The 72,089-nt window shown below is 35.1% G+C and overlaps 3 protein-coding genes across 4 annotated transcripts; 2 read left to right on the top strand and 1 right to left on the bottom strand.

Moving 5' to 3' along the window:
• Window positions 1-1,863: 1,863 nt before the first annotated feature.
• LOC110111718 (putative UDP-rhamnose:rhamnosyltransferase 1) lies at window positions 1,864-3,604 on the bottom strand. The gene has a single exon (XM_020843711.2). The coding sequence runs from the start codon at window positions 3,395-3,397 to the stop codon at window positions 2,060-2,062; it is 1,338 nt and encodes a 445-aa protein (XP_020699370.1). The 5' UTR covers window positions 3,398-3,604; the 3' UTR covers window positions 1,864-2,059.
• A 3,807-nt stretch (window positions 3,605-7,411) lies between these two features.
• LOC110111711 (protein TIC 22-like, chloroplastic) lies at window positions 7,412-14,045 on the top strand. The gene is made up of 7 exons (XM_020843703.2): window positions 7,412-8,011; window positions 8,156-8,230; window positions 12,548-12,604; window positions 12,722-12,781; window positions 12,878-12,958; window positions 13,384-13,419; window positions 13,780-14,045. Exons 1-7 carry the CDS (start codon window positions 7,502-7,504, stop codon window positions 13,876-13,878), a joined length of 918 nt encoding a protein of 305 aa, XP_020699362.1. The 5' UTR covers window positions 7,412-7,501; the 3' UTR covers window positions 13,879-14,045.
• Window positions 14,046-32,970: 18,925 nt separating this feature from the next.
• On the top strand, window positions 32,971-71,693 carry LOC110111720 (zinc finger CCCH domain-containing protein ZFN-like). Of its 2 annotated transcripts, XM_020843713.2 has the most exons (8): window positions 32,972-33,282; window positions 34,023-34,180; window positions 41,232-41,288; window positions 61,508-61,627; window positions 61,734-62,027; window positions 67,827-68,153; window positions 70,055-70,364; window positions 71,221-71,693. In XM_020843713.2, exons 1-7 carry the CDS (start codon window positions 33,147-33,149, stop codon window positions 70,346-70,348), a joined length of 1,386 nt encoding a protein of 461 aa, XP_020699372.1. In that variant the 5' UTR covers window positions 32,972-33,146; the 3' UTR covers window positions 70,349-70,364; window positions 71,221-71,693. The 2 variants fall into 2 exon arrangements, with proteins under 2 accessions (XP_020699373.1, XP_020699372.1); XM_020843714.2 differs by lacking the exon at window positions 41,232-41,288 and having other exon boundaries at window positions 32,971-33,282.
• The last annotated feature ends 396 nt before the right edge of the window (window positions 71,694-72,089 follow it).

Here is a 72,089-nt window from a genome sequence, read left to right as displayed (position 1 = left end):
AAAAGAACCTACCACTGTTTTTTGCGATAATACTTAGGCAATTGCGTTAGCTAATAACCCTGTGTTTCATGCTCGTACGAAACATATAGAGGTTGATTGCCATTTCATAAGAGATTGTATTCGTACCAAGCAGATTTCGGTACACCACATATGCACTGAGGACCAGCTTGCTAATATCTTTACCAAACCTTTGTCCAATTTCAGATTTAAACAAATGTCAACCAAATTGCTGGATGATCATACATCATCAATTTGAGGGGGGATGTAAGTAGAAAGCTATGTAAATGTATTTTGCCACATGTCTGTCTGGGATTGGTTTAGATATAACCCGACTTCTGTAAGTTGTCTATAAATACCGGTTGTATTGAGATGAATAGAATACGGGAAACTATTTCTATTTCTTGAATTTGTCTGAGCTCTCTCTCTCTACAAACATCATATATATCTATTAATTTTATTAATATCAGCATTTGCATTCATGTTCATATGATCGAAGTTCTATTGTGAGAGATGTTAAAGGGCACTAAAAGTTCTATTATGTAAGCCTAAATTTCTATTATATTTTGCTTTTGATTATGAACCCATCTGCTTTATATAGATGAGGGAGGTTATTTCTGACCTCAAATGCATTATGTAAGTATGAGAGATTCAAATGTGCTATAAGTAGAAGTCGAGTTATAAGGAGAATTGGGTTGGTCTCCTTCACCTAGTGAAGGCTGATCTTGGGAGGCATAACTGAATGTGGAGTTTTAAGCAAGCATCAAGACATACATATTATGATTCATATATTGCATATTCTGTTAAATAAAATAAGTTTAAATACAAAAAATATTCTATTCATAAGTACACTCTAATATTTCTATACAGATACCCTCTGATACTTCTATAAAAGTGCAAGTGACATTCTGTTAACAAGTATACTCTGATGTCCATCTGTAAATACATGTCACTGTATATAATATTTAAGTTTAAGTAACAAGTTCTAGAAAGCTAATTATGATGCATGATCAAGTTTAAATCATACTGTTATATTCTTTTGGCGATATTGATATAAATAATATTTTAATTTATTCATGCTTTTTGAAAATAAAGTTATTGTCTATTAATTTTATAGACAGGCCTAAAATATTTAGTTTGAAAATATTAAAAATGATATTTTTATTAGATTTAAATGAGAATTGACTATGAACAAGACACATTGGAGAAAAAGGATTCATGTAGCCGACCCCACGTAGTAGAAAAAGCCTCGATGTTATTATATCAGATTCGTCTCGGGTATGTTCAAGCATCCAATTGTTATTAACCGTATTTTGAATACGCTTGATATGGATAAATAAGTCTTCTTTTTTAAGTTATTATTATTATTATTTTTAAATGAGAGATTGCACTTAATTAAGTGAACTTCTACAACATAACTTATATTGGAAATGGGAAATATTGACTTTAACATAGAAATACAAAATTGTCATGTCTTGAAAACTACCCATTAAAGTTGGCTTAACCTATCTATGTTATCACTTTTCTATAATAAGACATGCCTTATATAGCTTCGCCTTATGGAGAAATTATTACATTCGGTCAAAAACCGAACGGTCCGAATGTTTACCGAGCAATACCGAGTCCAAAATACCGAGTTTTAGGTGACGTGGCGTGTGATTATTGGTCTCTGAATGCATTCGGACACCGGAAGTAATAATTGCTCCTCCTTATAGGCTTCTTAACTTGGTGCTATATATCATTTAGTTCTCTTTTCTAATGTTCATTGCATTTCAATCTTTCTCATGTAGTCTTCACCTTTGAATTTTACTTCAATAAGATATTCAAATGTTTCCCTAAAAAACATATTCAAAAAATCAAAGGTACTAATAATATAAATTTTTGCAATGATAACATTAAGTAGTAGTCAAATAAAATTATAATATTACATCCTTCACTTCTTATTTCGTGCAAAAAAATAAAGCATAAAACTAAAAAATATAAATACGGGGGATTTACATACATACCAATTTATTCCATGTTATTTATATATTAAACCCCCATGCTTACCACCCTAAACAAATCAAGCTGGCTCTGCCACCACCGTCCGTTTCTCCCGTAGCTTCTTCACGAGCTCATCAAGATATTCCTGCTGCAGCTTCTCACTCCCAAAAACCTCTTTCCCCTTTTTCGCCTTCTTCCTCAGCTCCTCTCCTTCCTCCTCCACCATCACCATCCTCAACTTCCTCGCAATCTCCTCACCAGTGAAGGAGCCATCTTCATAATTCCTCGCCACTTCAACCGCGTAAGCATTCTCCACCAAATTCCTCGCATTCAGCCCCTGCTCAAACATCATCGGCAAAACCACCATCGCCGCCCCAACCACCAACCCTTCCACCACAGAATTCCACCCACCGTGGGTCAGAAAGCCTCCAACCGCCCAGTGGGCCAGAATTCGGACCTGCGGAGCCCAACCCATCCACACCAGCCCTCTTCCGGCCGTCCTCTCCTCAAACCCCTGCGGCGGCGAACCCACCCGCAGAACCCAGAAGAACGGTAGTCCACTCGTCTCCAACCCTAATGCAATCTCATCAATTTGCTTTCTCGTAAGAATTGCCTCAGATCCAAAAGCAACATAGACCACAGAACTTTCCTTTTGCTCATCAAGCCATTCGCGTATTCTCGTCCATGCCTCACTCTCTTCCTCCTCGTCAAAAGATGGGGGAAGTAAACCCACGGGGGTATGTGTGTCGCCAAGCAGATCTAACCATTTGCTCTCGAACTCCTTGCAGGTTCTGATAAGGGTAAATTGGCTGCTCTCTGTTTTGGCTTCTGTTTGCTTTGGTTTTTTGCCAAACATTGAGTAGAATATACGAGCTTCGAATGGCCGGAAGGCAACGGTAGTCGGAAACGGGATACTATCCGGCACCGTTGTGAGTTTTTCCGGTGAGTCGAAGTCTTTGGTATGGTTGCAAAAGGTGAGTGCGGCGGCGTTGAAGAGGCAAAAGCTGGCTGAGTTGACGTTATATCGGGAAGCTAGGGCTGGAGCCCATCTTCCGCCGGGGAAGTCGTAGATGATACAGTCTGGTTTGGGACGAGAAGTATCGGAGAGCAAGGCGGTGAGTTGGTTCTCGAAGTTGTCGTAGACTTTAAGAAGAAGAAGTCGGTCGGCTTCGGAGCCGAGATCGACGCTGTTCTCGATGTTGGAAGAATTGTTGTTGATGGAACAGGAGATGAAGTTAATAAAGGGAGTTAGGGCTTGTGGAATTGAAGGGAGGCGGTGGATGTTGGATGGCGCGGTGAAGAACGAGATCTCCACCCCTTTAAGAGCAAGCCGCTTGGAGAGCTCGAAGAATGGGAGGAGATGGCTCATGGCGACAAATGGCAGCATGACGATGTGAAGCTTACTTTCTTCTTCCATGGCCGGCGCTTTGTGCGACTGACTGATGATTCTGTGCTTTTTGACCACATAAATGGTTTAGGGCTGGGAGAAGGATAAGGAGATAAGTACGACGAGCAGCGTCTGAAAACGCCGTCTGTGGCTTGGTGGAATCTATAGCGGCGCCCGCCGTGACCGCAAAAACCTGCAATATTTTACTTTTAATATAATAATTCAATTGTATAACAGCATCTTCTATATGAATCTTTTTTGTTATTGTGACATGTTAAAATTTAAATTTTTATTTAAATCTAATAAAATAAAATAATTTCAAATATTTTTTAAAAATGTCTTTTTAGGTTTACATATATCTTTCTTAACATAAGTCAAACTTAATACCTCAACTTTCCTAACTGGGTCATAAGAAGACCTCTATTTAATGTGACCAAATCATCTAAGCGACTCTCTCTAATGTTATCTTCCACTAGAGCTATTCCAACTTTTTCACGTATATGATCATTTTGTATCTTATCTCTAAAGGTAAAGCCACTCATCCACCTAAGCATCCTCATCTCTGCAACGCTTAACTTAGTATTATGCTTCTCTTTTAATGGCCAACATTCGGCACCATAAAACATTGCAGGTCTCACCACCATCTTAAATTTGAGGGGGATTTTTTTATCGCACAACAAGCCCAATGCATTCCTCCACTTCAACCAATCAATTTGAATTCTGCTGATAATATCCCTAACTATTTCACCGTCACTCTGAACAATAGATCAAAGATATCTAAAACGTGTACTCTTATTAATAACTTTATAGCCCAAAGTCACAATCCCCTCACTTGGTCCATTGTTACTAAAATTACACTCAATATATTCAATTTTAGATCTACTTAAGTGAAAACCTTTAGACTCTAAGGTTGACCTCAATAATTCAAGTTTACCTTCAACTCTATCTCTCTAGTATTAATAAGAAGAAGAATATCATTGATTTTGCCTCGAGATTGTAAATTTACGTCCTAGCGTTCTACGAGTATTCAGCACACAAACAATCATCAACAAAAAACATACACCAAGGTACATTATCTTGCAAATGTCTAGTGAGAACATCCATGATTAAAGCAAAAATATATGAACATAAGGCTGATCCTTGATGTAATCCAACCGAAGTAGGAAAATAATTTGTCAAACCACATTGTGTTTGAACACAAGTAATAGCTCCTGCATAAATATATTTAATGATTTGAATAAAAGATAATTTGATTGAGAAGTTATAAATTAGCCATTTTTTATTAAATTAGAAATCAAATTATATCTTTAATGATTTGAATAAAGTTTTGTTTGAAGATCATTACTCACTCGAAATTTCATATTTATGAAATGCTAATTGTAGATTTTGCTTGTATGAGCAGTATGATTAAGGCTTCGTTTAGGATGACATTATTAATGCAAAAAACTGCTTTAAGAAGAAGTAATAAGAAAGACATCTCAAACAAAGCCTAAGTCTTTGATGGGAGTTTATTCAGCAGCCTGAGTGTCATGATCTGGCCGGGTGACTCAATGTAGCAAGACGAAAACAAACAATAAGACGAAGGGTCGAAGCTTTTCATACCAATCTCATACCGTAACAATTTAAAATTCACTTCTTCTGTGCATTCATACAAAACTTCAAATATGACAAAAGTGCCACTAAACCAAAATTTTTATGCATTATAAAAATGTTCTCATAATCTTAAAACAATATGATTGGCAAGAAACACAATTGAAATTGAAAGAAAAATATCCAAACTATTCTATATATAAATAAAACTATAAAAGTGCTTAAATTAGCTTTTTCTCATCTATCATAAATAAAACTCCTTTCATCCATTTATTTATAACCTAAATGATGAGTTATAAACATATAACATAGTGGACATATCACAATTTTATGCAATTATGATATTGTAGCATTTTAAACAATAATGAAAGATCATTTGAAAGAGAAACAAATCATTATGGACTAGTTAAGATACAATTTTGTAGCAATAATAATTTTCTTATATTTTATGGAGAGCTTGATCATAAATTTGTCATTTAAATACAAAAAATTTAGAAGAAAAGTACTTTGCTATAAGTTGAAAAGGTTTTTTTAAGTCTTTTGTCTCTTAAGGCAAGCATAGAATATTCTCATATAAATGTTAATAAGTGAATGATTTTGTAGTAAACTCTTATGAGCTAACTTGCATCAATCAAAGTAGAGGATAACATATAATTGAACACCAACAAAGATTTTGTTTGGGGAGGCTTTCTTGCTGCTTTTCGAAGCTTTGCAGTGCAAAAGTTTTTTGAACTCGAAACTTTTGGTACTAGAAAGCAACTTTAGAAAGACGTTAGGAAGGAAGCCTAAATAAATTTTATTGTAAGCATAAATTAAAGAAAGTAAAGATTTTGGATTCCATATAAATTTAAAAATGGATTTCCTTGAATCCATTCAATAATTAAATTCTTAGACTTTTCTTTTGCTCAAATAATTAAACTCTTGTGTCACTCATTCCGTCAATGCCGGCATCACGAATCACGAGAAATGCGGCTCGATAATTGGGGAATGAGAAGTTTCAGAAGATCTGAATCAGATATGAGGCGAAGTAAGAGTTGCAGGAGTGTGTTGGGTTTAGGATCCAAAAGGAGGATGGTGAGAAATGGGCGACGATAAGGGAGTTGTTGTGATAGAGGATTAATGTGATCCAGGAGGCGGTTTATGATAGCTTTTGGTCACTGTTTTTTTATTGCTTTCAAAAAAAATTTGTGCTAAAATATTGCTTTAAAAAGCAATAAAAAAATTATCCCAAATGAAATATAAGGCTTCAATTGGGACAACTTTCTTACAGTTTTCTAAAGTAGCTTTCTAGTATAAAATTATTTGAATTAAAACTTGTTTGTTCTAGGAAGCTATTTTAGAAAGCAATAAAAAAGCTATCTCAAAAGAAACCTAAATCTCAATAAATCTTATTTAAATTTTGCATGGGATGCTTTTGCAAAAACCATATTTCAATTTTGACGTGTTTCATTTTCCTTGAAAATTTATTGTATTTTTTCTATCGAAAAAAATCAAACTTTTTTATACTTCGATTCAAGTTGTGATTTCCAAATCAAAATCATATATTGTTCCATATTCTTATTCTTATGATAGCATGCAAAATTGTAGTTTATTACTATCATTTGCTAATTTTTCCTTAGCAAAATCAATCTCCTTTTTTTTTCCTAAAAGTTGGAATTATTGTACTGTACTATTCAAGTGAAAACCTACAAAGCTTTATAGACGATCTGACTCTTTGTCACTTCCAAGGCTTTCCATTTGTTCTAAAAAGAGAGGAAAAATGCACCGCATTTGCCCATTAGAGAGAATGTTTAATGATAAAATCCTCTAAATAGAGCCATCTTAGATTTCAACCTCAAAGACTTTCTCATCGCATTCCATAAACACTTACTTATCCATCCTAAATTAGCATAAATTCATTTGGAATAATAATAGTAAAAAGTTCTATGAATTACAAGAGGCCTTTCAATGAGAATATAAATCCTTTTAGAAAAGTCTTTTAAATGCTTTTTCATAATCTATTATAGCTTAGTCACCCTCTAGTACTCTCTGCGCCGCTGAATTTGCTTATCGCAGTAGTAGTTCTTAGGGGAGTCAATTTTTGACAAGATCCGAAACCCGATCCGAACTCGACCCGAAAAAATCCGGATTCGGGTTCAACAAATCAACCCGTTTTAAAAATCGGCTTGGGTTCGAGTTGATCCAGCAACCCGAAAATGACCTGAAAATGACGCGAAAACTTGTATTTGACCCGAGATTGACCTGTTTTTGACCCGAACATCGAAGATTGACCCGACTTTTTTACTCGAAAACTAGCAATTTTGGATCAACACCGGGTCATTTGTGTCGGGTCGAGTTGATCTGGATCCGAATCAGATCGGATTCGAGTTGACCCGAGTAGTGCAGGATTAATCCCGGATTTAACACCCCCTGGTAGTTCTTCCAGAGTGTTAATAAATACAAAGCCGTGAAACCAAACCTAACGAAGGTTCAACTGGCCCAATTCCGCAATTTCACTCTCTCAGTCTCTTCCATCCTTCCAGAGAGTTTTGCTTTGCCGCACGGATGCCGTTACCTTGGCAAGTCTCCCAAATGCAGAACTCCATCACCCTAACTGCTCCAAAACCCAACAAAAACCTCTCCTTTCCCCAATGCCCAAACCCCGTGGTCGCCTTCCTATCCAACCCCGCCACCTCCTCTTTCAAAGCCCAACTCGAATCCGCCATCGAAAGCCTCAGCAATCAAACCAGGAGAGCTCTGCATCTTGGTTTGTCCAACTTACCCTTCCCTCCTAGCGAAATCCCATTTTTTGCGCGGATATCGCCAGCCGGCATGGCCCCTCGCGGCAGGGCCATGCCGGTCGAGGCAATCGAGGAGCGGCTATCCGGGGTGCCGGTATACGCCCTTGCCAATGCGGCGGAGGAATTCGTTCTCGTCTCAGGAATAAGAACAGAGAGGTCGCTCGGCCTTTTTTGCTTCCAAAAGGATGACGCCGAGGCGCTTCTTGATCAGATGAAATCGATGAACAAGGACATGCGCGAAGGTTCCAAGGTCGTTGCTATTGCTCTCAACAAGGTATTGGGCGTGGTTAGGGTTTTAATGGATTTGTTTGCAGTGGAAAATTAATCGTCTTTCATGGTTTACCTTGCTAATGTGAGATGGAGCAGAAAGCTTCATGTTTTGTGCTTCTTTTGTCTTTTTAATATGAAGATAGTGCAGGTTTTTCAGCTGAAGGTTGACGGAGTTGCATTTAGGCTCATCCCTGATCAACAACAAGTTCTGAATGCCGTTAAGGTCAGAGGTTTAGACATCTTCACAGTGAAGTACTTCAGGGCTATTAAAGCTTTGTGTTACTTTCTTTTATTTTCTTTCCTTTATTTATGATTTTTCCACTGAACACTGCGCTGCCTTACTTTGGAGTAAATTTTCTCACTGGCGGATCTGTAATTTAGCATGAATTATTGCTTCTCTCCTTCCACGTTCAATTTGCTCACCTGTTAACATACTTCAAATGAGAATTTATACTGTTTAATTGATTTAGTACTTTTGAATGACAAAAGTTTGGGAAATTATTTTGTGCAGAGTCCGAATGTAGAGAATCTTCTGGATTGCTGCATATGCGTACGTACTGTGTATTTGTAGGCACGCAGCAAATATTAAGCCAATCATTAGTTGTGAGTATTTAGTGCATATTTTCTACCTTTTTGTTGAGTATTTAGTGAGTATTGTTGATTTGCTGCTTATTTACTGCGTATATACAAATACTCAGTAAATACACAGTACATACGCAACAATCCGGAAGATCCTCTACGTTTATACTCTTCACAAAATAATTTCCCCAGAAGTTTACTATTGAATCTATACATGGAATCACCCTCTATTTGTTTCTGACTGCTGCACCATCACCATTAAAATTAGTTTCAAACTTCTTTTTCGCTGGCTTTTTTACATTCTACCTGAAATTAGGAAGTACTTTGCTTTGCATTGCTCTTGTCTGAAATGTTTTTGGAATATTCTCCCAAATCTCTAGACGCCGCTAGAGCCCCAAAGAAACCTAAATCTACGAGATCTCAAATTTCAGCCAAATTCAAGATGTCCAAACCCTCGGAAAACTATTTAATGCATACAAATCAAAAGGAAATCCCTAAACAGCCCCTACATTCAAATTTCCCTCTCAAAACGCTAAAAAAACGCTTCCTAAAATGCTCTAATGGGCTGGTCGGGCCGCTCGATCTCCGCAGGAGGCGGAGATCTCCGCCTGTTTGCGCGACTTTGGCCCGTGAACCGGTCCCGCCTGGACCGGCTGGACCGGTCCAGTGGACCGGTCTAACACATCTTTAGTCAAACTTGTTAAAAGTTTCATTTTGAACCTGTTAATGATTTCATTAAATGTCTTAGATGGTCATGATATCATGGTCATTAACTTTCACGTTCGAATTTAAATTGTACTTATATTTTCAGCTGATTTAAAGGAGGTTTCATGCTACCAGAAAAAAAATACATGAAAATTGAAAACGTTTCATTCTACTTGTAATTTTAGTAGTATTTGTTCATTTCCTGTACGAAATGTGAATTTATTCATATAAATGTTTCATTCACATTTAGCTTCTCGAAGGTTGACTAAGGAAGTTTTTAGATAATAATTGGGCTATCTAAAAACTTTGCAAACTAGGATCAATAGAAAGTGAATGTAATCACACATAAACACATCCACTAAAACTCAATTTAATAGCAATGAGAATACTTTATTGGTTCTTTATTGAACAAAATACTTTCTGACCATAGAAGTAGCAATCATGGAGAATAATGCCAGAGGTTACTTGATATGATCTAGGCATATAAATATAGAGATTTAAGTTATAAACTTGTGAAGGTTCAAATCTATGCAAGATGGTTAGGACTGACAAAAAGGTCCTTATACTAAAATACTTTTCCGCTAGTTCAGAAAAGCTTGCTTTTACTGAAAATGGCATTTGCATAAGGATGAGCTTATAGAAATCTCTTCAAAGCTCATATGCACAATACATCTTGCAAGATGCTGATAGTTATATTAGTCATTTAATACCGTAAATGGACTTGGAATCTACGCTTCATAGATATGGGCTTTAATCTTATAATTTTAATCCTTCATATATGTGGTCTTCTTCGGTTTGCCCTTGAATTCTTCTCTTCTGTTTCTAACTAATGTGTGTTCATGCATGCTAGAATGTGTTCTGTATTTGTTACAATTTTCGTTTCTTAATACTAATGTTTTATGCTCAGAGAGAGATGCAAAATGATATTTTCATCTCAAAAGCAGAAAGCAAAACATATTTACTTAACTGACTCACATTCAATTTATAGTTCCATGTACTTGTTATGCATGACTAAACGTTTAATTACATGTATTCTATAAAATGGAATTTTTGTAATAATATCAAGCTATGTTAGTTAATCAAATAAGATAGAATAATGCTATTTTGGACATGCTAGCACTAAATAATATAAAAGTAGCACTTTAAAGTTTTAGGATTTGACTCAATAATTTTGACAATATAAGCACAAAATGCAAATATATGTTTTAATGGTAATTACATGTTATGCTTTTATATATATAAATTTAGGCTTGCAAATTTATTTTAAATTTTGTTATTTTAAGTAGCTCCAAGTTAAAATTAAACATGATTGATATTTAAAACTCACCACCTTAAACACTTATTATTAGAAGATCAAAAAGGAAGATTTGGATTTATAGGCACTTTGTTGTGTGTACCGAAAAGGGGCAAGTGGATATGTGCATGCTTTGGCTGCTTTGAAAATTAAGGAAAGAGATACTGTTGGCTGAAATAAAGAAAACGTGGGAAAAAAAATTAAGACGTGGAGGGAGAAAGAGGGAAAGAGAAAAGAAATTTAGTTGACTCATTTTTTTGTGATTGTGGAGAATTATTTTGATGACCCGGTTAGGAAAGTAGAGGTATTAGATTTGACTTATGTTAAGAAAGGTAGAGGTAGACCTAAAAAAACTTAGTTAGAAAATATTAGAAATGATCTTTCTTTAATAGATTTAAACAAGAGTTTGACTTTTATCGGGACACAATGGAGAAAAAGTATTCATGTAACCGACCCCACGTAGTAGTACAAAGGCTTGATGTTGTTGTTGTGGAGAATTATTTTGATGCGATGCAAGCACGATGATGCATAAAAGAATATGTTGATTTCAAAGATGTGTAACAATGCCCTTTTGAGTAGTTTTCAAGTGGAGAATTTCTGACATTATTTAATATCTTGTGTTTATCATCTCCCATCATTCTTATTTGCTTCTCTCATCTTGTCTTGAAAGATTTGGGCCGTCTCGTGTGTGATGAAATTAGGTGTATTTAGTTTAGGGAAGAGTGTATTTCTTTTGCCCCTAGTTATGGTACATTTGTGTGGTTTCTCTTTAGTGGATTAAACATTGTCTTCTCTCATATTGACATATGTTTGTTTGGCTAAATCATGTAAATCTTCATATGTCATTGCGGTATTTAGGCTTCATTTGGGACGGCTTTTTTATTGCTTCTTAAAGCAGCTTTCTTGTACAAATATTTTAATTTTTGTACTAAAAAGTTGCTTTAATAAGCAATAAAAAAGCCGTCCCCAATGAAGCCTTAGTCTCTTTATTATTATTGTTTCATCTGTTCATCATATTTTCTCCTATTAAACACTTGTGTATAGAAATTTAAGTTTTTTCTTTTAACAACTATTATCATACTCTAATTTTGAAATATAATGGCCATGAATTATGTATAAAAAGTTGTTTCACATGAAAATTTTTGTTCATTGGAGAATCAATAGAGGGAATTGTGGAGACACTAGTGGGGCATTTAAATATGTCTGCTATAAGTATGTTCTGAAACAATAATCAACACGTGTTGAGGGGAAGGCTATTTGAGGTGATAGAGTGTATTGTTCTCATGTTGTACTATTTTAATAACAGATTCTGAGATTGTGAAACCTCTTAAGTAAAAGAAAGCTAACTCCTAAACATCGAGGCGTCTTTTGGTATAATGACTGTAATTTTCGCAAGAAGCTCCACAGTTAAACGTGCTCATCCCAGAGCAATTCTAGGATGGTGACTTGCTGGAAAGTTACACCAATAGGACAAAACCATAAGACTCTTTGGCCAAAGCTAACAATATTTTTATAGTTAAGAGTTTGGTCTGTTACAAAAGAAAACCAAACAAGTCATAGAAGGTTAATATTGAAGCTTCTTCTTGGAACACTTGGCGCTTTTTATGCAAAACTCATGCTTCACCGCTTCAAAGTGCTTTTTTGTTCTGCTTCTGCCCAGCTCTTTTGGTGCAAGTGAAATAGCTTTCTTCTGTTTCATGATTTTCCGCTTCTAATGGGCACTTCCCTACAATTTTAACTGTGTTTAACATGTTATGTGTGTTGTGTGCTAGTTTTTTGAGATCTAATCAAATCTATTCAAAATCATAACTAGCTGCAAATGCTAAGCAAGATTTCATTCGTTTCATGCCAAACTTGAATGTTAATTGTGCTTACCATGTTCTTTTAAAGAGCCTTATATTTCTTAGCTTATGAACATAACTAGTTAATGTCCTTCTGAATGTGTGCATTTTCATCATTCAGTTAAAAGAGAAGTCTGGGAAGGCTGCTGATGATTTTCTTGGTGTGCCAGTTTTTCAGGTTCTTTTGCTTATTCTTCTGCTATAAATAACCTCAATTTTGAAAAAATTTCATGTATTTGGCATAGAAAAAATTATTTTATTTATTATTCATGGTTACATCCCAAATGCTTTTCAGTCAAAGAGTTTGGCCTTAAGGAGTCAGGGTAAAAGCTACCGCCCTGCTTTCTTCAGGAAGGTTAAGAGAATATGGATTATTATCTTATTGTTATCTTTGCTAGAGTCTAGAACTTCAGCTTTCTTTAAACTTAATTTTACTTCATTTTTCATGTAGGAGGACCTCGAAGACTCTCTCTTCAAAGCTTCCCGTGATCAGAGACAGTTAAATCCTTCCTTCAGGAAGGGTAACATTGAGGTGAGACCTTAGCATAAATGAGTCGAGTTTGAGTGAGCTCAAGTATTATTCAACTTGACTCTTTAAGCAAATAATCTAAGTTTTTTTTGTCTGAGTTCGATTCGAAAACTTATCGAACCAACATGAGCTATCCATGAATACAAAATCACTTAAAAGTCATATATAAATTATAGAATATGAGCTATCCTTCATTTAAGGAGCTTATAAAAATTAGTTGAACATGAGCTAATTATTGAGCCAAGCATGATTAAGCACTAAAGAGCTTTTTTGATAGCCCAGTTTCAGCCTTGTACAATGGTTAGGTTATTCACTACTGGGATCTAAGGTCACAGCAGTACTGGAATAACCTTTTACCAAATTCTGAGAACTTGTATGAGCTTCCTATTTTCAGTTCTGATCCTAACTGTAAATTCAATTGCTTACAGGTTTCTGTTCTGGAAGAAATCATATCAGCAATGAAGGTAAAGACTCAAAATTGAATTTTTGTTAGTTCATAATAAATCTCAAAGCCATTTGGCTTAGCTTTGTCCCTTTTTCATGTATTTACTCCAATCAAAATTTAGGTTTCGTTTGGGACTGCTTTCTGATTGCTTCTTAAACTAGTTTTTAGTACAAAAAATTTAATTTTTATATCAAAAAGCTGCTTTAAGAAGCAGTAAGAAAGCCGTCCTAAACGAAGCCTTATATTACACTCATCGCAAAGCTAAGCCAATGGCTTTTAAATCCATCTTGACTAAAATTTTATCCATCAAACATACAGATTGTCCAATATCACTTTCTAGAAAGCTATTTTGCTGAGTTTATATGCATAAACATTTCAGGGAAGCTCTTCATCAGACTGGGATGATATTGTGTTTATCCCTCCAGGTTTTGAAGTAGCAACTGCTGTCAGGGAAGAGAATCAAGCCATAACTTCTTAGATAGATCTTTTTACTTAGGAGTTTAGGATTAAGAAAGTGTTAATGGAGTAATTATGTTTTCTTATTTGAGTTTTCTGAAGGAACATAACTGAGCAAAAAAAAAAAATTTTTTTTTTTTATGTAACAATAACCATTTTTATCTATGCTAATTCTACTTGTTCTGTTGAGCTGTTTTGTTGGAAATTTATCTACTGTGCCAAACACCACTCTAGTATCTAAATAATATTAAAATATATGTATGAAAAAAAGTTATTTCATTTTAAGGAAATTAAAATTATTATTATTATTTATATAATTTAGAGATTAGGTATTTATATAATTAAATATAAAGATTTAGATGTGGTATATGAAAATATATGAAAATCCCCTTTAAAATATCTCAATTTTATAATTTGGTTTAATTATTAAGACTGTATGGAACGGTTTTCTTACTGCTTCATAAAATAACTTTTTAGTACAAAAATTATAATTTGCTGACATTATTAGTCATCGCTCGGCACCACCGTATGCTGCTGGTCGAAGCACTCCACTATCAAATACCACCGCCCTCGATAGGCTAGCCACTCCATTGTTGTTTTCAGTGGATCTTACAATGAATTAATTTTCGTTAAAATTGATCTGACCCAAAGAAGTTTGTTATGATATGTTTATCCTAAGAGTTAAAATATTTGACTCTATCTACCCAATTTATCGAACTTTTATTTGGTCCGGTCACCTGATGTAGCTCTACGTTCGGACGCCAGTAAAATAGTTCCACATGTTCTCACTATTTACCGCGTGGCCCGACAACCCCGACCTGGAACAGAGACGGGATTGCTATGTTCACGTGTTGCTAGGTATTGCTCGGTATTGGTTGATTTTGCTCGGCAATAACTAGAAATACCATTTTGTGAAGACCAATACCGAGCAATACCGAATTTTTCTCGGTATTGGTCTTCACAGAGCGATATTTTTCATTATTGCAAAGCAATACCTAGCAATACGCAAACATAGCAATCCCAGGTCAAGTCGTCGGGCCGCGCGGTATTGAGTAAGACCACGTGGCGACATGTTATTGGGGTCCGAACGTAGAGCTACGTCAGGTCACCTGACCTAATAATTGTTCGTATTTATCATATAGATTCTACAATTTTTTTATATAAATGCAACCTGTTTAATTCAAATATGTCATATTTAACTAGAAAATGATTTATCTAACATGAATTTGAATGATAAACGAATCATTTTCCGGTCAATTTTAGGATTTTGAGTTAATCCAAACCCAATCCAAAGAACCAATCGGGTCAACATTTTTAACCTAAATCGAACCCTAAAATTAATCGGATCAATCCGAACCTAAAATTTTTAAATCAAATACATATCAAGACATTTATTGATCCCCTTAGAATCAAAGATAACAATCCACAAGTTATCTATGGAAACTAATAATATAAAGTAATTCAAAGTTCAAAAAAGAAATCAATTGCCAGAAAATAAAACTAGACAAAGTCAAGTAAAATAAAATAAAATTAAGTGAGCTATATGCAGCAAAAAATACAAATGTGTCGTATCTGCTGGTTGTATTTATAAATTTTGAAAATCAAGTTTATTATATGTTGGATTCAGCTAGAAAACTTAGGTATCAAGTATGTATTTAAAAATTCATGTAGTATCTATTGGATATAGTTATATATAAGATTTTTACCTCGAAGATCGAAATTCATTCGAAAATTTAACGAATTTTTGGCTTAGATCGAGTTCGGAATAAGCTGAGCTAAAAGTCAAATTTTTTCATTCGGTCCAATCTTCAAGCTGAACTCATTCAATTTACGAGTCGATTTCAAGCCAGCTTATATATATTCGATTATATATATTCGATCTAGGACTGGATCATCAAAATCAAATCGTTCTCAACCCAATCTATGGCCAAAAACTAAATATTTGCATAAGCCCTATATCATACATCATCATCATGCAGGGCTATGCGACTTTATAATTACCGTATTGGCTCCCGCCATGGAGAGAGGAGTTTGAACGAACTAATTATCAACTTCTAATGTCTGTGATTAAACACATTCAATGTAAAAAAAGAAAAAGAAAGAAAGAAAGAAAAGAGAACTTTGGCGTTGTTTGGGACGACTTTCTTTTGGTTTCTTAAAGCAGCTTTCTAGAACAAAAATTAGTTTGTTGCACTAAAAAGCTGTTTTAAGAAGCAGCAAGAAAGCCGCCCCAATCAAAACTTTGTCTTCAGTGGACAACACCTCATCATTGACCATTAATGAAACAATAACAAGCACTGAATATTATATGAGTAGTTTGAAAAAAAAAAAAAAAATCAGATTTCAATCACCTTCAAGCACTCAATAGCCACCAAAAGTAGCTCAGTTGCACTTTGCTTTTAACATTGAATATGGCCATATAACTCACTCACTATAATTAAGTAGTTGGAAACACTTTGTAAATAGTTAAGTTGTTGAATGGAGGCTTACTGATCAGATTTATTGAACTAGGTGGGAAACACACTACAAGTAGTTCAAGTGTTGAATGGAAGCTAGCTTACTTTCAGTGTATATCAGTAGCTCAGAAGTCACTACAGTTGAATGAGAGCTTCTTAGGACTTAAGGATTCGTTTGGGACGTCTTTTTTACTGCTTCTTGAAGCAACTTTCTAGAATAAAAATTAAAATTTTTATACTAGAAAGCTGCTTTAAGAAGCAATAATTAGAACTGAGTTGTTCAATTGGAACTGTGAGTTCTTCATGAAGCAGCTCTGCCTTTGTCACTCTATGCATTCAAATTGAACTCCTTGAAGCTATGATAGTTAAGCTAAAGCTGGGAAGGATCTTGGTGTTATAAAAAGGATCATAAGGCAAATATACTTATAGATCATTTCTATGTGATGCTCTTAAAGTCTTTAAACACTCTTATAAGACTCTTTCTTTATCATCATGAATATTCCAGTACATAGAGATAGTTATCAATAGAAGATAGCTTAGTCTCTTATTATTGTGGTATTGTCTCATCAGCAAAGACCATTATGTCTCTCCTCATTAGGAATGGGGCAGCTTCGATAAAACACATCGCTAGGGTTTCATGAGCATACCTGTATGCTCTTCCGTAATGACGGAAATTTCGGGATTTTTAAATTTAAATTATAATTTTACAACATAAAAATGAGAGCAACATTGCAACAACTAAACTTTCCCCTTGTAGCTGTTTGTATGTTGCAGATATGATTATTATGGACGTTTAGGTATTTTTCTGAAAAAATTTTGTTGGGTAATTTGAAAAGTGTGTTGTTTTTAGCAAATTAAAAAATAATTATGATATCAAAAAATAATGTTGTAGTACATTTAAAGTTTTAAAATAATATTTTGAATAATCCATGGTAGTTTGATTAAATTCTAAAATGGTGAAATTTAGCTGGTTGTTGAATCAATTAAGTCGTTAAAATATTTTGTGCATTTTAGAAACTAGTTTATTTAATTTTGTTTTATTGCAATGCAATTATATCTGCACTTATCTGCTTGAATTGTGTGTTTCTGTGAAGATCTGATATTGGAGGAAATTTTATTGTACTAAATGCACGAGGGGTCATAAGAGTCTATTATTAATATATGATATGCGTTAAGCATTTGATAGTTATAAGACTCTGTTTTTTATAAGCTAGTGCAGAGAGCGTAATGACATGAATTTTGATATTTATTTATGATGAGAGGTATAAGAACCTAAGCGCTGTTACTTTTTTCTTTGATATATAAAATACTTATTTATTTATATTCAATACAAAGTCTAATATATTTTAGTTATCTGCTCAGTATAATAAATTTGTTGTAAGATGCTATTAAATTACATTTAAATACATAATGTATTAATCATAGAAAATTTAGAGCAGTGGGTGTGATCTGTTGAGTTATGTTGGCTCACATCTATTATGCATTATATTTCAGGCCAGGAAATGGGGAAAAACGAGTTGAGTAGCTAAGGCATAGGTTATGGTATGCCTAAGTCAATATAATTACTTTCTGCTTTATAAATTTGTGTACAATCAAAATTATTTATTTCTTTCATATGCTCTTATTAATAGTCGTGTACTATAGTAGATAGATTTTGTTGTATATGCATTTTAAAGATGAATAAAAAAAAAATTGTGTATGAGTTTACTTTCTATTTAGTAGGAAGTTAATTAATAACTATGTGGTCTATTTTAGATTAAACAATTTTGAAAAGTCTTCAAAAGTTAGTTCTTAGGCTTGATTTTTCATCATCTAACATAATATAACATATTCTATCTATGAGTTATATTGTGTTAGGTTGTTGTTAAGTATAAATTATGTATTATTTATTGTGTTAAAATTCAATAAAAATGTGATATTTAAGTCGTGTTTGTGTAAGAAATATTCAGGAGAAGAAAAATTCACGGGTGTTGAACGAGCACAGTAGCGCCCAAAAATTCTACATCGCAACGTTGTCATCTACCATGCCCCAACACCTTATTCAAACATTATAGTGCCGGTCGCTCTAGAATTTAAGGCAAAATTAACACCCTAGTAGAGTCAAGGTCAGCGCCACAATGTTAGAAATCCACATTGTAGCACTTTAGTATCAGGAATTTGAATGTCAAAATACCGATCATCACAATGCCACAGTGTCAGATTGTACTTGCAAGCACTGCAATGCTCAACATTTATAGCACCATGGTGGAGCAGTTATCAAAATGAGAAGTCACGTCTAATAAGTCAAAAGATGAGTTGATTTAACTATTAACTATTCTAAGTCAGCACAACACCATAGTGGAGTAAGCCTAATAGCACTAAGGAGCTAATTCATTTGATAACTCAACAGAATCAACACTTCAAGTGCCAGAGAGCTTGAGGCCGTTTCTACACTTGTTATAAAATAATTTTTCAATTCTTTAGGAATGGGGTCTATCAGAGTTCAGTCATTTTTAGTGGAGTCTTATACTTTTGTGTGTCTTTCTTTCACTACGGGAAAACACGTGCATACTGGCGGAGTTTCCGGCGGATTTTTTTAGACGGTAATAAACGGCGTACTCACCGACGGATTTGTTCAACGTAAGGCTTGCGTCAACATTACCGGCGGAACATACGTCGGCAATTCACCGACGCCGTGTCTGCCGGAAAACCCGACGGTATAGGGATGCCTGAACCATTTCCGTCGCATGTTACGGCGGAACTATTCCGGCTTATGGTTCCGGCGGATAGTACGCCGCCTTATTTAAACTCAACGAAAAAAAAATGGCGGAGTATACATCGGAAATTATACCGACGGCAATATTAAAATTACCGGCGGACCTTCCGCCGGTAGAAGCCCTATTTCGCGAACCCGAACCCCTCTGGCCGTCATTCTTTTCCTTTCTTTCTCTCACTTCCATTGCTTCGCTCGTCGCCCTCCGTCGCCGTTCGTCGCTCGCCGTGGTTAGACGTCGCCGACGGTCAGCAATGGCGCCGGAATTAAGACGTTTTTCAACGTCGAAAACGGTCCATTTTTTCCGCCGGTAATGTGTCGGATCATGCGCCGGAGAAATTTCCGGCGCAAATTTTGCGCCGGAAATAATTTATCGACGCGGCCGAAACCGGCGTATGAAATTCCACCGAAAAGTCCGACAGAAACTCATTATTCCGTCGGATTATCTATGTTTACCGGCGGATGTTGTCCGCCGGTATTAACGAGTTTTCCTGTAGTGTTTAGTTCCCCCATAAAGTAAAGTCTAAGGGAGGCTATGGAAGAATAAGATACTATCATTTAGAGATCTTAGCATGTATTATGATATGATCAATCAACTTTGGATATTTTGCATTTGACTTCTAAGCTTTTTGAATATTTTCTTGCAATGAAGGTCGAATGATTATCTGAGCTAGTATGCCAGAATTCCAATTAGTAGAAGAAATCACCTCCAACTATAATATCTCCATATATCTTATTAAATACTTATCAAAAGTGAGATGTATACATGATAATCTGGAAGAGTTCCTACTCAAAGCATCTACCACTACATTAGTCTTACCAAGAAAATACTAAATAGTCATATCAAAGTCTTTAATCAACTCAAGACATCTCCTTTGCCTCAAATTAATAACCTTCTAAGTGAATTAATATATATTTCAGACATTGTTGTGATCGATAAAAATCTCATACCTGACACCGTATAAGTAATGCTACCAAATATTCAAAGCAAATACAATAACAACTAACTCCATATCATGTGTTAGATAATTCCACTCATATGACTTTAACTGTCTGGAAGCATATCCTATCACTCTACAGTGCTGCATCAGAATACATCACAAACCTCTCAGTGTAGTATCATTGAATACCTAAAATTCTTTTGTACTAAATGAAAGAGTCAAAATTGGAGAAAAAAATCAAAAAATCCTTTAATATCTAAAAATCAGCCTCACACTTCAGTGTTAAGATAAAAGCTACTGAATTCTAAGTCAGTCTTATCAGAGGTGCAAAAATCTAAGAAAATCTCTTTACGAACTTTCTGTAATGTCCAGTCATACCCAATAAATTATGTATCTCAAATAAAATAGTAGGACATGGCTAATCAGTGATTGTCGAATCTATAGAGATACCAACACTACTCATCACATGCCCCAGAAAAAGCAATACTCTTCAACCAGAACTTACATTTGGAGAATGTAGCATATAGATAATGATATCTTAATGTCTATAAAATAATCTTCAAATGTCTGACATGATCTTTCTTAGAAGTAGAATAAATCAAAATATCATAGATGAAAATAATCACAAATTGATTTAGAAAATATTTGAATATCCAGTTCATCTAATCCATAAAGATGATTGGTGCATTCATCACTCTAAATGGCATGACTAAGAACTTATATTGTTCGTACCTTATAGTATTCATCGCCCTAAAAGGCATGAAAGTTGTCTTCAATACATCAGACTCTCTCACATTCACCTGATAGTATCCATATCACAAATCAATCTTCAAAAATATAGAAGATCCAGCAAGCTGATCGAAAGATTATCAATCCGTGAAAGAGGATACTTGCTCTTGATAGTGAGTTTTTTTAACTTCCTATAATCAATGCACATGCGGATTGACTATCCTTTTTTTCATAAATAAAATTGGTGCTCTCTATGGATACACTCTAGGATAAATGAATCTCTTGTCAACTAACTCTTGAAGTTAAACATTCAACTCTTTAAACTCCTTAGGTGCCATCCTATATGGACCTTGGAAATCAAGGATGTACCCGAAAAATACATCAATAAAAAACTTTATATCTCTATACGGAAACAAACTGACTAACTCTTAAAAAAACATAAAAAAATTATAGCATTACTGAGATCACAGAAAGATAACTAGAATTTATACTCATATCCTAATCTGATATCAAAGATATCATACAACCCTTCTTCCATAGTCTAACTACTTTCACACTAGAAATCAGTTTAATAAAATACCTCTAACTCCTTGGAATACATAACTCTCACAGCCCAAAAATAATGTAATTTATTTCTTCAAGCAATCAATATGATCTTTACACCTACTCAACTAGTCCATATCCAAAATAATATTAAATGAAGAAATGGGTAATAAAATCAAATTAGATTTATAATTCTTGTTAGGAACTCAATATCACAAAAATAAAATCTACTAGTAATCATATCATCTCTAGTTGATAAGGTAATAGAAAGAGCAATACGTAGTACAATTGAAGGTAAGTGTAATAAATCAAAGAAATACTAAAAAATAAATGAATGAATATATCTAGAATTGAATAAAACACAACATGGATGCTTAGAAATATAAATTGTACCTATCACAACATTCGGGGCTTCTTTAGCCTCCTATTGAGTCAAATTAATTGTATACATGTGGCTGAACTGAAACTAGAGCAATAGTGCTACAAACCCTCTCTGAACACTATCATATGGTCTCCCTACTATAGAACCAGATCCACTACCTCTACCGACAGAACTCTCAATAAATGTATGAAATGGAACTATCAACAGTCTTCCTGCTAGTCTAACAAAACTCTCAGATATGGACTCAGATTATTGGTCAAACCTTGGTTGTGGACACTCTGTCATCCTATGTCTAACTTGTCTTTATTTGAAGCACTACCCAATCACTTTGTAGCACTAACTGAAGTGATGTCTGCCACAATGCTGGTACATATGTACCCCATTAACAAAACTCCCAAAACTAGTAACACTACCTCTACTTGGGAGCTATCAAAAACACAGTCTGCCCATCTTTCCTAAACTCTCTAGACATAAATTTGCTCTTCTTCCAAGAAAGACACTACAAAAAATCTCGCCACTAAATCTCTTCATACTAGCAATCCACCATTACTGAGTAGCTATCATGTCATTCTTTATCATATGACCTCTCTCCATATGCTTAAAGAAATTAAAAATATAAAATGGTACCTGCTATCTCAAACTATCTTGTAGTCCCCTTAGAAATTTATAGCACTCATTCATAGGAGTGTTCATTAGCTATGGAGAATATCTGGCCAAAGTAGTGAACTCTGTCTTATAATGCATTATTGTCATGCTCCCCTGAACCAATCTAAAAAAAGTCTCACGCATTTGCTGTCGTGTAGAAGTTCGTATAAATCAAGCTCCAAACACATATGAAAACTCCTCCCATCTAATCAGAGAATTTAATCTCTCTTAATACTTCTCCTCCTACTAGCCCATCCAATAACGCTCAACCTCGCCATCTAATAAAAAATTTCCAACAATAATTTTCTCTCAACAAGGATATAACATGCCGTCAAATATATTCTTTAGCCTCCTCAACCAAGATATAACATGCCATCAAATATATTATTTAGCCTCCTCAACCAGTCCTCACTTGACATGGGCTAAACAATACCCTCAAAACTCAGAGGCTTTAAACTCATAAACATTTATAGATGTCAATCTACCTCATCTGATCTAATAGCAAGAACTCGTCTTTGTGCCTGACCCATCATCTAGGTTATCAAACTACAAAATTGCTTTAGAGCTTACTATTGGAGCCATACTATATAGAATAGTTACCTATTTGTCACTCAACCTATTTGTCATATTTGGGTTTGACAGATCCATATACACATAAAATATGTAACTGAACACACATGCACATGAAACAAATAATAATGAACACCCAAACATAATAAAAAATATACTTCACTTAACTTATAGATCCATTTCCTATAGCTCTATTTCACAGTCCATATCCAAAACTAGGCTTTGATACTACAAAAGTTTGTCACAACCCAATCGGACTAGGATAAGTCCTATCGTGTTGAGTTGTGACAAACAAATCCTAATATATAATTTTAAAATATTTAATATTCTCTTCCAAAATTTATTTTAAATAAACTATATACTACATAGCTACTAAACATTCACATACTTAAAATAAACTTATCAATAATATTTTATTAATTTCATCAAAATATATCTACACTATAATATATAACTATAAATAGAAGCTACATAGCTGAATAATAAACTAGTCATGACTATACAAAAATTAAAATAGAGAAATATCTATAAACTAAGATTTGATCATAAACTGCTAATCAACAAGCTTATTCCCTTTTTCAGATCTTAAAAATAAAAAACAAAATCACATTGAACTACAACAGCTCAGTAGGACACACAAAATGATCTAAATTTTCAAATGATTATATTAAACATTTTGCTGAATATTTAAAAATAGTTTAATATAGTTTAATAAATCACTATACAAAGAAATATAATATGAGCATAACAATTATCGAATTATTTGAATAATAATATTGAGTAGATAAATAAATAAAAAATTATATCACAAAGTAATTCATATCACATTTCTCGGGCACATATAGAATTTCAAAGAATAATGTCTTCTTATAACTCCATTTTATGCTTATAACACCATAACATACCTGTAGGCACCAACAAATAGCTTATAACAACCATAACATGTCTTATAAGCACCAGAATATTCACTGACACATACATAAACTCAAAGAATTGTTGTCCCTTATCTCTCCCAACAGATGTAATTTAATCACATATGTATATTTTTTATCATATTATTGTTGAGTCTAGTGAATAGATTGTTAAACCTAAGTTAATGTCCCAAGGCTACCAACGCACGAAGATTAATGAGCAAAAAGATTGGGTGGCAGTATAATTTGAAGTATATATACAAAAGACAAGAAAAACTGCCCAAAAACTGCAAGTTTTCAATTATGTACGTAGTGGATCGTCCCGTACGACCATGGATCATCCTGGACGATTTTACTTAAAGTGTCGAAAACGATCATAATGTATATTGGTACGAATTATGTTCGTACACGCTCATCGTCCTGTACGAACTATGCTCGTCCAGTACGAAACGGTTATTACATAGGTCGGTTCCCAAAATTCTACAGGACGTAACCAACTGACATAAGTCAGTTCAGTTCGTCCTGAGACGAACAGGTTTCGTCCTGGGACGATTTTATACAGAGCGTTTCGTCCAGGGACGAAAATTAATTTGGTCATGTACGATCGCATACAGAGAGTTTCGTCTAGGAACGAAAATTAATTTCGTCCTGTATGATCTCATACAGAGAGCTTCGTCCTGGTACGAACCATAATTTTCGTCTGGACGAATAGTGCAAGGTGAGAATCCAGAGACGTTCGTCCCGGGACGAATATTAAATTCGTCCTAGACAATTAGGACTTAGAAAATTTTCTACTTGCCTGTTCAATTCATTGCTCTTTCGAGGGGTTAATTGACATGATCGTCCCGTACGAACCATGTTCGTCCTGTACGATCAGTTTACAAAAAGTGTTCCCCAAGAGTGTGTGTTATGATTTTTCACTCAATTACAATCACTCCCTCTCATTTCAAAAACTTGTAATTTACAAATGAATAATTTGAAGTCTTCATCGCTTGGAGTTGATTTTTCTGAAATGTTAGTACACACTAGAGCAAAAAACAAATTTTCCAAAAAAATATTTGGAGATATATAAAACAATAATATTTGAAATCATCAAAATAATACAAGTTGCAAGAATGTAAAACATGCAAATAGCAACTCTCTCTACAATTATAACAGTTAAAGTGTAATTAATCATGTGTCAGAATTGCACAGCTTTCTATAATAATAGAAAACAAAAATTTCTACTAAGCAAAAAATACACATTTTTAATAAATACCCAAACTACCAAGGATTGCATAAAACACAATTTTAAGACATTAATTTAATCACATATGTATATTTTTCAGTGTTCAAATTATTTTATATCTAATAAAAGCTGCACAATTTCCAAAATACCCAATAAAATTTTCTAAAAAATATTCATAATCTTAATCACTGTAATATATAAAAAGTTACGCGATGAAAGTTTTACTAATGCAATGTTATCCCCATTTTTTGTAATGAAATAAAATTTTAATAAATGTTTTTGATAAAATTGAGTATTTTTGAAAGTTGAGATATGCATATATATAACAAATAGAATGTACGATATAAAATATAATAATTTATTGAAAATAAATATTAATATTCTCAAAAGATCAAAATATCATTTCATTATAAACTATTAAATATAAAAACAAAATAAATCATTAAAAAATGAATACAATTATTTTAAAAATCATCAATTTGTATCCCGACCAATAAAAAAAATCTAACTCCACCACGTTCGCTACCCTAGCCTTCATTGACCAACAATCGCTTCCCCTTCTCATGAAAAATGTAAAATTTCACTTTATTTAATTTTATTTTTAAATATTTATTTATTTTTTCCACATTATGATTTATCAAAATTCATTATCTTTAATTTATAAAATTGTTTAGATGTTTCCTACCCTAAGATTATTCTATTTGCACTAATATTTAAAGGATGAAAATGGATTCTAAAAAATCATGACAGGTAATTGTTGACCTCATTTTTGTATGAGGTCACCTTTAACCCCTTTTGAGCTCTAGACCCTAGGACCCTCTGGACCATAGGTTTCCTTAGACTCTAGATCCTAGGATCTTCCTAGTCTCCAAACCTTAGGATCAATCTAGATCTTAATTCAATCCAAACTCAAAATCTTTGGGTTAAGGACTTGGGTCCTGAAGCCCATTCTATGTGATTCTTCTATCATCTTGAAACCCTGTTAATTAGCATCTGATTCAGGGTCTGTCAATTCCATGTATATATGACATGTTTCTAGTCAAATTTGAGCTTATTTGGAGGACTCTAACCCCATAAACTAAATCTAATCCCAAACATTGCAAAACTTTTAAATATTTATGACCCATGCCACTAGACCTGTTACCGAGTAGAATTTGACTTTGGAGCCCCCTTCAAACCCTTTGACCACTTCCAAGACCTTGATATTGACTTGTTAAGCATTAATCTATATTTTTCTGGATTCATTTTGACCCAGAATTAATTTGAGGTCAAAATGACCAAAATGCCCTTAAAGGGGATTTTTGGACTTTTGGCCTAAATTCAACTTGTTTTAACCCATCAATATTTGAAATCTTCTCCAATCATTTTCAAATAATATTTGGGACCTATTGGATCCAATTCCAAACCTTGGATCAACTTGGTTGATCAGGTCAACCCAGTTTGACCTGAAGGCCTCTTAAGGGTCAAAATGATCATTTTGACTCAAATGACCTCTCTTGACCTTGATACCCCATCCATTAAGTTTATGTGACCAAATTGATTTCAATGCATCTAACTCTTGATCCTAGGTCAACTTGGTTGACCAAGTCGGCCAAGTTTGACTAAATGACCCATACACTCCCTTCTACCCATACCCCTTGATCAAAACCATTTCAATTTCATCTAGACCCTTGGGGTGACCCCTTAGGCTTCCAAGAGACCCCTCTTGGAGACCCAAGTCTTGAGCCAACTTGTGTTAGCCATTTGGCTTGACCCGTGTGCCCAAAGGGAGGCCCCCTTTGAGCCATTTCTTAATCCTAATCAAATTGAACCCAAACTAAGGTGTTATTGGGTCTTCCTTGACCTAATACATCTCCCTTAACCAGCCCAGCCATTGAGTTACCTTGGGTCAAAAGTTAAGCTAACCCAAAGTGGCTAAAACCACTTTGGATTGAGCCAACTCCTACCCTAAGCTCAATTGAACCTAGCCAACACTTCTACTAGATGGCCCTAGGTCCAACACATCTTCCCTAGTTAGCCCAAGCCTTGGGTTGACTTGGGTCAACTTTTGGACTAACTCAAAGTAGTCAAAATTACATGGGCCCGAGCCATTTTCCATCTCAAACTTAATTAAACCCAATTGCCACTTGTATTGGGTGGACCAGACCCAGACCCACTTCCACATCAAGCCCAGGGCCTAGCCTGACTTGGGTTGAGCCCAATTTGACCCAAATCGAGCAAGTTTGGGTCAAACCAAGCCACCCGATCGAATTGAACCTCCCCAGGCCCAATTGAGCTCACCCTTGAGTCCAGCGTGTCCCAATCATCCTTTTCAGGTCAACCCGACCCAGACCCCGGCCGGAACCAATGGAGAATAAGCTTCGGTGGTCCCCCCCCCTCTTTGATCCTGGCCTAAAGCCTTCCAAAGATTGGGATCGCCAGCTTCAGGCTCATGAGCCCTCTATGAGGATGTCTCCTTCCACCTGGAGCCCATCTGAGGCCCAGAACAGTCAATTCATGCTGTCCGAGCTCGCGAGAGTGAGCTAAATAGGGCAGCTCGTTCAAGCAGCCTCTATTCGATTCCCAGCTTTCGAAATCACTCCCCATAGCTCCCTCGTATCTCTTCTCTCATTCCCCAGCCTCCCAGATGCTTTTTTTGATCCATTCGAGTGAACGTCGGCAAAAGCTTCCTACGCTCCGCTCGAAGTCGCACCTCCAACCATCCTCTGGCCCCGACATCTGAAGGAGATCTGCTCGCCTTTGTCCCCTGAAGCTTCCTGATAGAGAAGCTCATTCGTTGAGACTTTCTCTATCGTAATACTCCGATCCCGAGCTCCCTAGATAAGCAGTGTGGTCAAGTGTGAAGGAAACATTCACACAAAAAGATATCCACCATTGGATTGAAGGTTTCCATTCCCCTGATCCTCCCTGTGAAATTTCATCGATGTTCGTCGATGGGATAGCTTGGATCACGCCGAAAAAGCTCTACGGCTTTGGGTTCGTGCGGGAGGTGGAAGTCGCAATCCTAGCCATTGATTTCAATCAACGGTTCGGATTAAATCCTGCGAATCTAGAGGCCGTTTGATCTCAACCATCCGATTAATCATCCGAAGGCCACAGTTAATTCAACCGTTATCCAGTAAATCGCTAATGATTGCCTCGCCAATCATGACGCTCCGCGTGTAAAGCTCCGGCTGACTGGATAATTAGGAGTTAATTTCATAAAAAATCAAGGGGAACTTCAAAAATTAATATATCCCTGTACACTTGATCAAATTAGGTGTTCTTAGGCTCATTGGAAAGATCTCAGGGAGATCTTCAAAAACCTTATGGTTCTAGGCTCTAATTACATCTCTATAAAATTTAATTTAAGTTTGAATATTTTATCAATTATTGCATTTATTGATTAAATTGAATTCACCATAGCCTAGGACTTTGGGAGAATGAATTTGGACATGTCCAAATTTTATCTCCCCTGTTTGAAGTGTTTAAGGGCGTTATCATGCCAATTTTGGTTTAAGGGTCATGGTTTGACCCTAAAATTCAAATTGAAATCATGGTCTATCCAATAAGATATAGGATTTGATTTTGAAAGTAATGATGATGTGTAGCATAGGGAGTTTAGGGCCAGTGAATTTGCCCCAATTCAACCCTAGGATTTTTCTAAGGTGACTTAGGGATCACCTTAGGTGGTCTGGTTAGCCACCTTAGAGAATTCCATTTGAGCTCAAATTTGGTGTGTTTAGGCCCTGAGATCAGGTGATCTCATGGTCCAAATTTCACTGGATTTGGTGCCCATTTGGTCCACCAATTAGGAGCCAAAATATCTCCCCCTTAGAAATGACCTAGAGCTTAATTAATTCACTAAAAATTCTTGTTAATACTTAAATTCATCCAAAATACCTCTAATTGACCATAATTCAGCCCTTAATTTGTAATAATTGAAATCCCTTTAATTTGATATCAAACCCAACCTTAATTTAATTTTAAGTTAGAATCGATGTTTAATCAATTTTAAGTAGTTAAAAATCATTAAAAAATTCTCAAAAATTCTTTAAACACTTGCTGATCTCTCCTTAGATCATTTCTGATCTTTGGAGTAGATTTCAAGAAGTTTAGGACCCATTTGGGTTCAAATCATTAAAAAGGGCCCTTAATTAAGACAATTAAATAAATCCTTAAAATATAAAAATTTCTAAAATTCATAACTAATTGTAAAAAATTCCAATAAAGTCAAACTCAATGGCTAATGACTCTAATTAAAATACAGTTTTTTTTAAAAAATATCAAACACCCAAAATTTGGTCAACGTCAAAAAGTCAACAATTTGGTCAACTATAGGTAAAAATGGGGTCAAAACTTCTAAAAATTATAACTTTTCACAAAAACTCCAAATTAAGTGTGCTAACAATCCAACAACTCATAATAATGTCTAGTATTTATTAAAAATCTAAAACCTTCAATATTAACTTTAATTTTAAAAGTCAACTTTTAACCCCTTAATTAAGACATTTAGATAATTCCTAAATTTCATTAATTCTTTAAAACTCCAGAATTTTCTAATTTGGATAATAAAATGCTTAACCAACCTCTTAAAATTAGTAATTAATTCTTTTTAATATTAATTTATCCCTTAATTTCAACCAATTTAAATTAACTTAATCAACCTCAATTACTACTGGGTAACCCAAGCTTACGAGGCTATTAACTTAGCCCAAAGGAAGATGAAATAAGCTTCATGACCTCGGTGTGAAATAAAGGTTGTAATTATTTAACCCTTAAAATATAATTAAATAAAATTCTTAATATATTAATATTTAAATTCTAAACTAAATCTCTCCTTAAGCCTTAACAAACTCAGAACTTTAAATAACTATAACTAACTATCCAACTTAGGATCTACCCCAGCCACACAACCTTTTACACACACTTTAGATGATTTGCTAGGGCAACCGACTCTAGATCTAGGCTAGGTAGATGTTTACTTTCCTATTGTGTGCCAGATTTTTGGTGATTTTACTGCATGTTATGGATGATTATACTTGCTGTGTTTACTTATTTTTTACTGCACTCTGTGGATGATTGATGTATTTGGTGACTAGATTACCCTTAGGATAGAAGCGATCTAGATATTCACATAGTTTTTTATAGGTGGCCACACTCATGCAGGGCAATAAAAGGGGGATAAATAAATAAAAATTAATTATAAATTTACTTGTACATGTCCTTCAGCTGTTAAGCCCCTAAGAAATAAAGAGATCATAATAGTGTGTTTATTTATTTTTTTGGCACATATATAACTGTTTGGAAATATATTTTTGATTTATCATCTGCTTAGGATAACCCTATAGGAGAGTCTAGAATTTTATTTCATATTAAATATAATTTGTGCAAGAGTTAAGTATTGTGAAAGTGAAGTTTTGAGTTGGGATATATAGATCTTAAGGTTGGATTCCAAAGAGAAAAGGACACCCCTTAGGGGAGTAGCCCTTTTCTACTTGGAGATTCAAATTTGAATCACTAGTTCCTTACTCAAAGAGGAAAGAGTGGCCTTCCCCTTAAAGGAAGTGCCCTCTTATCCATTTAGGTAGCATACTCCGAAGAATCCAAGGAACCTAAAGAGAACAAGACTGAAAATCTAAAGACAAAGAGTATCCCACTCAAAACCACTTGTGTCTCTATTAGGTTTAGAATCCGGGTTATTGTCAGTGGTGCCTGACCACTTTACTTTCTGCAAGATCCTAGTTTGTAATAAGCAAGGCAATTTGCCTATGGATATTTAGTAATTAATTTATTTATATTTGATGTGTTGATATGATTACCTTTAGGATTACCTATTTTCCTAGTTTTTTTACGTTTACGTGCTGCTTTTGCTTTCGCTTGGATACGTGAAATTCGTAAGGGTGTGAAACTTTTATACTCATAATAAAAAAAAGTTTAAATTTTAGCGAGTCTAAATAACATAGAAAGATAACGAATATAGATAATTAGTTGGGGATCGACCCTGAGGTTGCATGCATATTTATGCATTTCTTCTCTCCTTATTTTAGACCCTTTCCCACCTTCGGGTAGAGTCCGAATAATCTGACCTATGAGGATGAGGTGCTGGACCTAGGGAAGCCAGACTTCTAAAAAATTATTTTCTAAGCCTATTTTTAGCTTTCAAGCATTCATGATTTGTAGTTATCGATTAGCATGCATCGCATTAGAAACATATTTTAAAGAGTCAAAATTTTAATTGCATTAGTCCTTGACATTTTTCATCCAACATAAGTCAAAGAGGTCAATTAGGAAAATCTCTAGATGTCTGCCTCAGCTCTCCAAAACCTTAAAAAAAACATCCCTACCACTCTTTCATAAAATGATCGGATTCATGTATTTTAAATCGATTAGGTGGTTAGCTGGCTCCCTAATCCAAGCCGGGGTAAGTCCAGATCTTGCATTGCATTAATTAGGTTCGGATGACTGTGACCAAGTGTCCAAATTTAGACTTAGGATCCGGGGCAGATCCTTGATTATAAGACCCCCAACCTTCGGGAATATAATCCCAAATTTTAAATAAAATACTCAACTTTAATTAAATCTCATTTCAATCCAAAATATAAAGCCTAACACTTAGATCAAGTTAGGATACTTCTGGATGATTTTGGAATCTCAAAGTGTCTCCCTACTTTTCTTCCCTTTATTCTATTAATAACTGCTCAATCTTGATCAATTCCCCTTTGTATTTTCAAAATTCACCTCTTTTTCATATCACACATAAAAAAAACTTTAACAAAATTTTGCCACTATTTTAATCGAGAATTTTCATAGGAGACTCTGTCTCCCTACGATGTAGTTAACTTCGAGGGCTTGCGCTCGTAAGAGATTTAGAACCACACACGCACCTGATTTTAAAAATTAAATTTTCAAAATTTATATTGGATTTCTTTGTGAAAGATTAAAGATGATCGTTATCATCGTATTCGATATCATCGTATTCGAAGAATTATCATTGAATGATATTTTCTCCCTTTGGAGAGATATATCTTTCCTTGATAAAACTTTGGATATGAACTCAACAATCACACTTCTTGATTATTGTAGCTGGATATTTAGTTTAACCTCATTTTGGTCCTTTGGGGCCATATGAAGTTCTCTTTAACATCCGGTCATAATATCCAAGATGAGATTCACAATTTTAAATCTGAATCCCGTCCTGAAATTCTATTTTCACTTTTCGAGGTGATATACCTTTTCTAACGGGACAATTTGATTTTAGAATTGTAATTTAACTTTAATTTTAAAATTCTCAAAGAAAACCAAACTTTTCAAAATCCTATTTTCAAAATTCCACAAAAAGTAATATTTACACCCAATGAAACAGAAAAAATAATTCTTGGAACTATCAAACAACCTATGTGTATTCATCATACATATTTATGCTTCGTTTGAGGCAAATTATTATTGTTTATTAAAGCAATTTTTAATTAAAAAAATTTAAATTTTATACTAAATTGTTTTTAAAGAAGCAGGAAGAAAGTCGTCCCAAACGAATCATTAGTTTACTAATAAATATTGAAAACACATGAATTAAAAAATCTTTCAACCAAATAGTCGCTCGGTTATAACAAAATAAAATGGACGATCGCAAACATAACCCTCAAAATTTAACTATTTATAAAACTAACACCATTTATATCTATTTTTTAAATTCTCAAATAGATATTAAAATTGACACATATTTTCCATTTTTATCAAATTTTAAATAGTAAAAAAAAGGGTAAGCATTATTAGCTTTAAATTAATTTAAATTTGAGTGTCATGTATGCAAATTTTTAAGATAAAAGATTGAATTTAAATAAAAAATATAGTTTTTAAAAGAGTTAGAATTTCAAATTTATTTAATAATGTGGACCGATATTTTTTTTTCTTTTAGTTTCTGTTCTTTTAGTTGGCGCGGTGAAAAAGGAAAACGACTGGCTCTCGGATGGCCGGCTCTTATTCCCCCATTCTTTTGTGGAGAGGAGAGCTCTTTTATTTTCCCTTTTCTCTCTCCCCTCGTTTACCTGTAAGCTTGCTATTTGCTTCCGTCTTCCTCTGGCTTCGTCGCGTCCATCCCTTGTCTTCTAGAAGCTGCAGCGGCTGACGCCCATCGACAGCGGCTGCTGGCCAATGGAGTTCGATGGGGGCGGTCGGCCAATGGAGTTCGATGGCGGGGGAGGGGTACAACTGCCACCCACGAGGTCGGCGAACTTAGCCGTGACCGAAGCGTCGGCGTCGTCCCCGCTTGCCACGTCTCTCGACGAAGGTCAGGGCTTCGCGCTCTAGGGTTCCCTTCCCTGTTCTAGAATCCGCTACTCGTCGTACAGTTGATCGATGCATTGCCGCATTATTTTTTCTCCTTTTTTTGGGTTGAGGCATGGGCGGGTGGCGATGTTTGAAAGAAGAGGAAATAATGATTGGATTATTCTGAGAATTTGGGTTGGTTTGGGTTATCGTCCGATATTGCATGCGGAATTCGGGAGTTGGAATTTTACCGCTATACTGTTCAATAACATTGGAAAATTCCCGAATTTTGTTTTGGTTTCAATAACTACTGACGCTTTATTTAAAAAAAAATTCCTTTTTTTAATGATCTTTCGTATCTTATGCTGTCTGGAGCTAGATGATGGTTACCACTCGGGCTAGACGTCGTAAAAGCCTCCACTTGTTGGCTGAGAGGTCTGTAATACTCAATTTTTAGTTGGTTTCGTAGTTGGTGGGCGTTTGTCTGGGCGAATTTTCCTTTAAAATTTTCTGTTTTTTCTCCATTTTCCCCTTCCACGACTTCTTTATTTTACTAAGTTATGGGCGAGATGATACTGATTGAATCCGCACTTAATCAATATAATATAATTTTGTCCTTATTCTCTAACACAAGTTATCATCTTCGAATCCTGCGATTGTCCTTATTCTCGTACGTAGTTTTGGCTAGTTTCTGAGAATGTGAACTTTTCCAATCTAAGCGTGTGAGTCTGTATCTAATGCGTGCATTTGGTGCTGATGCAGAATCGATGTGGCAAATGAGTTTGAGAGTAGGTGACAACATAGAGCCTGGACCTTTTCCAGAGCGTCCGGGAGAGGCTGACTGTGCTTATTATATCAGGACCGGCCTATGTAGATTCGGTATTACTTGCAGATTTAATCATCCTCCCAACAGGAAATTGGTAAATCGAGAGTCTTTTTAAATAATTTTGTTGAACTAATTCGCTTATGATCCGGTTTTATCTGATTTTGACTGTATTAATGGAGTTACTTGTTGCACTTTCATAAAATTTTTATTTTGTCGTTACTGTTGTTTTTCCTGAGTGAAATATTCTTGCAGCTGTGCGAAATCCTTGGTCCTTTGTATCCAACCATTAACTTTTCACACAGAAAAAAATGGTCCTGTTTAAATATGGTACATCTCAGGGCTGAGCGATACATGATTAATACTAATGTTGGTCATATGGTTTGCTTTTCTGATATGTATATATTAAGCACTGGAGTGACATGATGTGCAGGTATTTGTTAATTGGAATGCTTCTCTTGAGTTTGCATGATTTCCTAATTTCTAGGTTCCCTATGTTGTTGTGGTGTTTCATATTGCTTGGTTCTCATTAAATTGCTTTTCTAACTTTTACCGTAAGTTTTATCCTGTTTTGCAGGACAGTATACAACAACATCAAGCCTTTATCCCATTACTTGGGGTCGGCGCAGGACAGTATAAAAGTTATAAATTAGTTGTGTTGCTTGTCAGCAATGTTTTTATTTACCTGTCTTGTTTGTTTTTGATATTCTATCTTCTTTCATGTATGTTTGTTTTTTCCTATCAATAAATCTATATTTTTTTTTTTCTTAAGGTTTGCTTGTTTGTGGTCCTCTACATGAATTAAAATTATTGTAACTAAATGTTTCTCACTGTAGTTGCCAAGGAAGTTTGTCTTAGGGTATTTTGAAGAGTTTGCTGGAGTGTTTCCAAGATAGATTATTAACTATTTGATATGGAGGGGGGAGAGGAACAAAGATATTGGTCCAACCGAGCCTACAGCTAGGGCTGAATCAGCCCTTGGGTTGGGCGGAACTCTCAGTAGAATCAAGGGGGAGCTCGGCCCCCTTATGGGGCCCAAGAAAGCTATAGATCATTATGAAAGGAGGAATTAAGTGGAAGTTATTTAGAGAAGTTTTAATTAGAATTGAAGGAAATAATCAAATAATTCTAATTTTGAATTGAAATAGGAGAGAGAAATTAATTAAGGCAATAAGGGAATTAATTGATGCTTTAATTCCAATTTGAATTCAAAATAAGAAAGGGAATTAATTAAGCTAGTAAAGTTGTTTGAGAGGAAATATGAAGAGCTTATTTAAGGCCTTATTTTGTTATGAGATTAATTGGTATTTTGTTTCTTTGTAGTTTTTTTCTTGAGGGCTTCCTAACGACATCTAGGTTGATTGGGAGAGCCGAGCTAGCTTTAAAATAGTAGATCAATTTTTTCTTTCATTATTGTTGAAGTATTAATTAAAAAAATCAGCCTCTATCTTTGTGTTCCTCCACTTCTTCTTATTTATTGTGCTGTTTTCACTTCCAAATCGTATCAATTTGGTATCTTAGCACTTTTTTGGGACCTATGGAGGTAAAGATGGTGGATGTGTTGGAAGGCAAAGTGGAGCAAATCAAATCCCGGTTGGTAGAGAAGTTCTCAACCATCAAAGGAAGGCTTTCATCCATGGAATGAAAACTCTCATCCATAGAGAACTGCTTTGAAAACTTGGAGGATATGATAAAGAAAATGATCAAGATGCAGTCGAAAGCTTCACTGATGATTCCTAGGGTTGAACCAAAGAGAAAGAAAATTATGGATGAGATGATGAGAAAGCTCATGGAGATGCGATCCAAAATCCCCCCGGCAGTTCCAATTGCTAACTTTAACCAAGATTGATCGGGATTCCATTGGCTGAATCTAAGGGAAAAGTGATCGGACGGAAGGGGTTCTATAAGGAGAGTTTCTTCCATCAAGAGCCACCTTCTAGGACTTCGATAAAGGGTGGATCAGGATTTCCGGAAGGGGGGGACAACAATGAGGAAATTGTGTGGTGGAGGTGGTGGGGTGGTCAACTATTATGGGAGGCATTTCGAGCAAGGGGAGTGGATGGTGGGGATTGAGTTGAACCATAGGACCAGGTTATGCAAGAATGGATGAAATAAAGGTGGGAGTTCCACCCTCGATACATGGGGGAAACATGGAGGGATCATGACATCAGCTACACTGGAGGAGGAAGAAGTTATTGGGGCGGTGGCGATCCTAGGGTGAGGAAGTTGAGGATGCTAATATTTGAAGGGGATGGTGCATATAGGTAGGTGTGTCAGGTGTAAATGTATTTCATGGTGTAGGGCTATCTCTGGTGGGGAAAACCCTTGATTGGTTCCAATGGACGATAGCATGACCACTAATTGAGTAGCTGAAGAAAGTTATGACCGGCGTCCCATCCTTCTACCTTGAGGATAAGGTGCATCTTGAGGGGGGGGGGGGGATTGATACGACGGGGGGGGGGGTATTGATACAGCGAGAGAAGGGGAGCAGAGAGACTAATCCAACCCAGCTAGTTAGGGCTGAATCAACCCTTGAGCCCAACAAAGGTATTGATCATTACGAAAGGAGGAATTAAGGGAAAGTTATTTAGAGATGTTTTAATTAGAATTGAAGGAAAGTATTCTAATTTTGAATTGCAATAGGAGAGGAAAATTAATTAAGGCAATAATTAATTTCTGTTTTAATTCCAATTTGCATTCAAAATAAGAGAGAGGTTGAGTGAACCGCAGCAAATATTACTTTTAAATTTTTTTGCACTTCCATTTGTCTTCTACTTGGTGATGAAGATACGCTTACTTCTTATTAGATGCTTCTGGATGGTTGATTTGAGATTTCCCGGATTCTATTTTCTCAAGAGAAAAAAATTCTGTAAACATTGTGACTTTCCATTATGGAGCCGTTAAAGTCTTGAACTATGTTGGGAATGCATATCTCATCTAGCTAGATAGTGAATGCCCAATAGCCAGGCATTCAAAGTTCTTAAGAAACTAAGTTATATAGATTGGGTGGGTAGTAAACAATTTCACATCCTCCCTCAATGTTATAGGTTTGTTAAGATCATGATCGAGAATTTGATTAATAGTGGGTTTGAGAGTATTGTTGCATGAAGTTTTAGGTGTTATTGAGTTTGGATCAAATTCTTCGATTTGCTTTAGAAGTTTGGTTTCCTCTAACCCAATTTGGCCCTTCTTCATCCTTGTGTAAACATTTAACTCAGTTTGCCATATTGATTATGATTTTGTTATTGGGATCAAGAAGCATGATTAGGAGTTTGAGAAAAAAAAGGACTATATAATTGAAATTGAGGACTTGAGATAATTTTCATTTGCGAAATGAATGTTTCAATGGAAATATGTTCAAGTTGAGTATGACTCTCTATGTGTTCTAATGATTCCAAAATCGGTATTCATATTCATTGTTCTCCACTTGAATATCAAATTTAAGTAGAATGGTTGTTATTCGAAAAATCTAACATCCACTCAAATTGTAAATATTTTTTTGTAATAAGATAATAACAATTGTATCGCTTTTGATTTGGGGTATATCCCAAGAATATGCATTTAATGGCTTTGGGATTAAGCTTGCTCCAATTCTATTAGCGTACATGAACAAAGATTGAGGATCCCATTACTATTATAGAATGGTGGAGATGAGATGAGTCTTTGGATATTATTAAAGATGATTATGACATGGGTTTTGATATTTCTAGACTTAAGTGGGAATTTTATTTATGGTATATATTGTAGTGAGGATGGTTTCTCCCCAAAAAATGAAATATATGATATATCTAACTATCTATTGGTCATATATGGAAGTTGGATGCGAACAAATTGAAGTATATAGTCAGAGATAGAGCACTTTGTCTTGGTCATGGAGTGTGCTTTTCCAAACAACTCTAAGGTGCTTTCTTTGCTCTAGCAAATTTTCTTGCATGTGTCCCAAGTCCGTTTAGCCATCACATAAAGCTATAAATTTTCCCCAATATCATTGCTCATGGAGTTGAGCAATGACATTTGCAAGAGGATGTACCTTGATGTATGTTTTTTGCTGATGATATTCTTCTTGTTAATAAAACTAGATAGGGAGTTGATGGAAAACTTGAATTATGTAGGTCAACCTTAGAGTCTCAAGTTTTTATTTTGTGTAGATCTAAAATCAAATACATGGATTGTAACTTTAGTAATAATAGATCTAGTAGGGGGATTGTGACTTTAGTCGATCAAGTCATTAAAAAGAGTGCATGTTTTAGATATCTCATGCCTATTATTCAAATCAACGATGAAATAGATGAAGATGTTATTAGTAGAATTTAAGTTGGATGGTTGAAGTGAAGGAATGCATCGGGTTTGTTTTGTGATAGAAAAGTGCCCTGTAAATTTAAGGGAAAATTCTATATGATAGTGGTAAGCCTGCAATGTTTTATGACGCGGAATTTTGGCCATTAAAAGAAAAGCATAAAGTTAAGTGTTGTACAGATGAGAATGCTTAGGCAGTTGAGTGGTTTTACACTTAGAGATATAATGTGAAATGAGTATATACGTGAAAAGATTGGAGTAGCTCCTGTTGAAAATAAGATTAGAGAGAGTGACCTTAGATGTTTTGATCACATAAAGCGCAGGGCTTCCGATGGCCGGTTAGGAGAATATATGTATTAGATCCGGCCTATGTTAAGAAAGGTAGAGGTAGATCTAAACAAACTTGGTTAAGAAATATTAAAAATAATATTTTTATCATATTTAAATGAAAATTTGACTCTTAATAGAAAACAATGGAGAAAAAGGACTCATGTAGACGATCCCATAGTGGGATAAAGGCTTGTTGTTATTTTTGTTGTTGTGTCATTGTTTATGGAGTTAATGAGCAAACGACACCACAAAACAAGAAATTTTCTTCAAGATTATTTATTATGGACCGTTAATGGTTAAGATATCATCATATTGTAATATTATTCTTTGCCTACCTTTCTCTGAACTTTGTATCTTCCTTCTTGGGTGGGATTGGCTCTGATGGTATAATCATCATTTCCTTTTCCATATACGAACATCATTACAAATTTTGACTGTTGAAGGTATTTGTGCCCATTCATTTTTTCATGTAATGGGGAGAAGACTTCAATCTGATCGTTCATTTATGCTAGAGATTGCAGATTATTCATTGAGGTGGCTTTGAAGGACTTTGAAGGATGCAGAGGAGCTCTGTTTATTGGTGTAGAGAGAACAAAAAAAACACAAAGATAATGAGAACAAGTTAATATGAGGAGGCCACCAATCTTCACTAACATGAAAGCAATAATCTCAATATTTTAACTCAATTATTTTGTTCAGAATTGCATGAGACTTATATATATAGAACTACAACGAAGCAATGCTTGGAATACGCCTATTCTAACTCAATGCTTGGTATTCGTCACTTGACTTGAAAAATGGGGCCAACAACAATAACAACATCAAACCTTTATTCCACTACATTGGGTCAGCAACATGAATTCTTTTTTCTCCATTGTGTCCTATTAAGAGTCAAATTCTCATTTAAATCTAATAAAGAAAGGTCAGGGCCGTTTAAGGAAAATAGGAAGGAGAGTGGAAATCTGATGGAGTGCATGATAAAATCCACAAAGTAGAGGGGTTTATAAAGCCATTTATGAAAGGAGAGTGGCACTTAATCCAAATTAAATTTAATTCCACACAAGGAAGGGCTAGTAATACATTGAACCAATCCATCTTGCTTTAACTTTTGTGAATACTTGATGATGATGATGAAGTAGAAGAAGATAACATTCAAATTTGATGTATGTCTCTTGTTTGGGATTTGTACTGGTGATGGATATGCAGGCTGTGTTATGTCACTCTCTTTCTCACACGCGCTTTCACACATACACGTACACACACATATGCGTGCTATACATTTAATTATTTATGTTCCTAATTTCACGTTCAAGATAAAAAATGTTGATGTTGATCTATAATGTATGAACAATTTGATTATCTGATTTCAACATTTTTAATGAGGATTTAACTAGGTCAAATTTGATGAAGAAATGGGCAACTTGTAATGTCCTTCACTATAACTACTACTATATTATTTTGTTAAAGTCAACTTCATTGAAATTGTTTTGAGTTATTTTTATACGTGCTTGAAATATTTCATCTGTTTTGAGTTATCCTACATTATCTAATTAATGAATATTTTATCTCACTATCTGGATTGTCTGTTAGGGTATAATTTTTTTATGCTCAATGAATGATCAAATCATCTTAAATTTTCATGAAATTGGCACATATTACTTTTCATGATGAATTTTGAGCTAAATGATTTTGATTTTTTAATTGGATGTTGAATGATTGAAAAATAAGCCAAAACAAAATTACATGGAAAAATGTCTATTCATATAAAAGGATAATATTCTGTTCTTGTACGTAAGTTTTGGAGTCGAAAATAAATATTTTGAAGACTAGACTTTTTAGATTATTAGCTTGGCAGAGATGAAACGAATAATATATAAGTATCCATGCTTGGGAGTTGAATTTGTGTTGGCTGTGTGGAAGCTAGATAGAGAACATCGAAGTATAATTGGAGATAAAAAGTAAAATATGAGGAAGAGTGGATCGTTAAGTTTCTGAATTGCATCTCAACAAGTGTAGTTACATAGCTAGATCTGGAAAAAGACTAATATTGTATGCTAGGCTTGATTAGTTTTTTTTTTCTTACAATATAATCCCATTCTTTTATATTAGATAGATGGATTTCCATGAGGATTCGTTGGTCTTACATTCTTAGGGAACAATTGTGTAAATACTGCAGTTTTGCTCGTTTGGTCTTCCTCTTCCCCCTTGTCATCCTAATTTTTACGTGGGGGAACTAATACATTTTATGCCTTATTTATGGTGTGTCCTTCCATCTTTTTTGTTTATTAATTAGGTGGAATTGAGTTTCTAACTATGCATGTCAAGAATTATTTATTAAGTTTTGTATCTTTTCTTATTATTAATTATGTTGAAGTAGAATGCTTTACTGTAAGTATCCAGGTCCATAAATACCTAATTTTTTTTAGCTGTTTTAGTTTTCTACTCTTTCAAATTTCCGTATGAACTTTTATGACAAAGTTCTATAGAATTGATGGTCTTGATTAGGTCATGTTCAATGTCAGGCTGTGTCAAGGATGAAGGGTGGGTATCCTGAAAGAATAGGGCAACCCGAATGCCAGGTATCCACAATACCTCTCTTTTACTTTATTTTGATTTCTATTTGACAAGGGCATTGATTATAGTCTTTTATGTTCATACGCTTTTAGGCCTCTCATAGGCTAATGCAAAGAAAAATAATATGCAAGATGAGCTTCGCATGTGGCCTTGCATGCATTTTGTTATTTTTAAATTATTTTTCAAAGCAATTCTCAACATTTTGTCATCCTTCAGAAAGTATGAATATTCTTCTATATCAAGGAGATAAATGATCACTTATTTATTTATTTATTTATTTTTAAGTCTAGTCCTTATATATTATGGAAGGCATTCATATCAAGGCTCCACGTTCTCTATTTCTTGGAGCTTATTTGTTGCAGTGTGTTGAGCAAAGAAGTATGGACATAAGATATTTACGCGACAAGGACATGTTGATTCAACTTTGCTTTGAGAGTAGGATCCATTCATGTTTGTGATATGATAAATAGATTAGTAACATGAAAATAATGTTAAAATTTAGCTATAGTTGAGATTCTTGAAGATGGATAGAGATTTAGATTCTCTTGAATAAGAGTAGAGATTGTGAAATCATGTTAAAAGGGCTGATGAGGGTAGTAGCTATTGAAGAAAAGATAGTGGAAAATAGATTTTAGGTGATTTGGGCATGTGTAATGGAGTATAGAAGATGTGCCATTGATAGGGGTTGTAAATTCTTATGCAAATTCTAATAAATAAAAGATTGAGAAGATTGGATTTTGTGCAAAATAATGTTGCTAAAAGTGCAAAAATATTTGTTGAAAATAGAGTGCCTTACACTTAAGAGAAATGAAGGGAATGAAGATTCATCAAGTCGATCTCAAACATTTGTTATATTAAATTAATGATAATGATGAAAAGAATAAGAAGGGAAGATTGTGGGAGGGAAACATTTCAAGAGGTTCAATATAATTGTACTGGGAAAGGTTCATAATTTAAATAAGGATTTTGTAAGAGAAGTGACTGAGGAAGGAAGGAAATATAGAAAATAATAATAATATGTCCGTGAATTTGTTGAGCTTAGAATGTATTTATGTATGATAAGACACTGTGACTCTCTAGAAGTGTTTGTTTTTTGTTTTATATTGTGTGTTTGGCATGTTACTGTTGTTTCTGCAAAGTGCAAAGCCTCTGGGATTGTCAAGTAGATTTGAACATAGAGTGATTAAAAGTAAGCATAAGAGTTAAAATTGGATTGGTCTAGATATAAGTTGCTCAAAATCACAAGGGCTTTGACCGATTTATACGCTTAATGTATTCTCAGTTCTCAAGATTTGTATGTGAAGTATTCAAGCATGTTTTAAAAAAGAGGTTTTGAGAATAAAAAATGGTTACAATAAATATTTTGTCAGACACGATGCTTGGAGTATTTGAGTGCCTACAAAGGCTGCAACACCCCTTCTAGAAGTGTATATAATCCATTTGTTAAATTACAACTACAAGCCATGAAATGTTATATGAAAAATGGCTATTTTGTATGTACAAATCTGTCAGGATATGGTTCGCAACATCTTAAGCCTATTAGATGGGGTCGATGATCGACCATTATTCATGTTCATTCTTTTAGCATGTGTTTTTATAGATGACATTTGAGATGTGTTATAATTTAAGATGAGTTTTGAATGACTCGATATAAACTTGAGCATTCATCAACAAATTATAAAAAAGCAAAGATAAAATTTTCTTCTTTATCATAGCACACTTCCTATTTTTTAATTTAAATTGCTTGAAACATAAACAAAGGTGCTAAAGTTTCTTAATTAGCATGAAGAAGCATAATGGTGTAGATCAAGCAGCTTCTCGGCCTCCATTAGCTATTCCTATGAGAATTTTGGAGGATCTGCCTCAAATCCATTATTGTTGTGTTGCTTTTAATGGACCCTTTTTTGCCAATTCGCTTATCTTGAGGACGAGCTAATCAAATCCATAATTTTCATTGATATTTTCAATATTGATGAGTTCATCTTCATCAATTTTCTTATACCAGTATTTTTGGGTTGCTTTATGAATCTTTATTTTTCATTTGTTCTTTATTGACTATTGCTCGAGATGTTGAACCTATTCTTCACATATCAGTTTGAATAATTTTATTCATATTTTCTTAGTTTATCCTTTTCCTACCAGTTTTTTGACACTAACGCTATCTATCACTCTAATTGGTGCATTTTCTACCATACTTTGTACTTTTTTTTTAAGCGTAAAACAACCATACTTTGTACTTGTTCAAACGCTGAAGTCTATTTTTTTTCAGCTATATTATCTTTACTGTATCTTGTTTATCTTGACTGCTCTTCTAATATAATAATTCTTTACTTTATTATTCTTAACCTTGTCACACAACCATCTTAATGTTCTTATTTCCACCATATTTAATTATCAATAATTTTTTTTATTGCCCAACATTTGTATTCATAAAACGTAATCAACTTATAATAGTTTTATAAAATTTACAGTTAAGTTTTTATGATATCCACTTATCCCATGATACTTTATAGGCACTTCTTCATTTTAATCGCACAATTTTAACTCTAGAAATATGTTCTCATTTATATTCTTCTAATCCAAGATGCTTTAGACTTCGTTTGTGACGACTTTCTTCCTGCTTCTTAAAGAGGCTTTCTAGTCCAAAAATTAAAATTTTTGGACTAGAAAGCCGCCTTAAGAAGCATGAAGAAAACCGTCCCAAACGAAGCCTTAATCTATCTCATATAGGTAGTGCTTTGTTTTCTAAAAATATTTCATTTTATACAATCAATCATTGTTTTATTAATTCTAATTTCTTGATTATTTGAAATATTCTCTCCATTGTTTTAAATTTTCATTTATTTAAGTAGATGTCTCATCGATTAGAATTTTGTCATCTATGAAAAGCATATAATAATATATTTCACTTTGAATATTCTTTGTCAGTACTCTACAACCGATATAAATAGAAATTGACTTCATGTTGATATTTAATGTAATCTTACTATAATTGAAAGCTTTTTGGTCACTTTTTAATTACTTCTAATATTTATTAGTCTTTCATCATACATCTTTTTAATAACTTTAACACACTTGTTTTTCTTGATGCTTATCAAATTAATTCTTGTGATATTTGATTATACACCTTCTATAAATAGATAAATTCCATATGAAGATCCTTTCTTAGCTCTTTATATTTTTTTTTTCATTAATTCTCTTCACACTAAAATACCTTCTATAGCATATTTTTTAGGCTTGAAACCAAATTGATTATCTAAAACTAACTTAACATTTCTAAATTTCTGCTTAATTGTATTCCCACATAGTTTCAAAAAATGACTCTTAGAGTTTTATTCCGTTATAATTATCCTAGTCTTCTAATATTTCTTTTGTTATTAAATATTGATGTCAAATTGCTAATTATTTGACATGCTTTTGTTCTTCGAAGTTACATTGAAAAGATTTGTTAACGAAATCATTACAGAATCCCCACAACTCCCTAGATTTGGATCTAAAACTTTACCTTTATCTTCTTTAGATTAAGCTTCATTTCTACTTATTTTAATTAATATATAGTATAACTCATTATGCAATTCAAAAATACATTTTTCTCATAACTTTAATTTAATAATTTCTCAATAACATCTCTTTCATTCATTAATATCTCCATCTTAGCTAAGATCCTATTTTCTTCATTTCTAATACACTAACTTGATGAAAGTCTATAGATATTTTGTCTCTTATCTTAACTATTTTATAAATATCAGTCTCCTGTAGTACCAAGCCTACTGTCTAAGGGTACATTATGGGCGACTACAGTTGTCTTAAAGTTATGAATTTTTTTTAAAAAAAACATTTATGAGTATTATGGACTTTTTTTTCCTTTGACCCCATGTAGTGGGATAGATGCTTGTTTTAAAAAAACTTTAGCCTTTCAATGACCTTGTTAGGAGAGTAAATGTATTAGATCCGGTTTATATTAAGAATGGTAGAGGTAGATCTAAAAGGCTTTGGTAGAAAATATTAAAAATGACTTTTTTAATTAATTTTAAATGAGAATTTGGGACACAGTTAAAAAAAAGTATACTTGTAGTTGACCCCATGTAGTGGGATAAATGCTTGTTGTTGTTGTATCACAGTATAACAAATTATTTCATAAAATGCTATTATCTGCCACATAAATTTATAGAAAATAGGCAAAAGTTATAGCTCTACAAGATTGTGGTAGTTTTTTTAATACAAAGCTGTGAGAAATTGGCCTCAAATAGACCCTAAATCATTAAGAATTTAAACATTTGAATTGTTCACAATCCTCTTAATGTGAAACCGACAGAAATTGCAAGAAAATAATAAATTTATTGTAAGCTTGCTACTTTAAGATTAGTGAGTCACATGAATTAATTTTATGAGTTATCCATTGACTTTTTTCTTTGGCATGCAGTTACAATTGTAGGAGAACAAACCAACTTAAAATAATATCAGAAAATACAATAAAACTAAATACGTTGTAATAATATTCCATAGGTTAATATTTAGAGCTTTTCACCTAGAGTTTCTTTTCTCACTCACACTCTATCAGAGGCTTTAGCGGAAAGATATCTTCAGCACACTAAACGATGCCACCAAGAAAGTTATGACGTCGAAGGTCTTGATCCACGGGAAGGTAGCTGGAGGAGGAGGCGCATGTGGACGCCCGACAAGTTGCCACTGTCCGGATGGTCGTCGTTCATTGTCTCGGCGAGATGAAATAGTATGCAGCCTATGTAGTCTTCGACGGAATCTTCAAACTCCTAGTCGGGGTCAAAGAAGGGCGATTGAAGGATATCAATTTATCCCTGAGAATTGTACACAAATCCGTGGTCGACTTTAGGATCGGCCATCCATAAATATGGGAGTCTTCATTATTGTGAACCTTGGATTCTTTGAAGGCCGACGGCTTATGCAGGAGGGAGGGAGGAGTGGGGAGCCGGTGGCTTGGTGGGTTCGGATAGAGAAAGGGACAACTAGGGTTAGGGAGGGTGCTTAGGATATTTAGGTTAATTACCAAGGAAAATAATCAATCCAAAGGATTAATGAGAGTGGACGGAAATTAGGATTCAAATTTGAATCCTAAATTAGGGTAAGGGGAAGGGAGAGCCGGTGGCATGCATGGGGAAGGAGGAGATTGGGGTGAAATTAAATGCCTCCTAATTCATGATCTTAAATTAGGAATCAATTAATAGGATCAAATCTAATTTAAAATTTAATTAGACTTAAATTTAGGTACTTTCCTAATTTAGATGGGTTAATTTAGGAAAATATTTGAAAATTCGAATTTGAATTTCAAATAGGATTAAAATCTTTCCCAAATCAATTTGGTTATTTTAGGCAAGCAATAATGATGATTAAAATCATCATCAAGAAGGTTCAAAAGAAGGGGCGGTGGCTAGGGTTCGGGGAGGGTGGAGGGGCCGGATTTTGGAGGGCTAGGCCGACACTATGGTGGGAGTAGGGAGAGGAGCCGATGGGTGAGGGGGAAGATTGGGTGGTGGCCGGAGGTTGTAGTATGGGGAGGGGACAGCCGACTGCTTGGCACAATGGGTAGGGGATGGCCGGCGACCTGAAGCAAGGGGAGAGTCGGACCACGAGCCCGGAGCACCTCCGCGACTGGTGGGTGTTGCTTTGCCCACACCTTGGGACTTTGCCGCTCAAGAACTCACAAGCTCGAGAGAAGAAAATCAGAAATTTTATGAAGCAATCATCAAAATTCCAATACAAAGTTTAGGGTCTCTATATATAGGCCTCCACAAAGAAGAAAACTCAACAACAAATATGCCCTCCGGGCTACAACTCACTAAACTCCCTCACAAAGGTCAAACTAAAATAAATAATGATAACAATACTAATACAATAACATAAAATAACTTATAAATAGATGCTCTTGATCGTGGCCGTCAATCTGCGATGTCTCCTGTGATAGACATGCTGGAATCTTCTACTGATGTCCTCATCACCTATTTTGTAAGGCTTCTAGCATTCTTATTATCAATGTAAACTTAAATAGTATTTAACTTATGTCACCTTTTAACATAATCTTTTTTTCTTTAATAATTATTTCCTCACTCTATTAACAAATCTCCTTGCTAATATGTGATTTGTTTCTATACTTTCTTAAGACTTCTGCTACTAATTCTTAATGGAACTAGGTATCTCATTCTATAATCGCTTTGACTCAACTACAGGATATACGTTGAAAGATTAACTATTTCTAACAATTCAAGTTCCAATATCTTATCCTAGGACAATCATTTCTTTTGATTTGTATTTTCTTCTTCTAAGATAAATATTTATTACTTATTTATGCTGTGCGGTTAAATTCTTTGTTGAAACACTTTGCAATCTTCTTTTTTTTTTTTTTCGAAGTAAATGTTGGAATTGAAATTGTTTCAAACCTTGGCTCAACATAGATCTAAATCATATTCATTAGGGCTTAACCAAGATTGTGTCAATGATTGGATTGTCAAGATTAGTCTGGTTAGACATTCAAATTAGACCTTGGTGAAAATCAAATAAATCAAAACTAGGTTGGGTAAGGCTTAATTGAAACTGTTGTCATTGATTCTATATTTAAGAGGGGAGTTGAGAGAAATTTTAGTCAAATGGACTAAGTTCTAATTAAAAGGATAATTAGAACTGCCTATGAGACTTTAGGTTGCCTTTAATTACCCAATATAATCTCTTTAACCATCCTGAAAATAGCCACTTTGAATACTTAATTAATCAAGCCAAATCCTTGTAAGCTTTTACCATGCTCTTAACATACTAAAAGGTGTATGATTGAGCAAGATCATTAGGTTAACACAACTATCATGCTAATTCATATTAATTCATTAGGTTAACACTACTATCATGCTAATTCATAGTAATTCATTCCCTCAATAGAAGCCTTTCCCTGTATAGCTCCTATAAAGCAACCACAACCTCTAACTCATAGCTATGCTCCTTACAATTTCTATTGTGGCCCATGTCATTGCAACTATTAGTGTCCTGAATCCGCCGTTGAAGACTAGGCTAGTTACCATCTTTGATGAGGCTATATTGATGAACCATAATGCAACCAGTGATCGCTATCCTATCCTTTACAATATTTGAAGCACAACCAACTTCTATCTTCAACAAAACACACTAGCAATCCAAATTGAGTAGAGATGGAGATGGCCAGAATTCTATTAGTGAAGTTTTTAAGCAAAGCCAAGCCCCTGGTTTTCCTAGCATGTGCTTGAAATTCTTTCCTTTTTATAAATAGTAACCCCCCTCTCTCTCTCTCTCTCTCTCTCTCTCTCTCTCTCTTAGTGACCTAAAATTAGGCTAACAAGGTGAGGATTGGTGGGGTTTTATAAGGATTTGTGCAAAGGCAACCCGAGCTTTGTGGCAAGGACTTTTTTATAACCCTGTATCATTAAACTTTGGACCAAGATCATAGAAATTATCGACTTGTTGTAGAGACCCCTCAGCCTAATTCTCCCTAAACGATATATAAAATCATAAACAAAACTAAATGGACTTTGAACCTTTATTCTTTTGTAGTCAACACTCACTGATTTTCATGGAGGTTCTAATGAGGCTAGGTGGTGAACTTTGGCATTATCAGACTACTTATGTGACCTGTAGAGGGATTGAAGAAAGTGTAGAAAGAAATTTCATGCTTACTTTTTTGCTTTGTGATTTTCATGGCTTCAAAAGGTATCCATAATATGTGTTTTTGCATGGACATATCTGTAGACTCGAGCAACCCATCATTGTTGTATCTCATTTGAAAGCTAAATGGGGCTTACTATTCTAGCCCATGGTTTTCTCTTGTTTGGAGGTTGAACATAGTAAGGGCCTTAATAGAGGCATGGATGATTGATAGGTAATAACACCAAATAATGGAAAACAGTGCATAGAGAAATTCTGCAGTAATGCGGCAGTTTTTACCAAATCTGTAGGAAAATCAGGGAGAAAAGCACTTGAAATTCAATAGTAGAAGAAAAGGAGCAACCCGATACAATGAATCTTCAATTCGTGAGGAAGATTCAACTCTCCAAATCTCTAGTCAAATCCTAGACCCCAAAACCAACACCAAGATCTCAATTTTAAATTTCAAATTTCAAGATAATCCTAATCCTAGCAAGAAGAGGCTAATTAAAGCAAAAGGACAATTACTTAATCCCTAAACAGCCCCTAATTTGAATTTTTCCTCCAAACAAACTTAATTAGTGTGTGGGCCCATTCCAAGGAGGGTCCGGTCTAACATTACCTCACTCCCAAAGACTCACATTGTTCTCAATGTGAAATAAGCGTAATTGATGCTTCATCTTCTCATACGGTTCCCAAGTGACGTCAAAGTCGGGAAGGCCCGTCCATGAAATTAGCACTTCTTTGCCCTCCCCTCCCCCTCTTCCCACGGACCTGATCTCACCACATTTAGCTCCAATGGTTATAAGACCACTTCCAGCTCCTCAATCAGTGTCGCTAGTAACTGTGCTAATTGTATGCTCCCCGAGAGCTTTTCTCAGCTGAGACACATGGGATACTGGGTATGTGGTGGCAGTCGGATGTAAATTCAACCGGTACGCCATTGCTCCATTCCTTTCAACTATCTCGTAGGGCCTGAAATACCTGGGGGTCAATTTCTCGTCCTCCTATGTGCCACTGTCTTCTGTCTATAAGGTCGCAGTTTTAAGAACACCCTCTCCCCTACTTCGAAATGTATGTCTCTCCTATATGCATATGCTTGATTCATTATATTATTTTGCCCTCAATAGTTCCTCTTCAACTCCTCTAGCAACTTATCGCTTTCTTTCAAGTACTACTCCACTAATGAGACTGGTGCGCTTCCTTGCACAAAATACACCAAGTGTGGGAGGTCCCTTCCATACAGCACTTTAAAAGGGGTCATATGAGAAGCTGAGTGGTACTAGGTATTGTACCAATATTCGGCCCATGCTAAACCACTTAGCCCACATCAATGGTGTTCATAAGTAAAACATCTCAAGTCTCCAAGCTTCTATTGACTACCTCCTTTTGCCCATCCATCTGAGGGTGATAAGCATTGCTTCTCTTAAGAATTGTGCTCTGCAACCTGAATAACTCCCTCCAAAATCGACTGAGAAACACCTTATCTCGATCAAAAACTATCGACTCTGGAACCCTGTGCAATCTAACCACCTCCTTGATGAATGCTGCAACCATTGTAACTGCGGTGTAGGGGTGTTCTAAGGGAATGAAATGCATATATTTACTCAGCCTGTCAACTGCTACTATAATGACTTTGAATCCTTTAGATCGTGGTGGGCTATCTATGAAATCCATGGACACTTCCTCTCATACCCTGCTTGGAAGTGCTAAGGGTTGTAGTAACCTTGTGAAGCCATAGCCATACTCACATCCTTCTTTTTGACCAATAAGTATGGACTAGAGAAAGGACTTGGTCTGATGATCCTCGCCTCTAACGTCTTTATGATCAACTTTTCATTCTCATTCTTCTTAATTTGAGGGTAACGATATGGTCGTATGCTAATCGGCGACACCCCTCCTTTAAATTGATTGCATGATCCTGCTCTCTTATTGGTGGTAAGCCTTGAGGCAGATGGAAAATCTCATTGAAATGTTGTATGAGTGGTAGACTGGTAGTACTGCAAGAGGAATGTCTCCCTCTTCCCCTAATCTGACCCCTTCCAAGCATTGCAGCTCCACCAAAAGGCCTCCTCTCACTTTCTGTATGGTCATGATCATGGATTTGAGAGATATCCTAGCCCTGGACAACCCTGCATCACCCTGGATCACCATCCTCTCACCACCAGCTCCATCGTCAGTGCTCCCCAATTGACCTTGGTATCTCCCAAGATCCGCGGCCACTTCATCCCCTGGATGACATCAGTGCTCCCCAACTCCAATGAGAGAAAATCCTCCCTCACATGAATTCCTTGAATCGTCAACACTACTTCCCTATTCACTCCTCTACCCATATCCACATTCCCAGTTTCCATCATCACTCTATATCCTCCAGTGTCTACTAATTTCACTCTCAATAAATCTATGATCTGATTAGAGATAAAATTACGGGTAGCCCCACTATCGATCAGCACCACTATCTCTCTATCAGCATCTCTCCCTTCACTTTCATGATGTGATTTGGGATGAATCCCACCACTAAGTTCAGAGAGACCTCCGCCATGTCTAGATGCAACTTCTCCTCTTCCTCTTCCCCAGACCCCACTCTCACCTCCCTCCTCAGCTTCCTCGTCATCATAGATGATGAGAACATGAGAAGTTCGGCCCTTACACATATGCCCCGGCGTGTACTCATCACATTTGAAGCACAACCCCCTTGCTTGCTTCTCCTGCAACTCCTTCTCAGTGAGCTTCTTGAAATTCCCCCAAATCCCCCTCCAATCTTCTCCTTTGGGGTTTCATGCAGACCTCCCGGTGTGGGTCCTTTAGGAGCTAAAAATGTGGTGGTCATCCGGTACGATCCCCCTGAGCTGCTACCTCTAGCCCTCCTGTCCAGATGCTTTTGGTCCTCGGCCAACTCTGCCAGCTCCATGACATCTCCCAAATCACTAGGTCTCATCACTCTGACAGCTGCTCTGATCTCTAGTTTAAGCCCTTTCATAAAGTTCTCTTCTAGCATTGTCTCAGAAAGCCAATCTAGCCCGCTATCTAGATACTCAAACCTGTCACATAACTCTGCCACGGTCCCCTCCTGCGTTAGAACGAAGAACTACTCATAGAAGACTCCTCCTTTACTGGTTCTGAAACGTTCTAGTAAACAGTCCTTGAACTCTTGCCAACTCCTAATTGGTCGCCTCATGTCCCTCCACTGATACCAAGCCAATGCCTTCCCTTTCAGACATAGCCCCGCCGCTGTCAATTGCTCCTCGGTCAACCCGTTGACTGCAAAATATCTCTCTACTTTGTAGATCCACCCATGTGCGTCTTCGCCCTCAAAGATGGGTAGCTTCCTTACTCTCCGGTCACCTCCATTTCCCCTGAATCCTTCATAGCCACCCATTCCTCACAAAGGAGGGTTCTCCCCAAGTGCCATGCTCTACCCTTCGCTGCTCAAACCCAAAGCCTTCAAAATCCGCTCTCCTCCTTTCAAAATCAGCACCCTGGCGTTCATATTCCTCATCTCTCCTTGCAAACTTCGTTCGTACCCGCTACTTATCTCCTCCCTAGAGAGCGGCTCTAGCAAAGGCATTTCGTCTCCTCAATCCAAAATCTCCACTTCTAGATTTTCCCTCCCCCTAAACTGGTTCGGGTTTCCACCTCTCCCATGGCCGCCGGTGGTTTCATTTGCTTCCGATGTCGCCGGATTGAGTTTGTCTTCAAGTAGATTCTTCAGCATTTCCTCCACGACGGCAAACCTTCCATCCATCTTTTCATCGACGGATGCAAACTGATTCTGAAAATAAGAAGTTTTCTCTTCAAAATTTGATTTTAGTTTACCTAATTCTCCTTCCAAAATTTTCACTTTCCTTTCGGCCATTGATTCCCCTTAAATCTACGTGCTTTGATACCAATTTGATAGATAACAACACCAAATAATGGGAATCAATACAGCAGTTTTTACCAAATCTGTAGGAAAATCAGGGAGAAAAACACTTGAAATTCAATAGTAGAAGAAAAGAAACAATCTGATATAATGAATCTTCAATTCGAGAGGAAGATTCAACTCTCCAAATCTCTAACCGAAGCCTAGAGTCCAAAACCAACACCAAGATCTCAAATTTAGATTTCAAAATTCAAGTAAACCTAACCCTAGCAAGGAGAGACTAATTAAAGCAAAAAGACGATTACTTAATCCCTAAACAGCCCCTAATTTGAATTTTTCCTCCAACCCAAACTTAATTAGTGTGTGGGCCCCATTCCTTAGCCGTTCCCCTCTCTCTCTCCCTAGTTCCACCCCCTTTGGCTTGCTTCCTGTAGGTGAGAACCGGTTCAGGATGGACCGGATCAGCTGGCCCCTCATGATTGGCCTAACAATGATCTAAATTGCCAGAATGCTTTCAGGTCACTCATCCAAAACAATATGATGTCAATTTTGCCTATAGGGTCTACGCTCAAAATTATTGGGTGTCAATCCAGTTAATCAAATAGAATAGACAAGGACCTGAATCTCGCCTGGTTGATTCCCAATTTATGTAATGGTCTTGGTAGAGTCAACATATTGATAAACATGCTAAGGCATACTTCAAGGCTTTATCTTAAAATTACATGATGCCAATTTAATTGATCATGCAGAATATTTAAGAATTTAGGTTTTATTTTGTTGACTCTTAGATGATTTGAAAGTTCTAGTCTTATCATCTTGATATTGTTGCTAGGGCGTAAGTTAAAAATTGTACAACACTCAGCTATTTTATCAGAAAAATAGTGCAGAATAATCAAGGATTTAGTTGTGACTTTATTGGCCCCTAGTTGATATGAAGGTCCTAGACAAGTCATCATCTCAATTTTCAAGCTAAGGTATTTAGATGATGCCCACCTAATTTATTAGACATAATGGTCAAGGACCTAAGTGTGGTTTTATTAACTTCCAATGTTTTATCAACAAGGACATAAATGCCTTTGATCGAAATGCATGCTAAGGTACTAATGTGCCCTAAAATGATAAATGCATAACACCAAAATATGCGTTAAAGCTCTAATGTAATATGAGGGAACCAAGTTATATCTTAATCTGAAATATGAAAAATAAATCATATTGCATACCGAAATGTGTGATAAGATCCCAATGCTCCTCAAGGGGTGTAAACATTCTCTCTATGGAATGTTATTATAAGTAATTGACACCAAGCCACATTGGCCTCTTACTACCACATACATAACACAAAACCTAAAATAGTTATGACCATGGCATCATTTCCCTAGGTTGAACAAAAAAAAAAATCCCTAGGTTGAATAAAAAAAATTCCCTAGGCTGAATTATGGTTCACTTTGATAAAGTTGAACCAATCATGTCATGTCTTTGAGTCATCATTGATTGTGCCTAATACCTTTAAAACATGATTGGCTAAGCTTCATGCTTCTTAGGCCATTTAGTCTAACTGATAAGTTAAGCCCATCACCAATGAAATGTACCAGGGTTTCACCTCGTGGTTATGCTTGTGGGTTATTGTCACTTGTGATCAGAGGGGCGACCTTAGATGAGGTAACTCGTGGTTCCTAGCTGATAAAGAGGCCCATCAATCATAAACAAGGCTTGTCAAATCCAACTTAGAGTCAAGTTTGCCCTCTTACTCTAATCAAATTGTCATTTCAAGATCCCTGACCAATTTTAATAACTTCATCATTTAAAACGTGAATTAAGGCCTTGTAGCTGAGGCTCGCTGAATCTTTGGGTTGAGATCCATAAGGTGTTATTTGGGATGATGGAACCAAGATCTTTATAAGGTTTTCCATGCCCATAACCATTTTTCCCAAACATGTAGCGCATGTAGAGAAAATATATGAAAAATGAGTTTTAAGTCCTTAATGGAGAGTGCTCTCCCGAATATATTGGTAATTAAATATGGGGGCTTGCCTCAAGATTAAATTTCAATTGTAAATGTAAGCATGCACATCATAGTGAAATCTAATTATATAATTTTCCTTTTGAAAGTAGTATTATATCTAGTTCTTACAAATATTGGAGTCTTTCCATAAGAGCTTACATATTTCTAATGATTTTATTAGAGAAGATTTATTTCTCCATCTTTGGAGGTCATAATGCTCCTGTTCTATACACACCATCCCCCAACAACATAGATTTCTTGTGATGTTATTGGAGAAGGCTCCTCTCTTTGTCTCAAGAGCAACACTAAGGCTTGACTTAGGAATTCGTGTTATACAATAACATAGACTCCATCCATTCCATGAAGGGATGAGCACTGTATCTTTATAAGGAAGCTCTGGTACAATAGTTGACTCCAGAAACTATCATCCCCATATAAAATGACTTTTGAGATGCTAAGATGGGCCAAGAGGAACAAACCAATAGCTTTTTTAAATTAATTTTTATAGGAGGCAGCCAAAAGGCCACCACAGAAGTCATAGGTGTCTTCATCCCATATATATAAGGTTCTCATGTTGTCTAGGAGAGAAGATTGAGAAAGAAGCTTGGTAAGGCAATAAATATCCAAGTAGGCCATTCTCATAAAAATAGAGGGCAATATAAAGGTGAAAATTTAGAGTGGCTCCTTAGAAATGATGCTTCAGGATGGGATTTATGCTTCAAATTCTTTGAGTTTCATGAAAAGGCATCAGATAATGAACACTGAAATATATGTTATACAAGCATCAAAGATTTGCTATCTGAAGGTCTTGGCAATAAACTCACAGGTTGAAGCTGTAGATGCTGATACTTGCATTGTGAGCATTTTTCTGTGAATTTGGATATTATAACTCCTAGAGATTCTTCATCTGAATAGCTCAACAACAAAGTTTGAGATCAAGATCTTAGATATCTTGATTTATATAGTTAGCACTAGAGTTTGACATTCAGGAGTAACCCCTAGAGTACCTAACATAAATGATTTTGGTAGAAGCCAAGTCTGACTTCACCTTATATTTATTTCCATGGGAATAATCATTGAAGTGGACAATTCCAAGGATATGAAAAGGGACCATCTTTTGGTAGAAGGTCTCAGCATGATCAAACCATTCTTAGCATCATTCACTGGTAGTGGTGTAGCAAATACAAGCTCAGCCAAAAGCCATATATTGACAACATACCACTAAATGGAGAAATTCTTATATAATTACCCTCGAGACATTATGCAATTAACCTAATCTATTCAGTCAAAATCATGGAAGCCAACCAAGAGGTCTTTATCTAGGAAGAAGTCATCGTAAATCCAAGATAACATAGAATCCTATAATGAATATATCTTTCCCTCTTGTTGGATGTTCAATCTTAAGGATCTTGATAGACCTCTAGCTTGTCCAACATTGGATAAAAACAACAACAACAACAACATCAAGCCTTTATCCCACTACGTGGGGTCGGCTACATGAATCCTCTAGCTTGTCCAACATTGGATAAAGAAGAATAATACTTTAAGGAGACTTGCTTAACATTTTTTTTTTTACAAGGATCTGTTCTCAAAGATTGACGACAAGCTTTAAGAAGTTCTTTTTGCTCTTAGAAGGAGGACCTCTAAAGGGAGATTGTTAGTTTGGGTGGAATCAGCTTGTGTCGATTAATCTGATTGTACTGTTATGTCGAAGCTCAATTCAATTTATCATGTTCGTTGGGGGGGTGGGGGGTCCTCCCCTTAGTTGCACCCAAAAATTTTTTTTTCATACAACGTCCTGGCGTTGTGCACCCGAGCGCTTCGACCCTATGCAATCAAGTGCTCTAGCACTACAAAGCTTGCTGGAAGAAACGACAGAGAGCAGAGCATCGTAGTGCTCTAGACTCGATGTTGCAGCGCTGTGTAGTGTTGCAGCATTGTGGGTTTGAGCACCACAACATCGTTAGATAGATCGGGATCAATGGTTTGAGCGCCGTAGTGCTCCAATATGGTGCCGCAACGCTGCGAGGCATACTGGACAATTTTCTTTCTTGTTTTTCTGAAGGTTGGCATCCCTTGGTGTTATTTACTTAACTTTCTCTTGTGTTTTGTGTTTGAGAATGGTGTAAGAGTGAAGAGAAGCAATGAGAGAATGAGAGAGAAGAGAGATATGTTCTTATTTTTCCCAACTTTCATAGTGGACTTATTGGTATGGTGTGACTCCATGATTTTTTTCCCAATTTTGGATTTTTTTCACGTTAAATCCTGGTGTCCTTTTATTTCCGCCGCTTTTCTATTTTTCTTGTTTATTTCATCGCGGTGTTTAGTATTTACTTCCATCCCCAACAGAGGCCTTGCTGCTCCTATGGGAGACATGTTGTATGGTGTCCAAAGGGCATACTTTATTGATTTGGAGTGTCTCTTTGAATCATATTGGTTAATGACATTGCTTTCAATTATCAGTTGAAACCAAGTCTTGCATCGTGCCAAGAAAGCTATGTATAGGTAATGTGTAGAGCACTTGGACAAGCAAAGCTTGCTTCTTCCATGCCAAAAATGGCATGTATGGATGTTTTTAAGGGGCTCATGCATAAAGGAAGCACACAGAAAAGCAAGAATAAACTTCTTATTGCATCAAGATAGACATATCTAAGGATTATATAAAATAACAAGGTTGTTTTTTTTTTATATCTTGTGTTCCATTGATGACAGTCTTGCTTATGCGGACATCCGATAGTGGACGTTAGATTTCTCCATTTTTATCTTAGTTTATTAATTGTATTTTTGATTTAATTATGCATTTTCTATTTTTATCCTTAAGGGTCTAATCTTATGTAAGCTCTAGGGGCATGATCGTCTTATTTTATTTTCTTTTATTTCTGAGGCCTATGTATTAGGCCCTTACTAGTGTAATAGTATGATGGAGTTTTAATAAAATTTTGTTATGCACTTTTGTTCTTTGGCAAGAACTTTGGTGAGGATCCTTATGGGAGGAAATCGTAGATTCCACCAGCCGCAGGATGGGTCCGGGCTCGTGGCTTGAAGTCCCTTAGCGAAGTGCAACGTATCACCCGTCAACCGCAAGAAGCGTCTGGGCTCACAGTTTTTCTTTGTTTTTTGTTTCTTCTTATTTTTCCAAATCGCCGCCTCTATCTTCTCTCCAATCTGCCAGCTTCATCCCCTCCTCCACACAAACCCGCTGATCTCTTCCCCTACTCCACCCAAAATCCTAACCGATCCCCTCCACCTTAAACCGTCGGCTCCCACCAAGCATAGCCGCCGGCCTTGCCACCTAATCTTCCCCTTCCCCACACCCTAATTTTACTACTTTCCTAAAATAGTGTTACTTATTTGGGAAGATTTTGAATTCAAAGTCAAATTATTTTGAATTTCAAATTCTTTCCCTAAATAACTCACTCCATCTTAGGAAACCACTTCAATCTATTCCAATCTGAAATAAATTCAGCTTTAATTCAATTCCCCACATTCAATGAACCTAGACACCCTCCCTCTCCCCCCAATTCAAATCTTCCCCATTAATTCCTAGGCTCATTAATGATCCTCAAATCAATCAATCAATGCCCAATTAATTCCTTCCCTTAAGGCTGAGATTATTTTCAGACTTTTGAATTTGTTTTCCTCCCTATTCAAGTTAAAAATTTACTGGAATTAAATTCCTTTTTCCCCTCCTCTATTGCCGACCTCTTCCCCATCTTCTTTCTCTTAAACTAGTTGATCAAGCCCTTATTTCATACCTCCCAACACCAATTCCTGCAGGTTTTCACTTTGCGAGCCTGCTGTCCTGCATGCAAAAACCAATCCTTTGATGTCCCGAAGGAGATTAAGTGTTGTCCTGAATCTCTCGTGGCTTCTCCTTGCTATTCAGGATTCCTGTAGGCAGATTTCTCTCTGTTGTCCTCAAATTTCAACAGGAATACTCGCTGTCCTGCTTACTAGACGGCTTTTCCCTTGCTGGCCAGAAAATTCCAGCGATGATCCTTGCTGTCTAGTCCTTCGGAAAGGCGACACTTGCTCACCAAAAGTTCCGGTACATCAAATTTTCTTGTTCGTTCTACATCACTTGCAAAGTGGAGAGAATATTTTTTGAGAAAGAGAGGGAGTGAGAGAGAATTTTGATTGAGAGGGGGGAGGGGGGCTCAAAAGAGGCGTACTAGCCGAGTTGGTCAGAGGGAGACACTTGAGGTAGTGAAGGCTTTATATAAGCTATTTATTTCTGAATCCACATCTATAGATAAGATTGGTTGGCATATTATCATCTCCCAATTGAGTTCAAAGTGTTTCACGAGTGAGTGATGAATTCTTTTTGTGTTCGTTGGTGAGCCTCTGGAGTTCATGCAAGTTTGTTTTGGTTGATTTTCTATGCCTTTATGCGACTTGTGGTGTAATTTTAGTTATTTTAATTGTCTCAATTTTGCTCTTTTAGTTCGTTATTTTCATTTATGTAGAGTTATTTTAATCCCAAAATATTTTTTCTTTAACTTTTTTAGGTATATTTTGGATAAATTTTAGCATATCGTCCATGTCACTCCCATGAAGGGCCTTCCCACTATGCCAAATGAAGCGTTGTAAGGATAGTTTATGGTACATCATAGTCAAAATTAAGTCCTTCATCACATCAAGAAGATGCACGCAGGTGGCTCTCAGAAAACCTAAATGAGCAATGCATGATCCAAGCCTCTAAGAGAGGTGCATATGGATATTTTTAAGCATATTTCTGCCTAAAGAAAGCTCATATAAAAGAAAAAATAAATACCCCACCGTATTAAGAAAGACGCACGTGAGAATTACGAGAATGATGGGGTGGCTCCTTTATACTTTTTGTGCCATTGATAGTGCGATCACGAGAAGGAGAGATTTGAGAGGGAGAGAGAATATTAACTATATGAGGGTGGTGTGTGGTGCCATAATGGTGCCTACAATAGGTGTTTGGAAAAGGGTCTCCTTACACCAAATTTTTAGAGAAACATGGGGCATTTTTTCACCCCATTATTCTATTTTATTGTTAATAAAATAATATTAGTTTTTATTTTTATGTCTTTATTTGCTATTATTATTACTTTTGTCTTACCTTATTTATTTATTATTATTATTATTAATTTCTTCTTTTCATATATAGATATATATTATCATTAATATTCTTTCTTTGTTTTTCAAGAATATTTATGTGTGCATGAATTCCCTATGAATTCTCTCCTCTTTATGCGGCTCTTATTCCCATGTGTCGAACTGGAGCAATATGAGAGGGTGTTTTTTAACCATTTCGATATTCCAGAAACATCGTGACTATTATTTGTCAAAATGGGCGATGAATTTAGGACGGTATGAATTGATTTTTATTTAAGTTATCTATTTTTTGCCGTAGTCATCGTATTCTATTCGTTTACTTGTTAATCACATATGGATGTCAACATCTTCTCTTATTTCAAAACATGTATTCACTATTACAAGATCATAATCTTATACAAAATAAAGCATCATGTCTCCCATTGCATTTCTTTTTTATACCACACCAAAATTAATCCTTTTATTGTCAATCCTAATAGAATGTATATGTCAATTTAATTCAATCCCTATAAATAATCTTTATTTTTTTGTTGTCTGTTATAGTTGTTCATCCATTTTTTTCAGAATTGGATTTTTAAATTTTCTTCTTATCAAATTTAGGTGCATAAGCACTAATCATTTTATAAATCCTCATAGATAATTATCTTAATAGAAATCATGATATCACTAACCATATTCACCTGAACAATTCTTCGTTCACTTTCTATCCACTATTATCCTCACTACAATTTCTATTGACCTTTTCAACATATAATAACCTTCCTAATTTCGTTAGATTTTCTCTTTACCATTTGATTTCATGTAAACATGCTATTTTAATTCCATTAATTCTTGACTTCTCATTTATATTGCCTAAATTTCATGTGATAGATCTAATCTTAATTTTAAACTTAGTCAATATTTTCTTACTTTTCATCACAGTCAGGTGAAGTTGTAATGCATCATTGCAGGTAATTTTCTGGGCAATTCTAGTCCATTTTTCATTATAATCAGGTTATGTTGTGTTTCTTATGAATAATGTCCTATAATGCAGATGGTGGATCTTTCTTTCTCCTGCTCCTTCATTAGTTATGAATATTCACTAGCTTCTTATCTTGATTGATTATATTATTTTTGAACATTCTCTGGAGAGGTGGTTGTCTTAGTGAAATCTCTTTTAATTCAGTGATTTGATGTCTTCATATAAACATGTATATGTCGTGCCATGTAAGCTACTTATTTATTGTTAAGTGCAATTCAAAGAAATTAATTATAATTGGAAGTGGGGTTAGGGTTTATAACTGCTGCTTCCCTTCAACCGGAGCATACCATTTATGCAGATGCTGAGATCGTGGACGAGTAACGTTGAGAGACTTGATCAATATTGTTTGGATAATATATATTGTTATATGTTTAAATATTCTTGATTAATCTTTCTGCAACATCTATGAAGGCAACTATGATTTTTTCCCCACTTGAAAATAGATAACTTTGGGCAGATTTCCTCATAACGGTTGTCTTTGGAACGCAGCATATAATTTCTGTTTTGTTTTCACTGGCTCCACTTAATTCCCTTTCACAGTTCCTGTTGGTGCTAATCCTGATCTTCTGTAACTCTAATCTTAGATAAACTTGTTTCCTGTTTTATTCTTTCTCAGTACTATCTAAAGACTGGAACATGCAAATTTGGACCTACATGCAAGTTTCATCACCCGAAGGATAAGGCCGGAATCACAGGAAGAGTTCAAGTGAATGTCCTAGGCTATCCCCTTCGCCCTGTATGTGATTCCTGTTCATAATATGTTCTTATGCTCCTGTGTAAGTGCATTTAATTCATTGTTCTTAATCTAATTGTTCATTCATCTTTTCCTATTTTGTATCTAGAATGAGAAGGAATGTGCATATTATATAAGGACTGGGCAGTGCAAGTTTGGCAACACCTGTAAATTTCACCATCCTCAACCATCTAATGCAATGCTTTCATTGCGAGGTTCTCCTGTTTATCCTTCTGTACAGTCACCAACAACTCCTGGTCAACAGTCCTTGACTGGGGCACTGACAAATTGGCCTCTTTCTAAAGCTTCCTTTATAAGCCCTCGTTGGCAAGGATCTTCAAGCTACGCCCAACTCATTCTTCCTCAAGGATTGGTTCAAGTCCCAAGCTGGAGTTCTTTTCCTGTAAGCTTTCTTGGCCTTTTGCTTCTGAATTTACTGTTTTTTTTTTCGATATTCATGTTTGTATGCCATTTATGCATTTGTTATATCTCTTCCTGTCAAGGTGGCATTCTTTTTTCTAAATTTGATTTGTCAGAGATAATTTTCCCTTATTTAGTTAGGTGTTTTGTCTGGAAAGTTTGGTGTGTTGAACAGTGAAATCACACTTAATTTTCTGAGAATATGTTATGTTAAAACTAAGCATCCAAATGAAATTAATTTTTCTCATTTTGATGCGCTGTATCTTCTGTTTTTATTTTCTTAAGCAGCTGACATTTGTTTTGAGTTTTTTTTTTCTTTCTCAAGTATTTCTCCTAAGATGCTAGGTTCATTTTCTATGACAAAGTCATTAAAATTTTATTTGAACAATCTATTTCTTTATGGCAATCGTGCAGCCATATATGATAGGCTAAATTACTAGAAAATTGATTCTTCTAATAGTCTTTACTCACATCAATCACATGTAGAATGAGCCATGACTAGATTTTGTATTAGTACTGATTTGGCTACAATAATTTGTTTCTTAATCTTTCAGGCACTTAGATTGGCTTTTTCACATTAACAGATCCAACATTATCGGTATCACTTGAATGCTTCAATTTTTAACTGTACTGTTTGAATCTACAATCCTTTTCTGAGAACCTTGATTTATCGAAGAATATGAAGAATAATATACCTTTTTTTTTTTGGCTTTTGCATATGGTGACTTAGGACCCCAACAACAAAGGAGATATTTGATGATGTAATTGACGTCTAAATTAATTTTTCAACTTATCTTCAATACTAAGATGGATCATTAAATGGTATATCTTTATCATATATGGTTTGGTTGTTCATAGTGGTATCAGATTGTTTGCACCTTAAAACTCAATTTCTTCAAAAATCTTAGTGGCATATTTAACTTGAGATGGAGAAACCCCTTTCTTGTGGTAAGCAAATTCAATCTCAAAAAAATATTTAGGTCACCCTAGATCTTTGGTAGTAAAACAACTCCATAAGTTCTTTACTTTAGATAAGCCTTCTGTATTACTCCCAATGATTAATATGTCATCTATGTAAATGTCTAGCTCAACTGAGCCTATAGTTGAATGTTTGACTAAGATTGAATGATCAAATGAGCTACTTTGAAGGCCAGTTTTTGCAAAAAAATTTTATATCTAACTAGAAATTTATTGATTTTTTAATTTATCTAAGTAAGCCAGTGAACTTTGCTCGAGGCCATTTTTGATTGAGTCTATAAATGGCCTTTGTTAGTAGGTATATATATTTCTATTCTTGAGATCACCATAAATGAAATGTTACTAACATATGTTTGCAGCATGAACCGACCTTAATTGAGTGATTAGAATTGTAACAGAGTTGAGTCTAGCGAACATATAGAGTATCAAAGTAATCCGTCCCGTAGAATTGAGTAAAATTTTTGGGAACTAGTTAAGCTTTGTATCAATCAATGAGACCAACAGGATGAGATGAAAACCTATTGACAAATTATTAGTTTAATCCTAAAGGTAGGGGAAAGTAATTCCTTTCTTTGTTGATTATGAGGTGCATCTCTAGCTTGTTTTCATGGAGGATGGTGTAATGTTTCTAGATTTGTCCTAGGAATAGAGACAATAAACAAAGATAGCAAAATGATGAGAAGATGAGGATAAATGATTATTGGTTATGAATGAGTGAATAAGATGAAGTAATTAGTCATTTACCTTGTTGCAACACAATAGAAAGGTGCATATTTGAAGGCTTGGTCTTAGAGCGATCCTTAGTAAAAATATATGGGATGATAGGAGGTGTTGTACATGGTCTTTGAGGCCTTCTAGAGTACAATTGTAGGGAGCGAAGCAATTGTAAGAAGAGGGATATATGGTGCTGATTTTAAAGTGATTATAGGAAAATAGTTGGTATTCTCATGAGAAGTGAAATCAACTGAAGTGTATAAGCATTTAGTAAGTGGTTCATAACATTTATAACTTGTTTGAGTTCAGGAGTACCCAAGGAATATAAAACGAGTGACATGGGGAGAGTTTATCGTGTGAGTGAAAAACATTAATAAAGCAAAAGCAACCAAACTCCCATAGAGTAAGAGAAAGTTAGGTAGAGTGGGTGAGAGAATGCTCATTGGTAATAGCTTATTAATACTTGTAGCGGGTATATAATTAATAAGATATTGAGCAATTAGAATTAAATCTCCTAAAAAATAGTGGTGGCATTCATGTGAAATATTAGTTCCCTAGCGACATTAGCATGATGATGTTGGCATTTTGTGGCTCTATTTTGCTGGGAGTTATATGAATATGTGGTTTGATGAAGAATGTCATTTTAAAATAAAATTTATGAAATTGGGTTTTCAGGTTTTCTAAAGCATTATGAACATGCAAGCTTTCAGTGAAGTAAAACAGAAATATCTTTATAAAACCTGTTAAAGACTTATGGCCAACATTTTAATAAATATGCCATGGTAATTTGAGAATGATCATCACTAAAAGTAACAAAATAGCAAACCCATCACTATGTGACTTAGAACTGGACTAGAGCCTTAAATATCATAATGAACCAACTCAAAATGAAAAATAAAATTATTTGTAATGGATGACTAGAGTGACACATGATATTTACTAATTCACAAGCATAAAATTCAAATTTGGAAGAAGAACAGATGACATTCCTAAAGTCAAGCTGGCGGACCACCAAAATTATAGTACCACTGATAAGGATTAGTTGTGGAAGCAAGGTAGAAGAAATGTTAGGCGCTAAGTAGTAGATTTCTCCAGATTCAATATCTTGGTTAATCTTCTTTTTTGAGTTGAGAGTTTTAAAGACACAATGAGTAAGATAACAGGTTACTTAACAATTATGGGTTTTAATTAGACAATGTATAGATGGTAAAGTTACTAGAAACTTTGGAATATATAACACATCTTAGAGAGTAAGGTTTTTGGAAGGGTGAACAATGCCCTTTTCCAGAAATAGGGATGGGGAACCATTAACAATGATGACATATGGTAAAATAGATGTGCATTTAAACAAATAATTTTTTATTTCTTGTCATTTGGGAAGATGCTACAATAACATGCCTTTATCCCACTAAATGGGGTCGGCTACATGAATCAATTTTCTCCATTTTGTTCTATTAAAAGTCAACTTCTCATTTAAATATAATAAAAAAGGTCAGTTTTAATACTTTTTAACCAAGTCTTTTTTAAGTCTACCTCTACCTTGACATAGGTCGGCTCTAATACATTTACTCTTCTAACCGGGTCATTGGAAAGCTAATATTTTATATGACCAAATTATCTAAGGCAACTCTCTCTAATCTTATTTGCCACTAGAGTTATTCCAACCTTTTCACATATATACTCGTTTCATATTCTATCTCTAAGTATAAAGCAACTCATCCACTTGAGCATTCTCATCTTTGCAACACTTAATTTTATGATTCTCTTTTACTAGTTAGCATTCTACGTCATAAAGCATTGTAGATCTTACCACTATCTAATAAAAATTACCACTATCTAATAAAAATTTCTCTCAAGTTTGAGTTGCGCTTTTCAACTTCAACCATCCAAACCATCACTCTGAACTCATGATTGTTTGACAAATTTTACGCTGGTTTTTAACTACTTAACTCAACCTCCACTTTTCTCATCCACAGCTTGGGACTTAGCAACGAAAGACTGAAGACACTCCTGAATCTAAAACCCATGATTTTTCGGTCAAGGCTTTAACTATATATTTGAAGGATGAGATAGTCTAAGATACTAACAGGCCTTCGTATGTTGAAGCAGTTCGCCATATTCATAATAAGGGATAATAAATGAGTTAGAACCAGATTAAGGCAATAACAAGGAGTTATTTGTAGATGAATGTTTGAGCAATCAATTTTCGACAGCATCATTCATGAGGATGATTTGTGCAGTTGAAACAGCCACGATTTCATATTCCTCAAACATGCCAACCTTACGAACTTGCAATAAGGGTAGAGTGGTCATGGGTTGAATGATAAGGATTTGATGGTTTGGCAACATGAAAACCCTAAGATGGAGCGGTAGTATAGTTTGGTATGATAAAGTCGGCCATCAGTTGAGATTATATACAATGAAGAGATGAATGAAGTCTAGACTGGAACTTTGCAACAAAAAAATCTTCATTCAATTTTTTGACAGAAAATATGACCAGCGATGAAGGGATGATACTGGAGGAATTTATCTCATTTTTCTCTCAAGGTATTATAGTACTCTTAAATTGGCAGGTTGTTTTGTTGGAGGGAAAAAGTATCAAAATTGAGAGTGTAGATCCTAAAGTTATTGCTATTTTGAAATTACGTAGATCTAAAAAAGTCCAGCATCTTATTAGCAGTGCCTTGAAAGAAATTGATGGTTTAAAACTATTAATGAGTCGATCAAGAATAACTTTATCATAAGCTTATCATTTTGAAAGTTAAAGGGTCTCATTTTTACAAGAGTATCAAGATTATGGATAGGGGTGTCAATAATTAATCTGACACGATCACCCAACCCAAACCCAACTCAAAACAATTAGGTTTGGGTTGACTCAATTATTAGTCAGGTTGGGTTCTGGTCTAAACTCTTGACCCAAAAGTCCAAAATTGACTCAAAATTTATTTGATAATCATTTGAGTTCTAGTAAAACAAGCCGAGTTCGAGTTAAATTGGTCATATTCGGATTAAAAAAGTCATGTTGTTCTGAAAAAGTTTAGGATCTACTTAATAAATGGGTCAAGTTCTGGTAAAAAATTTTGACTCATGATAAATAAGTCGGGGTTGGGTCAGACGGGTCAAGCATCTTTGGGTTTGGTCAACTTTAGGTTAAACTTGTACCCTACCTACTAATCCAAATTGACACCCCTAATTATAGAGTTTGTCATGTGATCCTGAGATAATGAAAAGCCCTCGACCACTTAAGATAGTTTGCTCAATTAAACTTGATGGTTGTACCAGTGTGGAGTAAGGTCTCGTATCAACAGGGGAGTTGTACAAGGAATCTAATAGGATTTAATTCATGCCTGAAAATATTAAGTATGAAGTAGGGGAAACAAACAGGCACATTTGGGAACATAATGAGCTAGATTAGCTAGGTGATGCAGTAAGAGCTGGGAATGTTATTGAAATCAGATGGGGGCTTGCGGGGACCTCGAGATGGGCTTATGTTGGAATGGTTGTCAACTCAGCATGTGGGCAAGTAGGAAAGTGCAACAGGAGCATGAACAAGACCACATTGATCACAAACAAGCAGATTTAGGAAGGCTCATTTGGATCATGATGATCTCCTTCCATATTTGGGAGGCGTACCTGTTAAATCTCAGCCGTTCCTTACCTCTTGATCTTATGGCAGCATGGGGATCCGTGGGAGGCTCACATGGATCACGCTGATCTCCTTCCATATTTGGGTGACTGATTTAGGAAGGATTATATTAGGGCAATTATGTATGATTATGTTGTTATTTATTTTTTTATTAAGATATCTTGTATAGATCAATAAATAGGGATAGTTTTGTATAATAAAATTAAAACTTTTTCCCTCTCCAATTCTCTGAATTTAACACTTAATAATCTCAAGTTTGATTGGGTTATTTGAGATTTCTGTTTTTTAAGTTTATGAATTTATTACTACCTAAGTGCTTCCTATAAAATGTATCAAATTTAATATTTTAATTATCCTCTGCAGATTTTATCATCTTACTGGTGTTTTTATTTCTTTTTCTAGTGATGATACGACTATCATTCTGATTTAGATCATTTCCTGCAGGGACAATATGGATCTGCTTCATCTCCTGAGAACCAGCAACAAAATTCTGGGAACGCTCAATTCTATGGAACGTCACACCAAAGTGAAACAAGCACAGGTTCTTCAGCATCATTTTCTTCTTTTCGATTTGGTTCAGTTCCTTTGGGGCAGTATGCATTGCAGAGGGATGGCATATTTCCTGAGAGACCCGGCGAACCTGAATGCCAGTTCTATATGAAAACTGGGGACTGTAAATTTGGCGCAGTTTGCAGGTTTCATCATCCTAGAGAAAGACTAATTCCTGCTCCAAATTGTGTGCTGAGCCCATTGGGTCTTCCCTTACGCCCGGTAAGCTAGTTAGTCAGTTTTAAGGAAAGTTATCAAAAGAAATAATTGCCCCAAAATAAAGTGGTGGAATTTGAAATGAGATAATTTAATATTTCAAGGTAGGTTAATAAGATTCAAATTATAATTATTTAGTTGATTCAAACATGATTTGGGATAAGATGACTAATTTCATTATAAAGATTGTTATGTAAGTATTAGGCGAGTCTTGAAATATATTGTAAACTGATTGATACTTAGTGGTGGAGTGATGAGTCTCAAATATTCGTAAATAGGGGTAAAAAGAAGTATCATAGAGGCATATGATGATTCTAGGAAAGTATTTCAATACGTAAAAATGTTATAACTTTTGATGATTTAGATAATTAACTTGGTACTAGGAAAAAGAAACAAAGATACATAAAATAGCTAAGGCGAGAGATACAAGATATAAAGATTTTGATCAACTTAGATATATTAGAAGCAAAGATGATAAGATTTTAGTTAATTATGAAAATATTAAAGAAAAATGAAAATTATATTTTGAGAATTTTTTCCTTAAAGATTTTAAAGCTTAGATAATCATATTATGAGATGGAAGTTTAGAACTGTAAGGATTCGGAAATAGAGTATGGGGTGATGAAGAAAATTAAATAAGTTGTGGCTAAGATTAGATTAATATGAAAGTTATTAGCTTAAGTTTGTATTTGTTGGTTTGAAATTGGTTGGAACAGAACTTTTAAACCTTATGAACACTTTGTTTCAGACAATTTATTTGATAATATTGTCGTTTTGTATTTGGAATGACAAGAATTTAAAATGTTTTATTTCTACTATATTTTAATTATTTATTATTATATCATATTATATATTTTCTAAATTTTTCTCTTAATTAAAATAATTGAAAATTTAATGCCTCACTTTGCTATGGCGAACACTTAAGCTCAGCTTAACATTTATCAGTCAATATTATTAGAAAATAAAGTGATACCAGAGGTGTGATAAACTTAGAGTACCTTTGATTTATTATACAAAAGAATGATAATATAGATGAGGACATAACTTTTAAGTTAAGGCCACATTGTTAAAACGGAGAAGTAGATCAAGATTCATATGCAATAATAGGATATAATAGGACTTAAGGTTAACTTTATAAAATTTCAATTTGGCTTATATTAGTGTATGAATTTGAGTGTTGGGCAGTAAAAAAGATGTGTATAACTAAGTTGAGCATAGAGGAAATGAGAATGCTAAGATGAATGTGCGATAAAACTGAGAACGATAAATTAAGGAGTTCTTATATGGTTCGAGTGATGTCTATTGAAGATTAAGGAATTGAAAATTTACTTGGGAGATTTGGACATTTACGATGATGGAAAATGCACTATTAGACCAGTATAAAAAAATAATGTCGAATAGTTAGAAAGGAAAAATGACAGATCTGAAGGTAAAATGGATAGAAGTTCAAAGTGTTCTCTATCAAATAGGTTTATAATACTGTAAGAAACACTCAGCTACAACGAAAAAAAAAATGAGGATTCATAAAAGCAACTCTAAATAGTTGGGATCAGGTTAACAATGACGATGATTATAATCATTTCCACGAGTATTCCTGCAATTTTTTCATTTAGGTTTCTTAAAACTAAATAGATAATTTTATGATGTAATATGCAACTCATGAACATTTTTATGCCAAATATTTAGGCTTCTTTGATAGACTTGAATATTATTTTCCTCATTCATTTTTGTTTTTATGAGGAAAGTTTTTATTGAAGACTTGAAATTGTTTCATCTGGTTTCTTAATTGTACATTTAATGACAAATTCTCAACAAATGACTTGAAAAGATCATACGTTATAAATTGTCAGTAACCCTTGAGAGTTCTCAGATTCTGCAACTAAGATTTATCTACTTCTATCATGCAGGGTGAACCTTTATGTATTTTTTATTCTCGGTATGGTATCTGCAAATTTGGCCCAAATTGCAAATTTGATCACCCCGTTGCTGCTCCAATGGGCATCTTTGCTTATGGTCTTTCAACATCATCATCACCTAATGTTCCTGTTGTTCGTCGACTTTTGGGATCATCATCGGCACTTCCTGCATTAACCTTTTCGTCAGATGGTCCTCTTGAAGCTGGCCCTGGTAAATCGAGGCGCCTTTCATTGTCTGATTCACAGCAAATAGATTCCGGTGATGAGGATGTTGAATCAGAATGATAACAACGCATGCCAGGTTTCCTCATTTTCTTGTCTCCATGAGTTATAACATAACACCTGTGTAAATTTAGTCATTGGTGTATATTTTTCTTTGATAAGTTGATATTGTTCATCAAAACTGTTTTTTTTTTCCCCACAAACTTCTGATTCTGAACTTATATCAAGTTGTATTCTGTGATGGTTTCTTGAAAATATATAATAGGAGAAATTTTCTGTTGAAGACTGCCCTCTCTAACAATGGATCTTTCAAACATAAAGTTGACTTGCTAACTCTTTCACTGCAACAATACCCTCTCTAATCCTTAGTGAACCTAATGAAACTATTCTTCCTATCTTATTTTCATCCAAGTAGTAGATCTAGTAGGAAGCACTGATATTTCCAAATATCTTGGTGTCCATGTCGAAACATGCCACATCTTAGACGCGCCCTGTTGTGTCCGATATGCTTAAAATTGTGTCAAAAGCATTTCAAGATAAAATTAGGTTCACGATTGAGCGCCGAACACAATCCGGACACGCACATGAGAAATAGCCTCCCGGTGAGATATCAATATAAGGCTTCGTTTGGGACGATGTTTTTTTGTTGCTTCTTAAAGTAACTTTTGAGCATAAAAATTAAAAATTTTATACTAAGAACTGTTTTAAGAAGCAGTAAGAAAGCCGTTCCAAACGAAATCTAAGTATAAAATATATGATAGTCGTTGCATTGTTATATGTGATAGAGCATTTCCTCTATTACTAATAGTGTTTATTTTTGTGAGTATATATGTTTGATATTATAGGCGCATTAAATCGAAAATAGTGTAATTTACATATTGTATATCAATAATTTATAAAATATAACATTAACATATCAGTCTTATTTTTTACAGTTATGCTACGCCGATCGACTCTTTCAATGTATCCACATCATATCAAATCAATGATGATATGAACATCATGATTTTTCCAAATTGGTTTCTGTTGTTCCCAAAACATTTTTGTTTTGTTCATCTTCCTCAGTTTAATGTATTTATGATCAGAGTTCAGAAAACAATTGCAGCTGCATAATGGATGGCTTCTACCTCTGAAATTCAGCTGGTTTAATGAAATCTTCAGGAATGTTCTGTGGGAGGCTGTCTACCTTAAATCAAAAGAAATCCCTGCCTGACAATTTTCTGTTCAATGAATAAGATCATTGAAGGTTGATCTCTGTTCTTCTTCAGTCTTTTGCTGTAATGTGATTAAATTTTTTTTCTTGCTTTGCTTGACATTTTACATTGTGTTTCTAAGAGTTTTAATGTGAAAATATTGTGAATAATTGTTACTTATCTAATTATAATATGTGCATTTAGTTATGTATTTCCTGATTGTTTTACAGTTTATACTTATTGTTCAATGCTTTTCTACTTGTAGCAGCTGGTAGCTGACTAGGGGTGTCAATATTTGACACGACCTGAAAATTCGGCCTAAAAGTTTCGGGCTCGGGTCAACACCGGGTAGAGTTTGGGTTAGGGATTTCTGCTCGTTTTTAAAATCGGTTCGGGTTCGGGTTGACCCGGAAATTCGAATCAACCTGGTTTGACCCTTTTTTTTATTTAGGAGGGTTTTAAAATATTATTATGAAATAAGTAAATGCTATTTCCAAAAAATAATAAATTATGCTGCCCAAATTGAATTAAGCTTGATTTATTTTAAATTGGTTGAAGTAAATCTTACATTAATTTGATTTAGGTTTAAATAAATTGAATTAATAAAAAAA

Source organism: Dendrobium catenatum, unplaced genomic scaffold (assembly GCF_001605985.2).
Source record: "Dendrobium catenatum unplaced genomic scaffold, ASM160598v2 fragScaff_scaffold_847, whole genome shotgun sequence".
Taxonomy (NCBI): Eukaryota; Viridiplantae; Streptophyta; class Magnoliopsida; order Asparagales; family Orchidaceae; genus Dendrobium; species Dendrobium catenatum.
Note: the sequence above shows the minus strand (reverse complement) of the source record. Positions and strands in the feature narration are given on the sequence as shown.

What these genes read in the sequence shown, in the direction of transcription:
- LOC110111711 (XM_020843703.2), top strand. Translation starts at nt 7,502, where the DNA reads ATGCCGTTACCTTGGCAAGTCTCCCAAATGCAGAACTCCATCACCCTA. An exon ending in TTGCTATTGCTCTCAACAAG is followed by an intron (nt 8,012 to 8,155) that starts GTATTGGGCGTG and finishes AAGATAGTGCAG; the next exon opens with GTTTTTCAGCTGAAGGTTGA. An exon ending in TCAGGAAGGGTAACATTGAG is followed by an intron (nt 12,959 to 13,383) that starts GTGAGACCTTAG and finishes AATTGCTTACAG; the next exon opens with GTTTCTGTTCTGGAAGAAAT.
- LOC110111720 (XM_020843713.2), top strand. Translation starts at nt 33,147, where the DNA reads ATGGAGTTCGATGGGGGCGGTCGGCCAATGGAGTTCGATGGCGGGGGA. An exon ending in TAGGGCAACCCGAATGCCAG is followed by an intron (nt 41,289 to 61,507) that starts GTATCCACAATA and finishes ATTCTTTCTCAG; the next exon opens with TACTATCTAAAGACTGGAAC. An exon ending in CAAGCTGGAGTTCTTTTCCT is followed by an intron (nt 62,028 to 67,826) that starts GTAAGCTTTCTT and finishes CATTTCCTGCAG; the next exon opens with GGACAATATGGATCTGCTTC.
- LOC110111718 (XM_020843711.2), bottom strand. Translation starts at nt 3,397, where the DNA reads ATGGAAGAAGAAAGTAAGCTTCACATCGTCATGCTGCCATTTGTCGCC.